Below are 72,089 nucleotides of genomic sequence, written 5' to 3'. Positions count from 1 at the left end.
CTAACTCGATTGATGACTCATATGTTGAACGCTATGTTGCTTCATGTGCTGAATCATATATTAAACATTGTGATAATCCTATTATTAATGGACTTGATGATTCTTAGATAGAAAATGAGAATAAATTATGTGTTAAATCATCTATTAAAAATTATGATATACTACAAATATTGTATGCAATGATTCTGATAACAAATATTGTGACATATCTTGTGATGAATCATCTGATAGATGTTTTGGCTAACAATTCATGTAGTGATTCATATGATAATTATTGCGTTAAATTCTGTATTGAATCACATAATACATTTATTAATGGAAGCATGTTGTTGAATGAAAAACTAGAAAATGTTTTATCGAAAATGCACAAGCTTCTAGTTAGAATGAATAAACAGAAAACACTTTTGAAAAATGAGAATAAGGGGATAGCTAAACAATTAAAAGAATTAAAGGAACATCATGCTATCCTTGAGAAGAAAAAGATTAAGAAGGTCTTGAAAATCATTTGCTTGAAGAGAAAAATTGAAGACTATTTTGAAATGATTTTCAAACCCATAAATGAAAAAGATAACCAAAATCAACCCTTAGGATTTAAAAGAAGTAAATCGTTCAAAAAGGGTTCATCTTATAAATTTCATTGCCATGCCTCATCAAGTAGAAGTATAACAAATAAGAGTAATCGTTCATGTGCATATAAATCTTGCTTTTTCATTAGAAAGAAAGGGTATATTAAATACACTTGTTTAGGTAGAGGTGCCAGAGGCATGGATAAAGAAATGGAGTGCGTTGTCTTGAAAACAAACCCATTAGGACCTATATAAAAATGGATTTAAATTAATATTACCAAATTAGTTAATTCTTCCTTAGATCCTAGGTTTAGGTTTAGGGGGTAGTGATGACTAAAAGGCTAGGAAGTGATCTATGCTCAAAATTTCAAAGCTTAGTACATGTATTCACTATACACTATTGTCATACTAAAAATCATATGATTAACTAGCCAATACAAAAATTGAATAAAATCCACTTTCGAAATGGACAAAGCATATTTGTTTGATAAACAATTCAAAATGCTTAACTCATACTTAAATGTAAACATCTTAAGTTAAGCAACCGTTGTCCATTGAACAAGTTTGAGTCTTAGGAAATGAATCCTTCCAGTTAATCATCTTATCCTAAACTCATCTTGAAAGCCTAAAATGCCTAATAAAATGTTTAGTTATCACTCTAGGTGTAAGCACTAGTTATTATAAATTCCTAATCCAATAAGTGCTTGTTATAAGACATCTATCCTTAATCAAAATTAGAGGCATCCTCTAACGGTATCAAGATTGAAAATCAAAATATTTCTTTTGAGCTTAAAATATAAAAATCCTCTAATTTTGATTCATCATATCCTCCATAGGAAATCTTTACCATACCATGATCACATCAGGTGGAGATTTTGTCTATTCCTTGGTTCATACCCTTTCATATTTAAAGGATACTTTCCATCCTCCAAAGAGCACTGTTCCATAAATAATAATATACTCCTAGTTGCCCTTGGTCTAACTGTTAGGACATTTTAGCTAGCACGAATATATTTTGAACAATGTCCTACCTCTCCTAAATACTCTTCTGAACTTACTAGAAATTTAATTGTTAAAAGTATTCATTCTTTACTTCGTCTCATAAGCTCTCAAAATGTTAAGTCATATCCTTTAGAGCTTCATATCCTTAGAGATGAGTTGAATGACTAAGTTGGTTGCACTAGGTCTTAATCTTTCAAGGAGACCTATGCATATGAGATTAACATGAGAAGCCATTCGAACCTTTGCCTCTCACACATATTAAAACTCATAACAATAGAGGCATTATTGGCTTAGTTCACTTAAAGAAATATCTATTATGATTTTTTGGTCCTCTAAGCCTAATCATGTAAAGCCAAGATATAATCATTGAAAACTAAAAACACTTGGCTAAAGAAAGTAGAAAATTAAGAAAAGGCATAAAATGAATAAGTGCATAACTCAATGGGAGCTTTTATACTTCATATTTATATAAATTAAAATGCTCGCATATTTTTATATCATTTATGTCTTTATGCCTATATGTGTATAGCATTGCAGCAGTATCCATGATTCAATGAATGGTTATAATCTCTTTAATGGATGTTTTATGTTTTTTCCTAGCATGAACTACTATTGAGTTATATTGAATATCTTGAGTTGATTATATTACTGGATAGCATGTTCGTGTTGAAAGCCTCCCGCATAACGGATGCAGTTAATGTGTAATTGCATGCTGGTAGTGGATATAGGTTCTCGTGTGCCTTGAACTGAATTATAAACTGCTTGATTGAACCTATCAGTTACAGATTTTATGGAAAAATGTCCAATTTACAGATAACATGCTGTCGAAATTTTGACAAGAATTTTCCCAAAATAAAACCTTGTCCAAAGATGATTATAATAAAATTAAATTTAAAATATTTTTTGAAAGGATGAGTAAAAATCAATTAAATAATTAAACTTCATCATAACATAATCATCAGACATTTAGAGGAGCTCAGCTCCATTCCTATAGAAAAGGCTCAAAGAACTTATATGCATCATTTCACTTTTTGAATGTTGAGGTTCTTCTGAAATCCCTGAACATTATATCCAATACTTAAAGGCTTATGATTTGATACAGAATGTTCTTGGGTCATGAACATTATTGCATGTCTTAATATATACTCTCTGATGCATCTATGGCCTATAGGGACGACTATACTAAGAAGGGATAAATGTAGTTAATAAATATTCAGTATAGTTGATTTAAAAGATTTAGATTGATTACTTATTCTAATTGGCCTATTAAATGAAAGCAATTCCTGATGAGTGTAAGTAGTTTATTTCATTTGAGCATGTACTCAAATTTATAGGGGGGGTCCTTGAAATTAAATTTCCATCGTGTTAAGCTCTCCAACATGTCTAGCGTAGATATGTTTCAAATATAGTGTGGCATGTGCTTAAATGTGTTATTCTTTTTGCAAATCATAATTTGAAATATGTTGTTGTTGCCACAATCATCTGTGTTGCTATGATATCCTTGTTTTAAATTCTTTGATATCTTTAGGATCGTTATGGTTGTGTTTTATTGGTCATGCTTAGTTTTGTACTTAAATGAAATACCAGAAACATAGTGCATGCATTGTCTTTAAGTTTCTTTTTTAGCAAGCACACCCTCAGTACTTCTTGAAAACATCATAAGGGTATGTGTGTGTGTGTGTGTGTCTATATATATATATATATATATATATATATATATATATATATATATACATATATTTTTCTTTTTTTAAAAAAAAAAAAAAAGAGTTTTTTCATGCAACATATCTTGTTTTCTTGCTTGTGTACTAAAAGAGGGGAAAATTTTTCTGAGCTAAATGATAATTATTTTAGATATGGGGAGTGCTACCTTAAGCTAAGAATTTTTTTTTTTTCTTAATCAAACATTCTTTCTTAATTTAGCCCTTTTGCTAATGTCAAAAGGCGGAGAGTTTTGTTGAGGAAAATGCATGAGTGTTTGTGCTTTAATGCTAAAACTAAATGTATAATTTATTTAAAATATCTTCTGTCTTGGATAAGCTTGAGTTTTACTGCTTATCTGTATTTTATGCATATTCTTAGGGGGAACCTTTTTAGGTTAAACCACATTTTACTCTGATGTGTTTGTCATCATAAAAAAAGGGGAGATTAATGACTTTTTGAGTCCGATCCCTGATTTTGATTATGACAAACTGCATATTACTAATGTGTGTGCCTAATACTTGAACAAGTTATTAATTTAGTACACACACATGAGAAAAGATTGTTGGAAGCATGAAAGACTTAAAGATTATACTACTGGCATACTCCATGGAGAATTCGAAGAGCAAAAGAAAGAAGAATAAGAAGATTATTACTGTAAATGCATTTATGTTTTAAATTTGGTCTGTAATAATCTACATCGTTCTGTAATAATCTCTGCATGTCATGCATATAGGTAATTATAAGTTCAACAAGACCATAGTTTGACCATAGGGAGCCAAAGGACCTTAGGGTACCCTTCGGTCGACCGACGCCGGATTTTTGGTACTATCACAAAACGGCCTTAGAAAGACATTAGGTTTCCACACAAATGCACAACAGTCTCCATTCACATTCACAATCAGGGATCAACTTAAAATTAAATTGAACATAATAGGCATAATTTTGAGAGGTCAGGTGACCGAACCCAGGTGTTCAAAATACTTCGGGCGCCCGAACCACTAGGAAGTCGGCGATTTGACTTAACTTTGGGCGACCAAACTAGAAGTGAACCTACCGGCCATGGGCGACTGAACAAGTGCTAGGGCACTTTGCACCAACCCGGGCGCCTAAACCTTCGCATTCAAAAAAGCCTCGACCGACCAAACTTGTGAGTTCGGTTAACCGAACTTAGCTCCAGGCACCGGAACCGCGGATGTAATGTTTTTGACTTTTGTTCAGCCAACCGAACTTAGACTCGAGCCACCGAACCCTTTAAAATGTCTTTTTGAGCTGAGTCTATTCGAGTGATCGAACTAAAGTTCATCCATCCGAAACGTCTTGGGTTACTTAATATTTACCGAGGTTAAAATGTTTTAAACAGAGTTAATTTTTCTAATGTCTTTTAAAACAATGCTAATAATACCCTACATGTCATAAACAGTTATATTTTGACCTTTGTCTATAAATAAGGGTTCATTTGTGAGGATTAGCAGGAGATTAGCAAAAATCATTAGTAAAAATTATCTCTATTTCCAAAAGTTCATATTGCCCATTTTACTTCAAAATACTCTCAAATTTTCATTCTCTTGATACATCTTAACTTTGTGAGAGTTCTATATTAGGTTATTGATTAGTATAGATTGCTCATACTCACATTTGCTTGGCTTGATTGTTTGATGTTATTTTAGGGAGCTTAGAAAAGTTTATCCCATGGATTTGAATATAGTTAATCTTGTGTTGGGATAAACTCATTGGCTTGAGTATCTTTTCATTGTCATTGCAAGATTCCTATAACTTTATTTTTGTTGTGCAATTTCTTTTAAAAATATAACATTTTCAAACTACTCTTGTGCTTATTTCATTGAAAGAAAATATTTTGAGTTAGTTTGAATATTTGATTAGCATCTTTGAAACTCTGATTTGTTATTGAGATTTGATATAACTTGTTTCAAAGATATAGCTTGATTAGAATACTCTTGAGCATATTTGTGATTATTCCTTACTGAGTGTTGCTTGCACAAAAATTACATCACAGAACTTACATTTACCTATATTATTGATGTGCATTGACTGATTATCATTTGGTACATATCAGCTTAATTGAGAAGCACAATCACTGTACCTAATTTGGTTTGTACGTAAATTTTATATCATTGGTTGTATTCCAGCCGTGGGCCTGAAAAGGGAGACTAACCCTCTGGAATAGTCCCGGATTGGCTTAGACCTAATTAGGAAAACTAGGTGCACCATCCTGGTAAGGTGCAGGTTGGGGTCAGCCCTATGAATTTGACCTAGGGTCTTCTCCGCACTGCAAGGAGAATTTGTAAAGGTTGATATCTGTGTTAATTTAACCTGATTGTAATCGGTGCCACTCCACCCGTTAAGTGAGCATTAGTGGAATCTTCGAACTTGCGAGCTAGAGGCGGGAACGTAGGCAGTATTGGCCGAACCTCGATAACATATTGTGTGTGTACTTTATATTTCCTCAATTTATTTTCCACACTTTCATTTTCAGCACATGTATGTTTTATGTTTAATTCATTATATGTTGTAAATGTGTTGATTGGATTAATGATTATATAGAAAGACCCTAGGTTTGCGTAATACTGTTGTTGGTTAATTTGACCCAGGAGATAAATTTTTAAATACCCAATTCACCCCCCCCCTCTTGGGAATACACCAAAACTAACACCCTGGTCGACCGAACCCCCATGTGGGAGATTTCAACTGCTTGGTTGACCGAACAACCTAGTTCAAAATCACTTGGTCAACCGAACCGCCCGGATTTGGGAAAATCGCCTTTAAGACCCTCAGCACGGTCGACCGAACTCTCAATTCATTTTTTGCATGGTCGAAAACTTTGTCACTTCGTCAACCGAACCTTAAGTTCGGTCGACCTGTGCTCTTTGGTTGGACAACTTTTTTACCGAAGTTAAAATTTTTTAAATGGGGTTAACTTTGCTAAAGTTTTTTAAAACAATTCTAATAATTTCCTATATGTCCTAAACGGTCATAATTTGGTTTTTATCTATAAATATGAGTTCATTTGTGAGGATTAGCAATAGATTAGTAAAAATCATTAGCAAAAATATTCTTTATTGCCAAAAGTTCATATTGCCCATTTTACTTCAAAACACTCTCAAATCTTTATTCCCTTGATATATCTTAACTTTGTGAGAGTTTTATATCGGGTTATTGATTAGTATAGATTGCTCATACTCTCATTTGCTTGGCTTGATTGTTTGATATTATTTTGGGGAGTTTAGAAAAATTTATTGCATATATTTGAATATAGTAAATCTTGTGTTGAGATAAACTCATAAGCTTAAGGATTTTTACATTGTCATTGCAAGATTCCTATAGTTTGATTTTGTTGTGTAAAATATTTTCTACAAGTTACAATATTTTCAAACTACTCTTGTGCTCATTTCGTTGAAGGAAGTTTTTTCAAGATAGTTTGATTATCTAATTAGCATCTTTGAAACCCTGATTTGTTATTGAGATTTGATATAACTTGTTTCAAAGATATAGCTTGTTTAAAACACTCTTAAACATTATAGTAATCACATCTTGTTGAGTGTTCCTTACACAAAGATACACATCACTGAGCTTACACTTACCTATGTAGTTGATGTGCATTTGATTGATTATATTTGGTACATATCTACTTGATTGATAAGCATAATCATTGTACCCTGTTATATAAAATACTATTATATTCCAGGCGTGGCCTGAGGGGGCGATAACGAGCCCTGTAAGGATTGTATGTAAAGGTTGAGGTCAATCTTGTGCTAATTGATCTAGTTGTTTTAGGTGTCGTTCCACCCGTTAAGTGAGTCCATAATGTAATCCTTGTGCTAGTGAGCCAAGGCGGGGACGTAGGCAGGATTGGCCGAACCCCGATATCATATTCGATGTCAAGTTTACTTGTCCTACATTATATTATGTTATGTACTTGATTTAAATTTCCTACTGAATATACTGCATATCTTATTAGCACAAAATTATTTTTTGGTTGAGAAATACTAAAATTGTGGTGCATGTTCTAAAAATTGTTTAATATATCATATGTGCAATTTCATATACATTTAGACTGCCCCTAAGTTCTGTAATACTGCTGATTTGATTTAACCTAAGAAGAATAAATTTTAAATACCCAATTCACCCCCCTCTTGGGTTTGCACCAAAGCTAACATAAACCGTCAACGGTTTTGTAGGACTCAGGGAAACCGTTGACGATTTTAGTTAGAAGGTTTGGTTGGGAGACCAAACCATCGACGATTTTAGCAATCTAAGGAAAACCGTCGACAGTTTCAACTACCAAGAGATTTTGAGAAAGATTTTGATGTGGTAAGTGGCCAAACCGTCGACGATTTCAGGAAAACCATCGACGATTTCTTTCAGGCCAGCTTACCTATAAATAAGTCTAAGCTCATTTGTTTTAGAAAAATAATTTCTCTCTCTCTCTCTCTCTCTCTCTCTCTCTCTCTCTCCCTCTCCTAGGGTTTTGGAGTTCTCCCTCTCTAAAGCTCTCCCGAGTCTCCCTCGTGCTCTCAGATCCTCTCTCCTTCCTCTTGACTTGCCGGTTTTCCTTTCCTCGGCGAGTTTAAGGAAAATTTAGGATTTATTCCAGAGAACGTGATAGGCATATTTTCATAAACAGGTAAGGGGATTAGATTATGCTAATTATTTTTGAAATGTGAACCGATTAAACTATAGTATATAGTACAAAAATGTTATATATAATTTCTTGATTTAATCCATAAACAACCAAACTAGCAGTTACACATAAATGGATTGCAGTTTTTACATCTTTGATCGAACTTTCTCAATAAGCTCTCTTCTCAGTAACTTCCCTGAAGGTGATTTTGGAACACTACTTACAAAAATTACTCTTCTCAATCTTTTGAATGGTGCCACCTACCACCCATGAAAAAGGAAAAAAAAAAAAACTCGTCAAGTACTCCATATATATAAATATATATATTTTTTAAATGAATTTAAACAAAATTCAATACAATTTTATATTACATTTTTTACAATTCACATCCAAGACATGAGAGTAAAATGAAATGAAAAATTATATAAAACTTTGTAAAATTATAAAGAACAATTTCATTCCATTCCATTATTCTTTTCTACCAAACAAAATTTTGAGTGTTTCTTTGCTTCATGAATTTAAAGAAGATATGGGAGACTTCAATTAGTACCTGATCAGCAATGAAGTTTTGAACATCAGCCTCAGTTAGCAAGCTGTTGGGGGAACGAACAACATATGCAATTGGGACCTCGCCTGCTCTAGCATCGGGAAACCTACAAATTAAGTGATAATGATGCTCAAGTCTCAAGAAGTTTCTAAAGAACATGATTAGACACTCGAATTTACTTAGTAATTGCTCATTTAAAAGAATGCCTCCCACAATAACGCTTGTCTAAGGTTGCATTTTGGTTTCATGACTCGAACTTGAATATGAATGAAACATGATATAATTTTGTACTACATTTTATTTAATACATAAAATTCTAAATCTAGCATTCTCATTTCAAACTCCCAAACATGAAGTAACTCTGTGTTTAGAAGTACGGAATTTGAACCTTAGATTTAGATTTACATAAATTTAGGTATAACCTAGTATAACTATTATAATAAATTTCTGTACACAAGCCTCAAAATTCATGCTTCCAAACACTTAATATAGGGAAGGCAATAGTGAAACTGATTTTTTTGCTAAAAAAAGAGAAATGGGAAATAATATAATTTACGAAAAACAACACCTTCTACCACATTATTTGAAAAGTATTTTTCGGATGGATAGGTGGGGTCTCGTTTCCGTTCGTCATTAGTTCAACTTTAGAGTTTCGTTTGGTATATTTTGATTTGATTTTAGTTGTATTTATATTTTTATATTCTTTGTTAGTTATGTTTAGTTTTATTGTCCTAATTTGATTGGTTGTTAGTGTTGGTTTTTTTTTTTTTAGGATTTTTCTATAATCTTTTTTTTACTTATCTTGTAATCACGGTATTCCTCCGTCAAAAGTGAGTATATTAATAAATCAATAGAGGTGCCGCCCTCTTTTAGTTTAAAAAAAAAACACTTAAAAGAGTTTGTTTAATTCTTTTTGCAGAGTTTCTCTTGGATTTGGTGGGCAAAAGGCAGCTTCTTTTTTACCTTTTCTCCTCCATGCATCTTATGTGATCAAAAGAAGACACACGAAGGAGGAACTCATTTATCTTCTCATCTCCTCTCTCAAACCAAACAAACAGGCTCTTAAGTTATATGCCTCTCTTAGTAATTAAGTACTTACGGGATGACAATAGCATCTAATATCTCAGGGTGAGCAAGCAACAGCCCTTCAAGCTCTGCTGGTGCAACCTAACAAACAGTAGCACGTATGGATAAGAAACAAAGAGCCTTATGCAAACAGATGGTGGACATCTGGGTCTTATTTTACTTGTCATGTAAATACCCAGCAAGTATCAAATAATGAATTACCTGAAAGCCATTACACTTAATAAGCTCTTTAATCCTGTCCACAACATATAATTCTCCCTTCTCATCAAAATATCCAAGATCTCCAGAGTGAACCCAACCTTGTTCATCTATTGTCAGCTTTGTCGCCTGTGGATTGTTCAAATAACCTGAAAAGGATTTGAATTTTTTTAAAAAAATAATAATTAATAATGACTCCAGTGTGAAGTTTCAACTTATTCTTCTTCTTAATACTATCATATTTGAAAAAGAAAAATAAAATATATAACGAATCAGTGATAAGAGTTCTTACACATCACTAAAATTTGATTTTTCTTAATTTCTTATCACATTAAAATAAATTTTCATTTTTAATGGTTTATGGGGTTGAAAGAAAATATAATGGAATATAAATTCTCTTCTTATTTTTCTTCTCCTTCCTTTCTCAAGCAAAGTCCTTGCTCCAAATGGAGCCCAAAGCCCTATTGAAGCTTGGAAAACATGAAGGAGATGAAAATATGGATCCATATTTGAATATTAAAGAAGTGATAAAGAAAATAAAATATATAGTAAACTAATTAAAAAAATTTACATGCCATTAACCTTTAATTTTTTTAAAAAAAATTTAATTATAGTAGAACAAATTTTCATTTTTCTTTTACATAAAGAGAAAATACAACAAAAAATTGATTTTTATCTTCTTCTCCCTTTTTTTAGTTTCTTTTAAGAAAAGAAAACAAAAATTCACCCTTCATTGTATTTCCTCTCTCTATATATTAAATACTATTAACAATACAAATTTTTCCTAATATGATTGCTTTTTTTTAAAGAAAAAGTAAAGGTTAATGACATGTAAATCAAATTTTTGTTCATTGATTCACCATATATATAAAAAAGTGAATTCCTTCGTATTTTCATTTCCTTTTCTAATATTTTCCAAATTTCAAAAAGGGTATTTGATGTTCTCGGCTTAAGCACAAAACTAATACAATTTTTCTAAAGAATAAGAGGAATTTATGTAGCTAAGAACTCATACGAACTCAGGCTACTGAGTACAAATTGTACCTTTCATCATATTTGGACCTCGGAACCATATTTCCCCCAACTCATTTGGAGGAATGGGCTTCAATGTGTCAACACTAACTATTTGAGATTCAACTCCAGTAAGAAGCGTTCCTGTTGAACCAGAAAGGCAAGATCTTGTCTTGGGGTCTTCCATTGACACAACTCCACATGTTTCTGTCATACCATAGCCCTGCCAAAATACTGAAAGGTTCAGTTGAAATCAAAATGCATCTTTCCCACTGCAGCTCATTTTGAACAAGCTAGAGAACATGCTTGACAATATCCACAAAATCATAGAAGCTTTTACTTTGTATCACCCTCCAAATTTTAAAATTCATTTATATTGATTGAATGTATTTAACAAGGTTATTATTTTATAGATGTTACGCCTTGAACACTTCATATCATTGATGAACTTTATTCACAATATATGAGTTCTAGCATGGTTGTATACTAGCTTCTTTTTTTTTTTTCGATTATATAGGAATTTTAACCACCAACAAGTCCTTCGGACCCCTATGCGATACTAAACTTACAGATTACCGTCCTTTTCTTAGGTCTCACTGATAAGGTAAAGTTCGGAATACGGACACGATTTCCGTACATCAGTTGGACGTTCGGCTAACCCAAATATACTAGCTATTGATCACATGTGAGAGCACAACGTTTAATTCCGGAACTAGAGAGAACAAATTATAAAATTTAAATAGCTTCCCTTAAATTTACCTGCATAACATCAGCCTGAGGCAGAACCTTAGCACACTCCTCCATCACATCCTTCCCCAAAGGAGCCGCACCGGTACCCAGAATCTTTAACGACGACAAATCATAATTTTTCACCGCGCTCTGCTTCGCCAGAGCAACCATTACCGGCGGAACCACATACAAATGCGTCACCCTGAATTTCTCCACCGCCCCCAAAACCTTCTCCATCTCAAACTTCTCCATCGCCATTGACACCACAGCGTTCCCTCTCTGAAGCTGCGCATACACAATCAAAGACAGCGCCAGCACATGGAACATCGGAAGAAAACATAGAAACACATTATCCCTCTCGCCGTACAGTTCTTGATCCGCCGTCACCATTAGGGCTCCGGCGATGAAGTTTCGATGAGTCAAAATCACCCCCTTGCTGGTCCCGGTCGTGCCGGAGGAGTACAGCAGCGCCGCGGCGTCGCCCTGTGCGACTGAAACTTCCGGCAAATCGGAAGCTTGGTCCAACTTGTTGATTAAATCGAATAAGTGCCAAGTTTTACAATCTGACCTAATCGAGCAATTGACCGAGATTGGCGGTTTTATAAATAAGTACAACAGATCAAATTGCTTGACCTTGTCCCAGAGCTCGGGGACGGTGACCACGAGCTTTGGATTGCAGTCCTTGACTTGACGAGAAATCTCGCGAACGGTGTAGGAAGGATTGATGGTGGAGGCGATGGCGCCGAGAGCGACGGTGGCGAGGAAGCAAATGGGGAAGTAGATGGAATTGGGGGCGAAGATGAGGACGACGTCGTTTCTGCGGATACCGAGGCGGGAGAGGGCGTGGGAGAGGTTGCAGACGACGGATTTGAGGCGGCAGAAGGTGAGGATTTCGCCGGAATCGTGGTCGATGAGGGCGGTGCTGTTTGGAAAAGACGAAGAGTTTTGGAAGAGGAAATCGACCATGGACGTGTTGGGGTTTGGGGGCAGATTGAGAGGGGGTCTCAGTGATCGGTAAATGCCGTCTTCGCCGTAGCAAGATTTCGCCATGGCTGCAGCAGAACGGAGACTGTCGCGGTGTCGCCTGTCGGAGAAGAGCGACCGGGTTGAGGGCGTCAGGGGCCACTCTGGGGGGAAAGGAATTATCAGGTGCAGCAGTGCATGGTCGAACGGCTTCTCTGTTTGACTTATTTCAGCGTCTGACCAATTTGCGGTTGATGTCGTAACGTGATTGTAGGATTAATACTGTCATGCGAAGCATGGGACTTCTTTTTCCTTCGACGGGGGAGGCTCCGGTCTTCTTCGACTCGACTGCATTAATCAGTCTAGTTTCCACTCTTGGGTCTTTTGCATTGTCTTTTTCTTTAATATTTCTCTTTTTTTTTTTTATTATGCCTTTCTAGAAGAGTTAGTAGAACATCACGGTCAATGACTTTTTTTTCTATTACTAGTTGCAGTCTCTAAGTTGATGTTGTTAGTAAGGACATTAAATTTAATAAGTTAAAAATACATATTTAAATTTTTATTTATAATTTATGTCGCAAAGTCCCAGAAGAATAAAATCAAAAATGACAATAAATAATAATATTAAAGTTTAATGAAGTTGTCAAACCTACTATTTACTTTGGTGCGTTTAGCTCACTTAATTATTACCTGTTAATTGGTCTTTAAACTAATCCTAACCTAATGAACTAGTAGTCTTGGTCTACTTTTATCAGAGTTGGAATTGGGAGCTCAGTTATATATGAGGAATCTGGCACCCCTTGCACACTCGTTCTACGAATAGTACCTAATTAACTATAAATTATATCTAAATTAAATCTAATGTTCTTTAATTATCTCCTTTAAAAAAATAAATAAATTTTAAAATTTTAAAATAAAATGTAAAATAATTTGCAATTTAAAAATATCTAATAAGACTTTCAAATAATGTGATCTTATTAGATAAACCCCCTCATAACTAATATAAGTGAAGTCTGAAATATTTTTTTACCTTTTGTTTAATCATTGAGACACACTTACACACAAAAATAGAATATATATATATATATATATATAGATAATAATTTTAAAAATCATCAAATTTGATGAAAAATAGTCTTTAAAATATTCTCATATTTTTTCTTTTTCTTTTTTTTGAATTTTTTGAAACTTTTCTAACATTTTTCTACACTTTTTTGTGATTTTTAAGAACTTTTTCCTTCATTTTTAATATTTTATTTTTTTTCATTTTTTTGTTATTTGACTCAAAATAACTCAAATAATTTTTATTTATTTTTTTTTGGTTTTTAAATATTTTTCCTAATTTGTTTTACTAGTTTTTTCCAATTTTAAAATTAAAAATTCATTTAAATTCGATTTTTAAATTAAATAAAATGAACTGGCGATTTGAAAGAGACTGACCGATTCTAAACTGGGACAACTTGGATCAAACTGAGTTAACTCAGTTGGAGGGAAGGTTGGCCACGTGTCAGCAAAAAGTGGTGACATGTGGCAATGCCTTAATTTATTATTATTATTATTATTATTATTATTAAATTTTCTGCAGCAAGGTGATGTCAGTATGACGTCACCTCCTAGGATTTCATTGATTTCATCATCACCGGGTACACAAGGACATGGGTACACAAGGACATGTCATTTATTTAATCTAGTTTTTCACCATCACTTATATGTCAAATTGATCCACCACCGAAGTTGACATTCCAACCCAATATGGAACTCTACTAAATAAGCATCTTTTCCTTATCTTCCTTATGAGACTTGAATATCTTGCTACCATATGGCATTAGTTCCTCTATAAAGGTAATCTTGTATAGCTTGTACCTCCCCATCTTGCTTTTTTGTCCATTCCTTTCTTTACAATTCCTTACATAGTACTAGAGTTGTTCATCCTTCCTATCTTAAATGTTCCTTCAATCCTTTCTTCGGTGGTTACTAAATCTTCAAAACTTTGGGGAGGACTTCCAATAAGATGACTAAAATATGAATTTTTGAGGATATTGACAAATAAAGATATTGATTCTTTATCCTTCATAGGAGGATACACCTATGCTGCCATTTCTCTCCAATGATAAACATAGTCTTTAAATGACTTACTGACCTTCTTCTTCATATTTTGTGAAGTCAACATGTCGGGAGTTATCTTAATCACATGCCTATACTAGGTAATAAAAGCATGAATGAGATCCTTCTAGGTGCGGATCTTTGTATAGTACCGATGGATATACCATCTCATGGCTGCCTCAATCAAGTTATCCTGAAAACAATGAATTAACAGCTTGTCATTATTAGAATACATGGCCATTTTTTTACAATACATCTTCAGATGAGTTGTTGGACACTTGGACCTGTTGCGACGTCCCGGAGTGAGGCCTGGGCAAGGGAATAAAATATGAAGTTGAAAATTTTGATTTAGAGTTACCACTAACCTATTTTCCTTGATGCGATTAGAACACCTAATTACTATTCATTTAATTGATCACTAAACTAAACTTAAGTTAAGAATCAGTAGTCTAGGTCTGCTTTAATCAGGATCGAGATCGAGAGTTTATTTATGCTAGGGGAAGGTACTAATACCCCCTACACACCCGTTCTACGAACGAAACTTAATTAATTATGAATTATCCCCAAATTAAATTTAATAACCTTTAATTAAGTCCTTTTAAAACAAATAGATAAATAAATAAATAATTAATTAAATAACTAAATAAATAAACAAAATTAATAAGAGGTAAAAAAAACCTTAGTACGATTTATAAATATCTAATAAGACCTCCAAACAAAGGGATCTTGTTAGATAAACCAGGCCTAAGATCTAATACATATGAGGTGTAAAATACCTCATTACCCTTTTTTAAATCATAGGGACACACACACAAAAGAAAAAAAATTGCCAAATTTTAAAAAAAATAATCTTTAAAAAATCCCCTGATTTTTTAAAATTTTTTGTAGAAATTTTCTAGAATTTTTTAATTTTTAAAAAATTATTTGGGATTTTAAAAGACTTTTTCTTACCTGAAGCCGCTACTGCAATGAGGCCGCTATCCAAGCCATGAACCAACGTTACAAAGTTCTAAATGACAATCCGACATAATGAAGAAGGATGAGTCACAAACAACTTGTCAAAATTTCAGCTCAATCAGACGAGAAATCACCATCCAATCGTCAAGATCAAGCCGACTGCGTAGACACCTCCAATCCTGAAGTTGCTGCTGCAATGGGACTGTTGTCCAAGTCACAAAATCACAATTGCAAAGCTGCAAATGACAATCTGACCAACCAGAATGAATAAGAATGAGTTAAGAACAATCTGTCAAAATTTCAGCTTAATCAAATGAGAAATCATTATCCGATCATCAAGATTAAGTTAACTACATAGGTACCTCCAATCCTGAATTTTCAGCAAACAATTTTCTTCTCTCCCTCACTATTTCTTAGCTGTCTCCAAGATGCACAAAGCTCTCTCTTTTTCCTCCTCTCTGATTTTCTCTTCAGAATCCTTTATTTATAAACTTGGATGCATTGATTATGACATTTAAATTCAACCATCTAATCACTTACTTATTGTCAATCTCCCAACAATCAACCACTTTTTTATTGTTAATCTCCCAACAGCCATTTAATTTTAAAAGCCAGCCACCTTTTTTTTGTACTTCATTTTTTTTTTTGTAATTTTCTACTGTTGTAATTGTATAAAAACAAAAAAAAAAAATGTCTTTCTTGTTATATTTGGCCCCTAGACAAAATATGATGTCTACAACTACCCTTCTTTATAGGTTTGCTGCTTAAGATGATAGGAAAAGCAGAATTCTGTTATCTTTCACTAACAAATGTATAAAGACTAAAGATGCAGATTTTGGGTTAGGCCAAATATAACAAGAGAGACCAATGTGTGAACTTACAAAAATGCATAGAATTTCAAGTCAACTTGATGAGCCTGCTAAGTATGGTGAAAGCAACGATTGCTCAAGCCTAGGGGGACAAAAGTCATATGTCTTTGAATCAATTAAAAATATCTTGACTACGACCACTCAAATTAATGAGATAGTCAGGTCAACTTGAAGTGTTGGTGATTAGTACAACTGGAATGTGACTATTTAGAGAAATAGTCAGGGCAACTTGGAGTGTTAGTGGTTAGTGCAACTGGAATGTGACTATTTGGAGAAATAGTGAAGGCAACTTGGAGTGTTAGTGGTTAGTACAATCTTGGAGTGTTAGTGGTTAGTACAATTTTGGAGTGTTGGTGGTTGTTAGCCTAACAAGGCTTTCACCTCTTGTTTTGATGGTAACAAATAAAAGGTTTTAATATCATTGTGTGTTCAAGTAATGATGTTTTCAGGAAACTTAAACAAGCCAAAATCAACAAAGCTTCAAAAGATCTCCAACAAGCTTAAAAGTATATGATGTGTCATGAAGTGATAAAAAAGGAAAGCTCAAAGGCATCTGAAGATGGAATGAAGTCAAAGCTCGGAGATAACCATGAAGTTTCCAAAGAACAAGAAGTGTTTAAATTATTAGGAAATCTTCATGAAAGTACTTCAAAAGTAAAAATATCATTGTGAATGAAAAGAAGCTCTTTAGGGGAGTGATATGAACTTAGAGACTTTATTTTAAATCCCCGAAAAATATTTTTCGAAAGCAAAGAAAGCAATGAAGTCAAATATTTTTAAAAAAGGAAAGAAAAATCAAAGAAAGACATCTTCAGGCTCCTAAAGTCACTTCAGGCGACTGAGGAATTTGCTAAATAAAAATTAGAACAGGCAGTGTGTCTTCAGGCACCTGACCTTGTATCTTTAGGCTCCTAACCCCTCTTCAAGCAACCGAAGTACGACAACAGACAGATTTTTTAAACTTCAAATTTTCAAATCTAATTGACTTGCGCTCCAATCTTTTTAGAAACTTGGAGGGCACTCCAAGTAAACTTGGGCAGCACGAATGTGAATGTTTGTCAAGCCTATAAATACATGTTTTATGATCTTCACATTCACACCAAACATTGAACATTCTTTCAAAATCTCTTTCACTCAAAGCCTTCTTGCTATCTGTTTTAAAACTTTGAATTGCTGCGAAATTTCTAAGAAATCTCTGAGCTTTTACATCTTCTCTGAAGCATATGATTTAAGTTCTTGATCCGCATCAAAGAGAAGTAAACCAGTGATATTTACATTGAGCTTCTTACTTCATTCTTTTGGTATTTTGAATTGAAGTATATTAGTTTCTAAATTGTACTAATCAGCTCTTTGTGTGAGCATTATTCGTACATGTCTATTTGATTTATATCTTATAGATTGATGATTTCAAGGATTGTTTGGATCGTTGGCTAAGCAAGGGGATATTGCTTAGAGAGGCGAGCTCTAGCCTAAGTAAGGAGTGACCGAACGAGGGTACATTGTTTGGAGAAGGCGGGCTCTAGCCTTAACCAAGAAGTGTTGTAAAGGTTTGTTCCGCCCGTTAAAGGAACAGGTTTAGTGAATCTTTTGGTGGTTTGCCAAAGGCGAGGACGTAAGCTGGGTATAAGCCGAACCTCCTAAAAATCCCGGTCTCACTCTCTCTTTCCCTTACTTTCTTTATTTTCAGTACATATACAATTGCATGGATGTTTTAAATTTCTGAATTATATACACTACATGAATTAGATATTAAATAAACTTAAAGCTTAATTTGCTTTTGGGATTGCGGAAACCGAAAGAGAGTACGTTAGTTGATCAATCTTTTGCGGAAAATGTATAGTAGTACGTTGATTGATTCAACACCCCAAGATTCTTTAACTTAAAGTTTATTTAAGGTCTAAGTATTTGGAAAGAGTGATTGGATGTTGTATTGAATATCAAATTGAGAGACAAATTTTATATATACAGGGCTTGATTCAAATTAATATACCCAGGGCTGACAACAAAAGTTATATTGTGATTGAATGATTTAAAACTTTGATATTGAGTGGATTGTGTTTATATTCCAAAGAGTGCTGAATCTTACAAATCTAAATAGTGCTGAAGTTAACTTGTACTTGGAAAATCGCTTGGTTATTTGCTTTCAAATTGTGGTTGATTGATTACTTGAAAAATTGAATAGTTGTGTGGTTGTGGATTAAACAAAGGAACTAAGCTCTTGTGTGATTGGTAAATTAAACAAACAAGTCTAAAATTGATTAATCAAGAAAAAGTCCTTATAGGAATTAAAAGAAAGTTTTAAAATCCAATTCTCCCCCCCTCTTGGGACTACACCTTGCTTCTCAGTTGTTAATGCAATATTGAAGTGTTAGTTGTTAGTGCAATATTGGAGTGTTAGTGGTTAATGCTTTAGTCAGGTAAGGGAAATATGCTATGCTAGGTATTTTTACAATATTATACAGATTATTAAATGATGAAAATTATATATTACAGCATTGTGTGGCTTGTGAATATGAATATAGTATGAAAATATGTTTTATGATATTTCAGTATTCTGATTTTACGATATTTTAGTACTATGATTTTATGAATCTCAGTACCATGATTATACGAATATCAGTATTATGATTATGTAGTTTCAGTGTTATGATTATACAGTTCTCAGTATTACGACATATAGTGCTCAGATAAATTATTCTACTATTGAAAAGGAACTACTAGCAGTTGATTTTGCTTTAGAAAAATTCCGTTCGTATTTGATTAGTTCACCTATTACAGTGTTTATTGACCATGCAGCCCTTAAGTACCTTCTATCTAAGAAGGATGCCAAGGCTCGTTTGATTAGGTGGATTTTACTCTTGCAGGAATTTGATCTTACAATCAAGGAGAAGAAAGGTGTGGAAAATGTCATGGCTGATTATTTATCTCACCTAGAGTTCAATGACTCTACTGAAGGACCACCCATTCGAGATGACTTCCCTGATGAACACCTATTTGCCATTAGCCAAATGCCATGGTATGCTCATATTGTCAACTACTTGGTTTCTGGTGAAATTCCATCCAACTGGAGCACACAAGATAAATGTAAGTTCTTGGTCGAGGTAAGAAATTTTTATTGGGATGATCCTTATTTGTTTAAGTATTTCCCTAACCAAATCATGAGAAGATGCATTCTAGCAACTGAGGTAATGAGTGTCTTGAACTTTTGTCATTCAGAGGCTTGTGGTGGTCATTTTTCTATGAAAAAAACCGCTACAAAAATTTTACAGTGTGGTCTTTATTGGCCCACTTTGTTCAAAGATACTAATGCTTTTTGCCGTTCTTGTGAAAAATGCCAGAAGTTGGGAGCACTAACTCGACGTCACATGATGCCCCTTAACCCTATTCTTGTCATTGAAATATTCGATTGTTGGGGTATTGATTTTATGGGTCCTTTTCCTTCTTCTTTTGGCTATCTTTATATTCTTCTTGCTATTGATTACGTGTCCAAATGGATTGAGGCCGTGCCTTGTCATACTAACGATAACACTGTTGTGATCAAATTTTTGAAAAAGAATGTATTGTCTAGGTATGGTACGCCACGTGTCATCATCAATGACCAAGGGGCACATTTCTATAATCGTTCCTTTGAAGCTTTGATGCACAGGTATGGAGTTGTTCACAAGGTCTCCACCACATATCATCCACAAACCAATGGACAAGATGAGCTAGCAAATCGTGAAGTCAAGCAGATTTTGGAAAAAACTGTTCAACCAAACCGGAAAGATTGGTCTTTACGCCTATCTGATGCATTATGGGCTTATCACACTGCTTACAAGACTATTCTTGGAATGTCTCCGTATCGACTTGTCTATGGGAAAGCGTGTCATCTACCTGTTGAACTAGAGCATAAAGCTTATTGGGCTGTTAAAGCCCTTAACTTTGATATTAGTGCTGCAGGTCTTCGAAGGAAGTTACAATTGTTAGAAATAGAAGAGTTGAGGAACGATGCATATGACAACTCCAGGATTTACAAAGCTAAACTGAAATCGGCTCATGATAAGCAGATCCTAAGGAAATGTTTTGAGCCAAAGCAACGGGTGCATCTATATGATTCTCGTTTGCATCTCCATCCTGGAAAGTTAAGATCCCGCTGGACTGGTCCATTTTTGGTGAAACAAGTATTTCCCAACGGTGCTGTTGAAATTGAAGATCCAAAAGATGGGAGAATTTTCAAAGTTAATGGACAACGGTTGGAGCATTTCATGGAGTGCGTAGACAAACCTGAGGAGATCACTTTGGTGGCTCCTGTCTACCTTAATTAATTAGGTTTTATCTTTCTTTACTATAGTTTTTATTTTATTTTATTATTTTATTATTTTTATTTTATTTTATTTTATTTTTTTGTTTTTTGTTTTTTTCCTTTTGTGTGTGTATGTGTTTTTTTTTTTTTAGTTCCTCTAGTATCTCCTTGCATGTCTAGTTCTTATACAACACCATTGTTATATTTGGTGACAGTGAGGACACTGTCAAATTTAGGTTGGGGGTGGTGGCATATTCATGCACATTTGCACTTATAATTTTGGTAATTCTTGTGTAAACAAGTGTACATTGCGTGTTTGAACGGATTGACTTGGAATCTTAGCAGTTCTATCCATGTGTTTTAGTCAAAATATTTGGTTTTTGTCACATTTTCTATCTTGATTATTAGAGAATAGCTTCTAAAAATTTTATCTGCACGTTGCTAGGTCATATGGTAAGATGGATGGTCAATGTATATAGCTGAGAAAATTACCATGGTTAAGTTTATTTTCCTTTTAAACTCACACATCTTTGGTGAATGAGTGGAGAGGATGAGAAAACAGTTTATGAACTTTCATTGATTTGTTGGATTGGTTAATTGCTGCTAGGAATGTCAATACGTAATACTCACATGCCCAGGGATGATATTTGTCAAAATGAGGATTTGTTTTATTGATGAGCCTAGATAACATGAATATTCTCTATCCTTGAGAATATCATGGTAAGAATTGTTATTTTATTTTGGATGTATTTGTTCTTCTAGTGAAAAAAAAAAAAAAAACATATATGAAAAAAAAAACAGTTGAAAAAAGAAAAAAAGAAAAAAAAAAGAAAAAGGGATGTTTATTGAGATCAATAAAGTCTTCCATCATTTATAGACGATGATCTTTGTTTTCTCTTTCCTTGTAAATAATTTTCTCACTAGGCTCTCTTACTTGTATTATTCTCATAATGACCTATTGAAATCCTGAAGCTATAGTAGTAAAATGGGTGAGTTCTTAGCAGTTAGTTTTCCTATCTTCTTATCAATGTTAGTTTATTCGTCTGTCCTTAAATGTAACCTTTTCTAGAGTGTTTGTCTGTTTTCCAACTCCATGAGTGAACATCTAACCCCGCAAATTAATATTGGTACCTGTGAGGATATGGAGTTGAGACTTTTCCATGGTTAATTTTTCAAAGTTATATGTATTATGGTATGTGGTAAGAGGAGTTTGGGCCTAGTACACACACAATTTTAGAAGTTGTGATCGAAATAATCTTTTTAGCACTTGTGATCTTACCGATAATTTGATTCAAAATACTTCTATAGTTTTGCTTATTTTATTTCAATCTTGTCATTGTGTTGTGTATCATGTTTATGCTTGAATTGCTAGGGACTAGCAATAAGCTGGTTGGGGGTTGTGATAATAGTCTAAAAATTCAGTATTTTTATACACTTCATAAGACTTTATTACACTTCCATTATATTAATACTCATACTTTTGGTCAAAGTAGAAACTCATGTCACAACTTTGATTTGTATTGACTTTAATTGTAAAAATAAGACTATGCATACATGTTTAGGTTGTCTTGAGTATTATTCATAAAGTATAGTATTTATGTAGTGTATTTGTTGTGTGCAAATGGAAAAAAATGTGTGAATGAAAAGCCAACAATTTCAGCTTGCTTACCTACTGCACAACAGTCAATAGTTTGAACATATATGAAGTTAAAGATCTCCAAATGAGCTGATATTTTACATATAGAAAGAAAAGACATATATCTACAACTTTTATCTTTTTAATAAATTCAAATTCGGTGTGCATGTAGGTGAAATATAGCAATCAATCTGGGTGAAGACAAGTCAACAATGCTGGCTGCGTACAGATTGCTATTTTGGACATAGCTGGAGCTGCAAACCTTTAATGAAGATGAAATTTGATATCTGAATGCCCAAGACATTGGGTTACAACTTTAATGTTTTGACTAGCTCCCAATTCCATGTGTAAATGGGTACAAATGGAGCAATCTCGTGGAAGTTGATAAAATTTCAGCTTGTGTTCAAACTTGTGTTCATACTTGCATAAGGTGCTAGTGATGCCTATAAAAGGAAACCTTGAGAGAGCTCTAGGGACACGAAATTCTGACCATTATTCTCCCAAAAATTGTTGAAGAACTTCTCTCTCAAGTTTGTGAGATGAATTGTAAGTTAGGCTAGAGTTCTTAACAAGGCTAGAGATGAACTTCTATGTGTAGTATTTCTACTTCTCTATTTTGATTCAAATTGAAGTTTAATAAATGTAATCTTTTTTTTATGCATGAAGCTCTTTATCATTTTTAGTTTCAATTAAACCAAAGATTATGGTTTTCAAGTTCGTATAAATTTAGTCATGCTTTCTTTATGCGATTTCTTTTTAATCATAGTTTTATTTTATGGGTTGATCTTTTACTGCAATATTGTTAGTAGATATATTGTCGATTTTGGATAACCTCTAAGATAACATCTTCTTGTTCTCAAGGAAAAAAAGAGTTTTATGCATATTAAATACATTTGTTGATCATTTGTTCTTCAAAGAAATACTTTCTGATTGAAGGTTTGGGACGTGAAACTTTTAGTTGAGTTATAAAATTGAATCAAAATAGGAAATAGATTTACGAAGCATAGAAGGGATTCTCAACGCCTTGTTATCCTTAATACTTGATTCTCTTCAACTTATTTTTTTGTAAATGCTTCCTCGTGGGATCGACACCTCAATCTATACTTCAATAACCGCTAGTATATTTTGAACGTAATCACTAAGTTTAGCAAGTGTGAGTTCTGGCTTGAGAAGGTGGCATTTTTAGGTCATGTGATCTCAGGAGATGGTATTTCAATGGATCCCAGCAAGATTGACACGGTGGTAAACTGGTTTAGGCCAAGAAATGTGCAGGAAGTCAGGAACTTCTTAGGACTGGCAGGTTATTACCGTCATTTTGTTGAGGGATTTTTAGCCTTGTCAGGTCCTCTCAAGCGGTTGACTAGGAAAAATGCTAGATTTGAGTGGGATGAAGAATGCGAGCAGAGCTTCCAGGAATTAAAGCAGCGGCTCATCACTGCACCAGTTCTGACGATTCCATCGGGAGGCAATGGTTATGTTATCTATAGTGACGCATCCTTGAAAGGGCTCAGTTGTGTACTGATGCAGCAGGGTAGGGTGGTGGCGCATGCATCCAGGAAGTTGAAAGAATATGAGAAGAACTACCCTACTCATGATCTAGAATTGGCTGCGGTTGTACATGCACTGAAGATCTAGAGGCATTACCTTTATGGTGAGAGGTGTGAGATATTTTCTGATCATAAAAGCCTAAAATACATCTTTACACAGAAAGAGCTAAACATGCGACAGAGGAGGTGGTTGGAACTCATTAAGGATTACGACTGCACCATCAGTTACCACCCAGGTAAAGCAAATGTGGTGGCTGATGCTCTGACCCATAAATCAGAAGACACAGCACAGTTAGCAGTAATAGTTTAGCATCCGATTCAGATGGACTTAGAGAGACTTGGTGTGGAATTAGTGGAGGATGATCCTCAGGCGCTTATGGCCAGTTTGGTTGTACAGTCCATGTTATATGAGAAGATTAAAGCTGCTTAGAGAGATGATCCAGAGTTAGTGGAGGTGATAACCAGAGTACAAGATGGTCAGGGGAGGAGTTCAGTATTTCTGATGATGGGGCTCTGAGATTTCACACCAGATTGTGTGTGCCTGAAGATGATAGCATTAGGAGGACGATTTTAGAGGAGGCACACATGTCTCTATACACACTTCATCCTAGCAGTATGAAAATGTATAGGGATCTGCAGGATTATTTCTGGTGAAGTGGTATGAAGAGGGAGATAGCAGAATTTGTACGTCAGTGTTTGACGTGCCATCAGGTTAAAGCTGAGCATCAGAGGCCAACTGGTCAGTTGTAGCCACTTTTCATTCCCGAGTGGAAGTGAGACCATATATCCATGGATTTTGTTACTGGGCTGCCGCCAGCATTGCATGGACAGAATGCCATCTGGGTGATAGTTGATAGATTGACGAAGACAGCGCATTTTCTGCCTATTAAGGTCAGCTATCCTATGAACCGGTTAGCAGAGATTTACATACAAGAGATTGTTCGATCCCATGGAGTGCCGGTATCCATAGTCTCGAACCGTGATCCACGTTTTACATCACGGTTCTGGAGGAGTCTATAGGAGGCACTAGGGACTCAGCTAGCATTCAGCACGACTTTTCACCCTCAGACCGATGATCAGACTGAGAGAACCATCTAGGTATTGGAAGATATGCTTCGTGCCTGTGTGCTAGACTTTGGAGGTAGCTGGATTCAGTTTTTGCCGCTAGTTGAATTTGCTTATAATAACAGTTATCAGGCTAACATTGGCATGACACCCTATGAGGTATTATATGGTAGGAGATGTAGATCTCCTCTTTTCTGGGATGAAGTAGGCGAAAGGCGAGTTTTGGGTCCAGTGATAATTCAGTAAGCATGTGATAAAGTACGACTTGTTCGATATAGGATCAGTGCAGCACAGAGTCGGCAGAAAAGTTATACAGATACTTGCCGCCGGGAACTGGAATTTGAAGTGGGTGATAATGTATTTCATAGAATAACTCCATTGAAAGGGATTTTGAGATTTGGGAAGAAGGGTAAATTGAACCCTAGGTTTATTGGCCCTTTTGAGATACTTGAGAAGATTGGGTCAGTAGCCTATCGACTAGCTTTACCGCCATCGCTATTTCGAGTTCATGACGTATTTCATGTTTCTATGCTACGGAAATACATTCCAGATCCTTCCCATATCATTAGCCACGCCAAATTGGAAGTCAGTGAGGCTTTAGCATATGAAGAAGCTCCAGTACAGATTTTAGATAGAAAAGAACAAGAATTACGCAGCAAAAGGATACCACTAGTGAAAGTTCTATGGAGAAATCACGCGATTGAAGAAGCCTCATGGGAGCTTGAAGATGAAATTAGACAGAAATATCCCTATTTATTTGATGAATTATAGTATTAATGTATATGCTTAAATGGTAATTTTATTTTGTTGAGTCCAATGTAATTGTAATGTAGAGTATAGATTAGGTAGTATTTTGGTTTTGGGGAAAATTTTCTTTTAAGGTTGTAATCTCCCAGAACTACCCATGTAACCACGGTATTCCTTCGCCATAAGTGAGGGCAGGTAATAAAATAAGTAGACCATTTTCTTTACTGAATGATGGAAGTATAGATAGAGACACAGATAGTAAATTTCGAGGACGAAATTTTATAAGGAGGGGAGAATGTAGTGACCCAAAAAATAATAGTATTTAATTAATAAGAGGGAGAGAAATAGAAACAGAAACAGAAGGAGGCCGTAGACTTCATCGACGAACGCGATTGCATTTTGGAGATAATAAAAATTTCAAGAAATTGCTAGACCTCGTCGACAAACACAGGGTTTCGTCGATGAAGGTCTTAAGGATTTCGTCGACTAACACAGGATTTCGTTGACGAGAAAATACCAAGAGATGGTTTGGGCTGCTCTGAATTTCTTCGACGAATACAGGGTTTCGTCGATGAATTTACTGAAGGATTCATCGACGAAGTGACGTGTCTCATCGACGAATCTGGCCCTATAAATAGCTAAAAATCGGATTTTTATTCACTTTCAATGCTTCTCTCTCTCTCCCCTCTCTCTCTCTCTACGTCACTCTCTCCCTTCTCTTTTCAATTTCGGCCCCTCCAATCACCGGATCAACAATCTGAAACCACCACGACACTCCTGGCGGAATTCTCTTCAAGTTTGCTAGGGCGGATCGTCGATGGGATTGAGTGGGATTTCATCCCGAATTCAAGGTAAGGCCTTTTAGCCTATTTTTGGCCTTAAGGTAGTTATAAGAAATGATGTAGGCGGAGAAATACTGATATTATGTTCTGGCAAATATTATTTTCAAGGTGTTTTGTAGGAGGCCCTGTGGGTGTTAGTCTAGTATACCATAGGGACTTTCCAGTAGTCAGGTAAGGGAAATATGCTATGCTAGGTATTTTAACAATATTATACAGATTATTAAATGATGAAAATTATATATTATAGCATTGTGTGGCTTGTGAATATGAATATAGTACGAAAATATGTTTTATGATATTTCAGTATTCTGATTTTACGATATTTCAATACCATAATTTTATGAATCTCAGTACCATGATTATACGAATATCAGTATTATGATTATGTAGTTTCAGTATTATGATTATACAGTTCTCAGTATTACGACGTATGAATTACAATACAGTTTATGCAGTATCATGGTTATTTCAATTATTCCAGAATCATGGTAAATTAGATAGTTGTATATAGAAATACATTATATAGTATCATACCCTATTGGACTATGTAGTTACAGAGGACGGTACCGTTGCTACAGATATTATGTTTCTTTATGAGTGCAACCACCTATTTAGATAATACGTGGTAAGGTCGATCACCTAGGCCCTTGAAGAGGATAGGCTCCCCATCTAGATATGGGTTGAGGTGGGCAGATTGACCAATGGAGTATAATGATTTATTCCTGGTTGGCCAGCCAAGGTAAATCCCGCCTACGGGCCGCACAACGTTGTCATGAGGGGGTAAGTCATGACACACAGATATCCACAGGGAACATTTTCAGTTATTGTATGTATAGATTTGCAAAAACAGGGAACATACTTACTTATAGTAGAAGTATTTTGAATAATAAACTCCAATACTGTTATGTTAAGCAATAGGGACAGGGGTGGTGGATTTTATCACTTATACTTTATTTATATATTCAGTTATACATGTTTATTTGAAAATAGATTTTCATGATATAGTAGCTCATTTGCCACACACTAGTAATAACATATTTCGTCTTACTGAGCGTTGGCTCATCCCAGTGTTAAATCATTTTTCAGGTGATTTAGGTAGGCGAACAGATCAAGCTCGTAGATAGAGAGGCTTCAGTAGTGCCCTATCAGTGGAGAGTGAGTATATTTTTGGGAATGATTTTTGTATACCCTAGCTAGTTGAGGGTATTTTGGGAAAACAGTGATATGTGTATATTTTGGGAAACATGTAGTACTCTGGTATTGAGTGGTATTAGTTTTTGTATTATGTATATATTTTCATATGGTTATATTTATGTGATTTATGCTTCTCGCTGCTTAGGTTAATGTTTGGGTTTACCCCCAGTATGGTATCAGAGCAAGTAAAATATTATTGTATAAAAAAAAATGGTAATTAAGCAGGTCGCTATAGTAATCCTAATATCTACTGTGCTTTATATGTGAGAAATATTGTTGAGATACTGGTTTAGGGTTTAAAGACTCTTTGATTATACACATAGTGAAGTTATTAGTTTAAACTCAAAAATCTTGCTCTCACACACTTGCATTGGTATATACATACTTTTGAGAGCTGATATACACTTGACCAAGATCTCACTTGAGCTTAATCTCCCATCATTTATAAGTGTAATGTGCATTACTGTTGTACATCATCTGCTTGTGTAAGAAGCAATTTATTTGTACACAAATATTCTTGAATATCCGTTCTATTTCTAATGTGTGGTCAGAAGAGGAATGTTGTTAGCTTTGGTGTATTCCCAAGAGGGGGGGTGAATTGGAATTTTTAAAACTTATTACTAGGTTAAATAAGATGTTACCAAAATATCACAACCTAGGGTCTTTCTATGCAATCCCAAACGGGTCAATAAATATAATATGCGGAAATTTAAATGATGCGCATCATTCACACTATAACATACACGTGCAATAAATATAAAGTGCAGAAATATAAATAGGCATACGATATGTTATCGAGGTTCGGCCAACTGTGCCTATGTCCCCGCCTCTAGCTCGCAAGCCCGAGGATTCCACTAAAGCTCACTTAACAGGTGGAGCGGCAGTGGTTACGATTAGGTCAATTAACGGGGCTGACCTCAACCAACACTCCTTATCAAGATGACGCACCTAGCTTTCCTAACTAGGTCTAAGCTAGTCCGGGACTATTCAACGAGGCCAGTCTCTCTCTTCAAGCCCACACCTGGAATACAACAAATGGTATAAAATTTTTGTACACAGAAATTTGCTTCTAAACTAAGAAGGTATGTACTACAATACGCACAGTATACTCAATCAACCACACATCAACAATATAGGAAATGTAAGCTCAGTGATGTGATTTTGTGCAAGCAATACTCAAAAAGGTATTATCACTAATATGCTCAAGAGTGTTCTAATGAAGCTATTTCTTTGAAACAGTATATATCAAATCTCAATAATAAATCAGAGTTTCAAAGATGCTGCAAATATTCAGAATAACTAAAAATATTTTCTTCAATGTAATATGCTCAAGAGTTGTTTGAAAGAATAATATAGTTTGTAGAAAAATATTTTTGCACAACAAAATCAAGCTATAGGAATCTTCGCAACGACAATGCAAAGATCCTTAAGCTAATGAGATTTTCCCAACACTAGATTTATCAAAAAAGAAAATCTGTGGAAAAACTCTTTCTTGACTCCCCAAAAATAATGACAATCAATCAAGAAAAACAATAAGGGTATATAAGCAACTTCTAATAAGCACCAGCCCACTCAATAAGCTCTCATAATGTTAAGATGTATCAAGGGAATAAGTATTTGAGAGTATTTTGGGCAATATGAGTTTTTGAAAAAAAGAGGATTTTCCACTAATGATTTTTTTCTAATCATTGCTAATCCTCACAAATGAGCCTATATTTATAGGTAAGGTAAAAAATATAACCGTTTGGGACCTTCAGGGTATTATTAGAATGGTTCCAAAGTTCTTAGGAAGTATTAACCCTCATTAACCCTTGTTTATCTCAGTTAAAATAATTTTAACCCGGCAGGGTTCGAGTGGCTAAACCGAGGTTAGTCGCCCGAACAGATACATTTTAAAAAGCCCTTAAAAATAGTTCGGAAGCCCGAGTGAAAGTTCGGTAGCCCGAACAAAAGTCAAAAACATTTGTTCAGAATTTTGGGTGCCCAGTTCTAGGTTTGGTAGCCCAAACGCATGTGTTTGGTCGCCCGGGACCTATTTTGAACTAAATTCCTTAGTAGCCTGAGTTGGTGAGGGGTCCCTTTCAGAGGGTTTGAGCGCCCATGGAAGGTATACACAAAAATGGTTCAGACGCCTGAGAGCTAAGTCAGCTCGAGCTCTCTCAATTTTTTTCGTATTATTCAATTTTATTTATTTTTAACACTCCTCAATTTTGTATAATATATGTGTATGAGTGTTGGGACCTAGAGTCATACTAGGGTCTTTTCAAGGGCCGTTTTGAGATAGTCCCAAAAATCCAATCAATCTATGATTATTTTTTAGCTTACAAAACCTACATGCATGATATGCAGATAATTATCACAAACCTTATATCCTAATTACTATTACAGACTCATATTACATAAAATGAATTACAACATGAAACTAATCTTCGGGGTCTTTATGTTTTGCTTTCATGTGCCATTACTTGATTTGCTAAAATAAACCTGCACATACACTTGAAAGCCATCAAATACAACAAGTATTTGTCATTATCAAAATCGGATGTGACCCATAAGGTCAACAATTGCACTGGTCTATAACGTGCACCGAATTTCTTAGACTCGGTTAAGAAAGTATTGGATGGTTTAGACCCGATTAAGAAAACCAAGAGCACCTATCTAAGGTGTGATTGTAAAGGTTGGGGTCAGCCTTGTAGTCTAACCTGGGGTATTCTCTTGCCCAATAAGGAAAGGGTATTATAATCGGTGACGCTCCACCCGTAAGTGATCAAAGTTAGTGGAATCCTCTTGTTTATTAGCTTGAGGCGGGGACGTAGACAGTATTCGCCGAACCTTGATAACATATCTTATGTTCGCTTTCTCTTCCCTTAGCTTTTAAGTTTCCATACTTATTTTCTTGTACATGTCTGCCTATATTTAAATTTACTATGAATGTGCACATGTTTTAAATATTGTGAATGATTGGGAAATACTGAGCCTCCTGTATCTGCTTTAAATGTCTGCTCAGTTAAATTGTGTTTGGTTTTGAAATTACTTAGACAGACCCTAGGTTGTGTTGTATTGCTTGTGATTAAAACTGAACCTAGGAGAAATTTTTTTTAAATACCCAATTCACCCCCCTCTTGGGAATACACCAATTCCAACAATTGGTACTAATGCGTCGTTGCAAAAAGCTTAACCGCTTGTGTTGAAGATCACAATGACTCATATTGGTGTATCCCCATTCGGTGAGGGACAATCATTCACTAGGCCTCCATTATTTTCTTGTGTTGATTACACCACCTGGAAGATTAGAATGAGCGTATTTATAAAATCTATGGATTGGAGGGCCTAACAAATGATTGTTAGAGGAAACTGCTTGCAAATGAATGAAAATGATTTTAATGTAGTTAATTCTAGTGCCATGGATATGTTGTATCGTGCTTTAAATTCTAATATCTTTCTTGAGATTATGACATGTAATTCTACGAGAGATATATGGAAGGAGTTGGAAAAGAGATATGAAGAGACCCAGGAAAAGGAGATCGCCACTCCAGAACCTCCAAGCTCAAATGATCAGGCAATGGCAAATCATGGGCAAATAGTATTAACAGATGAAGAAGTATATGATTCTAACTTTACCTTTATAGATGGTTCGTGTTGAATGTTGTTATACATCATATGTAGAATCATCTATTAATTCTTGTGATAATACTGTTGATAATTAATTTGACGATTCATATGTAGATTCATATTACCTATCATGTGATAAATCTTCTAATGCCCATTGTGAAAATTTTGCTGAATCATGTAATAATTGTAAAAATGAAAGCATGCCCTTTGTTGTTGAACTAGAAAATGTTTTACTTAAAATGCATAAGTTTCTAGTTAGGGTGTCTAAACATAAAATGTTCTTGAAGAATGAAAATAAAAGGATGACTAAATAATTGAGAGAATTAAAAGAGCATCATGCCATTCTAGAGAAGAAAAAAATTAAGAAAAATATTGAAAATTATCTGTTTGGAGGGAGAAATGGAAGACGATAAACCCTTAGGAAATAAAAGAAATAAATCTTTGAAAAAGGGTTCATATTATAAATCCCACAGTCATAAAAATGCCTTAATGAGTAAAAGAAGATTAAATAAGCATAATCTTTCACGAGCATATAAAACTTGTTTATACATTAGAAAGAAAGGGCACATTAAATACACGTATAAATTTAGGAGTGCCAGAGGCTTAAATAAGAAAATGATGTAGGTGATCTTGAAGGAAGACCTCTCAGAACCAAAAGATGAATAGATTAAGATTTAAATTACATAATCATTTAGTCCATCCTTAGTTCCTAGGTGTACGAGTGTAATGACTGCAGGCTTAAGAAGCGGTTCAAACCTAACATACAAAACCTTAGTATATATCCACTTCAAAATGGACAAGGCAATTGTGCTTGATATATATTTCTTATTTCTTAACTCACACTTAAATATGAAAATCTTAAGTTAAGCATACATAGTCCATCGCATAAGCTTGTGGTTTAGGGAATCTATCTCACACTATATATCATTTAATCCTAAACTCATCCTTGAACTTAAAAGCCTTAAACAAGTAGCAGTCATTGCTCTAGACTTAAGCACTAATGATCATAAATTCCTATTCTACAAGTGCTTATGTAAAAGATATCTTGTTAATCAAATTAGAGACATCCACTACGGGAATCAAATCTTCATCCATTTATAATAAAAATTTCCCTATGTGCTTAAATTATAAAAACTCTCTAATGTTGGTTCACCTTCTCCTCCATAGGAACTTATTACCAACCACGATGACATTCAATAAAGTTTCATCCTATTCCATGGTTCGTATCCTTGCTCAAAATAGTGATCATACTTAAAGGATACTTTCCAATCACCAAAGAGCTACAATCAAAATTCATATACTCTTTAATGCTCTTTGCTAAAGCAATTACGACAATATCTTTAGATTGTTTATCCTGAAAAATGTCTTGCCTATCCGAAATACTCTTATGTACCCAATAGTGATTTAATTTTCAAAGAGTGTTTATTCAAACTCCCTTCACAAGCTCTCAAACTTTAAGTCAAATCTTTTAGAGCTTCACATGATGTCAAATGGCTAAGAATATTGCACTAGGTTTCAATCTTTATAAAAATGCAAAGTTCAAAGAAGCCTATGCAAGTTCAATAAAATTCCAAAGCCATTTGTACTTTGCCTCACCCGTTTTGAAAATCATAAGAAAAGAGACAGATTCATGCTTATGACCTTGAGAAATATTGTGTACGACTTTTTGGTCCTCTAAGTCAAAGCTCTCAAAGCTAAGCTAACTTCATTAAAAATCTTATAACTCTTGGTTATTGAACTTGAAGATGAAAGAAAGACATAAGATGGATAAATGCATAACTCCGAGGGAGCATTTTTCTTTTCATGACCCCATAATTAAAATGCTCTTAGGATTATATTTTTATGCCATTTTCTTTTTTTTTTTTTGAGATCAGCACTTCAGCTTACTACCCATTGCTTGCCTTATGATTATATCTTTTGTTGGATAGTATATATTTGAATTATTGAAATGCATGCTTAATCTGGAAACGCAAACTGCATGGCTGATGCACCACTTTGTGATTTGCATGCTGGTAGTGGATATAGGCTCTCGTATGTTTAAATTTGATTTTAAATTGCTTTTTTGAACCTATTAGGTATAAGTTTTATAGGAAAATGTCTAATTTACAAATGACATGCTGCCGAAATTTTGTAAAATTTCCCCAAACCAAAACCATGTACAAAAATGATTATGATAAAATTAATGTTAAAATATTTTTGAAAGGATGAGTGAAAATTAAATGAAAATTTAAATTTTGTCCTTGCATGATCATTGAATACTTAGGGTAGCTAAGCTCCATTCCTTGAAGTAAGAGCATAAAGGTCTCATTTGTATCATTTCACTTCTGAATATTTAGGCTCTTCTGAAAAACCCTAAGATCATATCCTGCACTTTAAGTTTAATGAATTGATATGGATTGTTCTCGGTTATGATCATTATTGTATGCCTTAATATATCTTTTCTAATGCATGTGTGATCTATAGGGAGACTATACTGGTTGCAATGTTTGAAATGAATTAATCAATATCCAATATAGTTATGTTAAAAGACTTCAAAATGATCACTTATACTGCTTAGCACTCCAAGTGAAATATATCCTTGACTAGTATTAGCAGTTATTTCATCTAAGTTAGGATCCAAATCGATAAACGGAGCATCCAAAATTAAATTTCTATCATATCATGCTCACCAATAATATTGGCTTAGAACTGTTCTAAATTCATTGTGGCATGTGTTCAAATGTGTTGTTTGTTTTGAAAACTTTAAATTAAAATATATTGTGTTGCCACAATCATCTGTTATGCCATATGATCCTACATATGAATTGCCTATCTTTTAGATCCATATGGTTTCCTTTTCTGGAAAGTGTTGCTTGCTTAATTTTTATGTTTTAAAGTTTTTTTCTTAGCAACGCCATGACACCAAATCCCTTGCACTCAATGAAGCATCTTAAAGAGGGAATTTCTTCTAAATCATTTCTTTCGGGCTTTGATTATTTTTAAAACAACTTTACTATCTAAGAAATATTCTTGTTAGCCTCTTCTTGCTGATGTCAAAAGGGGGAGAAGTGTTCTAACAAAAACTAGGCATACTTTTTATTTTTATTTTTCTTAGCATCAGAGCTTGCATGACAAATATATGCATATCTTTAAAATGTCTTCTGTTCTGAATATGCTTGAACTAGTATATGTGTTTCATGTATGCATATTCTCAGGGCGAGCCCTCTTGGGTTGTACCCATTTTTACTTTTCCATTTGTCATCATCAAAAAGGGGGAGATTGTTGACCTTATGGGTTATATCCCATTTTGATTATGACAAATCCAAGGTATCTTATTTGTGCATCTAGTACTTGAACAGATATTTCTTGGATGGGACAAAGAGTGGAGGTACTGTCAAAGCCATAAGGAGCTGAAAGATCAATTCATTAAGGATATTGCTTGGCGTCATAAAGAGTAGAGAATGAAAACACTTTCATTTGCATTATGCATTTATTTGGGTCTGTAATAATGCATTCATATATGATGGGAATGGCAGCTCAAATTCAACCATATATTGACCTTAGGGAACACATTACTTTCCTGGAAAATCCCTTACCAAAATTGCTAAACACTTACAAGAAACTATAAGGCCAAAAAGAAGACAATTTCTCAAAGTTGTAACTTGGCTCGGCCGACTAAATCCTTATGTACTAAATGACTCGGTCTACCGAACCTGCACGTGAGGCATGTGCTGTGAAGCCTCGATCTACCGAACAATTTTATACTTAAAGAGCTTAGCCGACTGAACCTACGTAAGTTGGGATTTCACCTTTGGCTTAGCCGACCGGCTATGTGCTCGGCCAATCGAACCTTCAAAATAATTTGAAAATTACTGAGAAATCAGCCAACCAGCTATGTGGCCAATCAACCGACCCTACGTGTCTCCTTTAAATATTCAAAGGACAATCGACCGAAGGTTTCCCTTAGCCGACCGAACCTTTCGAGTTGACATTTTTTTTGGGTGCTTAACGTAATTAATTTTTCTATTAATCTTTTCCAAAAAGACCACTATGTCCCTAACTGTCAAAATACTTGGGGTGTCTATATATACCCCATTGATTAGTTGGTTCAAACATAGATTAGCATTTTGATTATCAATTTTTCTCTCTAAAATTTTTTAAGTGTTATTTCTTCATCTTCATTCATATTCAAGCTATATTCATAATCTCCTTCATATTATTACTTGCCTACTTAGTTTCAAAGAGATCATATTATTCTCACCTTCTTCATTTGCACTTTAATTGCATCTTGAAGCAAGGTTGACTATATGTTATTGTGAGAATCCTTAGCATTCCATATCATACTTCAAAGCTCAAACTCTTCCATTGCTTTTGTTGAATAGTGAATTTTGAGAGTGAGCTTGAGTCGTCCCATTGTATTTCCCTCATAAATATTTACTTGGGAAAAACTCTTTATTTGCTTGTTAGTCTTTGCATTCTAGTTGCAAGATTCAAAAGCTTTCTTAGTGCTTTTTGAGAAATAAGTTTTTGCAAGCTTTAATCCTAATATCTACTGTACTTTATATGTGAGAAATATTGTTGAGATACTGGCTTAGGGTTTAAAGACTCTTTGATTATACACATAGTGAAGTTATTAGTTTAAAATAAAAAATCTTGCTCTCACACACTTGCATTGGTGTATGCATACTTTTGAGAGCTGATATACACTTGACCAAGATCTCACTTGAGCTTAATCTCCCATCATTTGTGAGTATATCGTGCTTACTATTGTACATCATTTGCTTGTACAAGAAGAAATTTATTTGTACACAAATATTATTGAATATTCGTTCTATTCCCGATGTGTGGTTGAAAGAGGGTTGCACTAGCTTGTAACGTGCACCGAATTGCTTAGACTCGGTTAAGAAAGTACCAGATGGTTTAGACCCGATTAAGAAAATTAGGAGCACCTATCTAAGGTGTGATTGTGAAGGTTGGGGTCAGCTCTTTAGTCTAACATGGAGTATTCCCTTGCCGAGTGATAAAGGGTATTGTAATCGGTGACGCTCCACCCGTAAGTGTGCAAAGTTAGTGGAATCCTCTTGCTCTTTAGCTTGAGGCGGGGACATAGGTAGTATTGGCCAAACCCCGAGAACATATCTTGTGTTCGCTTTCTCTTCCCTTCACTTTAAAGTTTTCGCACTTAATTTCTTGCACATGCAAGCCTATATTTAAATTTATTATGAATGTGCGAATGTTTTAAATATTGTGAATGATTGAGAAATACTGAGTTTGCTATATCTGCTTTAAATATTTGCTTAGTTAAATTGTGTTGGGTTTTGTAATTGCTTAGACGGACCCTAGGTTGTGCTAGACTGCTTGTGATTAAAACTAAACCTAGGAGAAGAATTTTTTAAATACTTAATTCACTCCCCTCCTGGGAATACACCAATCCCAACAAGTTAGTCCATAGACTAATCTTAAGGCCAAACAACTAGTAGTCTTAATTTGCTTATATGAGGAGAAGGTATTAACACTACGTACACACCCGTTCAACAAATGACACCTAACTAACTATAAATTAGCTCAAATCGAATTAGATGATCCTTAATTAACTCCTAAAAAATCCAATGAACTTTGAAATTCTAAGAGAGAATGCAAAATCAAGTGTGGTTTATGAATGACTAATAAAACCTCTAAAAGAGGAGGTTTTATTAGATAAACCTCCCTTATAATTGATATAAATGAGGTCTGAAACATTTCTTTACCCTTTGTTTTATCATTGGGTCACACACATGCACACACACACACACACACAAAACATGATGCATGCAAGCATTAAACATGTACAATGATCGTGCAAATGCATCAAATTCAAGTAAAAATGATTCCCAAAACACTCACCAAATTTCCAAAAAATTTTTCTAGAATTTTCTAAGGATGTTTCAAGAATTATTTTATTTTATTTTTTGTAATTTTTCAAAATTTCTAGGGATTTTTTTTTCATTTTTTGGTCCCCTGAGTCAAAAATGACTCAAAGAATTTTTGTTTTTGTTTTTTCTATTTTTTCAATTTTCCTGATTTTTTTTACCTTTCCCTAAATTTTTTTGAATTTAAAAATAAATTAATATTAAATAAAAAATTGGAGTAGTTTAGGAATTCAAATTGGTTCAACTGATTTGAACCAAGTCCCTTGAGTTGATCGAAATCAAACCGGGTTGACTTAGATCAAGTGAGACCAGTAGATACAGGAAAACAACTAGGGATGCCATGTGTCAACCATCTAGTGAGACAAGTAGATATGAGAAAACAACTAGGGATGCCATGTGTCAACCATCTGGTGACGCGTGGCAGTCAACAGGTGGCTTATATTTTATTTCTTTGAAATCTAGATGGGTAACACATGGCAGGATGAAGTCAGCATGATGTCACTTGCCACGTGGTAGATGGTGACTAGTGCGGGTGGTTGGAGGCAGATCGTTGACTAGTTAGGTGGGCTTTAGGCGGGATTTTAGGTTCTTTTTAGGAGACTAAAGGGGGCTTATTGCAAAATCAGCTTTAGTTTTTTGTCTTTTTTTTAAGAATTACACTTTTCATTTAATCAATCATGCATTTGATTCTATCATGCTACAACATTTAATCTGACTCATTCTATCATAACAAATTATGCATTGGTTTAAAAAGGAGAGTATGTATTGGGGTACTTACCTCTTAGGCTTCCCAATCCACCACTTTCTCCAAATTTTCTGCAATTTCTTCTTCTTTTTGAATTTTCTTTTCTTCAGCTTCCTCTCTTTGACCTTCAATAGCTCCTTGCTGCCTTTTTTGCTTCCTTCTCCTTGGCAGAAGCTGCTCTTATTTTCCTTTTCCACGTATTCTTTTTTTTTTTTTGTTAAAATATATTTTTGATTGTATCAATGAAGAGCAAATTATTGTAAAATGATCCCATGTATGCATACTCGAACCATGTTGTGACGACGAGTGAAATGAGAGACCACACTTAAGACAAGCCCTTAGATGGGACACCAATTAAACCAAGAGTCACTAATTAAAAAAACAAAACAAAAAGGAATCCTAAAGTTTTGCTAGATAAAACCTCAGACAAAATGTGGTATCTACAATTATTTTCAAATTCAAAATTTTAAATTCGTACAACACTTGACCAATGTTTGGATATATTTTAGATTTGGAGTTGTATTGAATTTGAATAAAATGTAATATAAAATTGTACTTAAAACTTTTCAAATCCAGCCAAATACAAATTTAATGTTCCAAATCCATGCTCCCAAATGCAGCATTTAATGAAATTTTATATTTAGACGATACTTATCAATAGTTATAATAAATACTTATTTTTTATACAATCAAACATTGCTCATTAATTTTAGAACTTTTTTCAATTTAACAATTATTAGATTTAATACTTTTTTGAGAAAACAAATCTTGTATAAATAGTTTTAAACGATCCTTTAACTCCTATTTACCTTTAAATTATTTGTCTTAATTGTAAATAATTAACTATTTATATTTTAGGAAATATCTATTTTTTATTACATTGAATTTGCTATATAATTAATGTTTTGCATAATAACAATAACAAAGAGCCTTACTTAGAATTATTATATATCAACATTTTTTAAAACTATAAAAAATAAAAAATTAAATAATTCCTTGTACATATGTAAAAGAAGATAATAGATCACATATGTGAAAATCATAATATAGTGAAAATGTAATGGTAAAATCTAGGAGGATTAAAAAAATTAATGAACTCCAAATTGCATTACGAAAGAGAAAAAAAAATGACAGAAGGAAAAGAAATGGAGATGAAAAAGACAAAAAACATTGTATGAAAAATCATTCCATTTGATTTTACTCCTAAAAGCCTAAGAAATCTGAAGAATTATCATTTTTTTTTAATTATATAGGAACTCCAACCACCAATAAGTCTTTCGTATTCATGATATGATACCAAATCTACAGATCGGTATTCTCCCCCTAAGTTTCGCTGATTAGGTAAAGTTAAGAATATGAACACGACTTTCGTGCATCAGTTGGACGTTCGGCCAACCTGACGGCGGGGACACATCTCCATAAATTCATACCATTCATAATGTAATATTGCTAGTAAAAAATTAATTAATTTCAGTAAAAAAATTCTGGGGAATCTTCGGGGACCAACCGTTTCAAAGCCGGGTTTTACGCTGTTCCTCCCTTCTTCCTTGCGTTAGAAGCCGTGGGCATGCCACGTGTCCAGCACCTGTGCCGTCAACACTCTTCTCTTCTCCTGTCCTATTTTTTTCCCTCCCTCCTTCCTCACAGTCGCCTCTCTCTCTCTCTCTCTCTCTCTCTCTCTCTCTCATATTTCCTGACAATGACGGAAATTTTCCGCTTCTCCGCCCTCTCTCCGGTAGCCGCTGCCTCCATTTCTTGCTTCCGAGAAACTTCTCTCTCTGTCTCTAAATTTTCCTATCTGCGTCCTCCTCAACCCTCTCGCCTCCTCCGTTTCACAGTCAAAGCTTCTGGTGATTTCTCGAGCGACAATTCCTTCGGCTTTTTTCCTTGGGATTCTCCGCTCCCTGAAGGCGATGGTACGCTGATCTTGCATTTTCATTTTTTGGCTCTTTGGTAGCTGTCGTTTTAATGGTCGGAATTTGTGCTTGAACACCTGGAAGTTTTTTTTTATTTTTTTTATTTTTCCCTTTTCTTGGGTAGGGGTGGATAAGTTTGAACACGCTGGAACTTTGAAATTGGATCCTGTATGCTCAGTTAATTTGTTATATCTATATATGTTCCTATGATTGCGCTTGCTGATTATTTGGTATTTGTAATATTGTCCTCTCGCCATTTAAATTAGGTTTCGGTTAAAGTTCAAAAACCTGGAAGATCTTCCCAATTTTTGAACTTAAAATGGGGCTCTGTTCTTATGCTTCACTTGATTTCCAATTAACCATAGTAAAGGAAAGAACTTTAGATTTCACAATACTTGCTCCTTTCTCAAGTCCCAATGAGGAATTACGTTGAAAAACAATATGGTTTTAGAGCTTATTATAATTCGTGTCCTCTAATGGCGTTTCAAAGTGTAGGCATGTTTATTTGTTTAAAAAACAGAAGTAATATTTTTGAGAAATTTGGAAATTTCTCAATGCTATAATGCCATTTTATTTCTTTTAATTAGCCACTTCATTATTACTTGTGATAGTAAATACATGAGTGATTTAATAAAAAAAAAGAGTAGAAACATGCTTATAATTATCATAGACATATTTTATCAAAATTTTCTCATTCTAATGCAACTAATCATGAACAACATCATCATATGTTCTCATAATTGTCATTCCTAAAATCACGTTATCCTCACGTAAATCTTTCATTATAAAGTTATTTTTAAGCATATCTTTTTTGTCACTTATGTCTTTCAAATTTAAACCAGATTAGTTAGTCATCCACATAGAGGCTAATAATGACATGTGAATCTTCCCAAGACTTAAATTTAAAACACTTGGTCACACCCATTTGTTCTATCTATGACCAATTCCAGTCATGCTGGGATCAAACATTTCATACGACCATTTTAGAGCTTGCTTTAAGTCATTAAGAGTTTTATTTAGCTACACACTATTTTTTTTGGCCGGGCTTTATGAAGCCTACAAATTAGTCAATATAATTCTTTATCTAGGTCCCATTTAAAAAGGCATCTTATACACTTATGAATTTGTAAAACATAAATTGCAATGATTGCAATAAATAATCTAATGGGTGTTCCTCAAAGCTAGAGAGAAAGTAGAAAATACATCAAACTGTTTTTTGTTTGTTTGTTTGTTTTTTTAAAAAAAACCTTAATTACAAGTTGAGCCTTATATTTTTCTGAGGCCCATTGATCGACTCATATGACTCACATCAATTTTGCTCAAATGTAAGATTCAAAACTCCAATAGAAGAAACACCTTTCTTTGAAAGATGAACTCTCTAGGACTTGGACTATATGGAAAATTGTCAAGCATGGAATGTAGTGAGATTTGAGAATATATGATGGAGTGACAACGTTAACGGTTCTATTTATAGGCTTATTAGATCCTTTTTGATACATGAACTTAAATGATATGAAATGTGCTTGGAAAAAATAAATACATTTGGGTTCAAAGTACATCCAATAATTAAATGTTTAAGATTCATGAATCAAGACATTAGTGACTAGATGAATTAAACTGAACGTAAATTTCCCTTCCCAAGATACATTCTCCAATAACTATTTATTTTAATAATTAAAATGCACTTACATTCCACCAATTTTAACTTTAATTTTGTTGAGCGTTTGTCTATCAAAGAGGGATATTCATGCATAATAAAGTTGTACTCTACATTGAACATTCACTTAGTGAATTTAGAATCTTTATTCTAGAGCTAGAAGTTGTCGTAGACTTGAACTATGAATATGGAAAATAAAAAGTTGTTGCCCACACATATAATCCAGGTGTTAACGTGATTTGAATAGATAGCTTGTTTTGGCCTTGTGCTAATCTCGATTGAGTGAGCATATTTGAGTATAAGCCTGATCCTCATTGAGAGTGGCCCCACTTTCATTCTCAGAAAGGTGAAGTCTATCAAGGTTGCTTTGATAACTTTGACAATCCACTTATAAGCAACACAAATTTTTATTCAGAGTTAAAAAACCGAAACTCCCAACGCTATAATATAAATGCAGTTACACCATAAGGATGAGTTTAATAATAAATCAATGCATTTCTAACAACCACTATATAATTTGTTCTTTTCAATGAATCCATTTATAGTATTTATAGTCCTTGGTTGAGCTTCCTCTTACATGGTTCATGATTGAATAGGCTTTGACCCTATCCCCCTTAATGTATTCCACCTCTCTCTTGATAAGGCCTTAATTATTGGATATGTAAGATTATTACAAATAATATGATTTACATTATAATGTCCCTACTTAAATAAAGATCTTACGGTATTGTATTTCTTCTTATAGGTTTGTTATATTATGAGTTATTCACTTTACTTATTGCAGCAGTGATGTCACTGTTAATTAAGTAGATGGTGTTGCTTTTTCCTAAATTGGAATTTTCTTAAGACTTATCTCTCAATTGATTTGCTTCCTTACTTGTTGAAAGTAAAAAAAAAAGTTCAACTCCCATGGTTGAGTTAGCTATAATTGTTTGTTTTTAAAATTTCAAACAAATGGCACCACTACCTAAAGTAAAAATATAGCTGGAGATAGAAAGAAAATTACTTGTCACAAAATCCTTCTAGCACAATAGAGTACCTTTTTTAAATAAAATCATAATTTTTGGTACTAACTAAATATTTCATTATATGCTGTAAGGGATGCTAGTGATCTCTAATTGGCTCGCTGGTACATATTCAAAGTACTCTTATATGCAATGCCACATGTAGTAGAAATAATTGTATATGATAGACTGTTGTGATATGTGGCTCATATACTGAGTGGAATGCATGTACATAGAGAAAACATGGTGGAAATCAGAATGCTGGTCTGCAGGAGGAAATTGTCGACGATTTCCTTGTAACCGTCAACAGTTTGTCCCAGGAGCAGTAAAATAGTCGATGGTTTTGAGTCTATTTCTGCGACTGTTTGCTCTCGGTATTAAATAGTTGATAGTATGTCTGAAATCGTCGACTGTTTGGCTCAGTAACCTAGCATAGATTTTCAAATTTTGAATTGGGACGTTAGGTTAGTTGGGTTTTGGAGGGAAAGCCTCCGGAAACTTTATATATACGTTGTATATCTTGTATATACAATGTTGTTCGTGTGTTTGAACACAAGATAGTAAAATCACATTGCCGATTGTTCCCGTGGATGTAGGCATTGCTGAACCACGTAATTCTTTGTGTCTTTGTTATTGCATTCATTATAATCTGCATGATTGTTAATCTGTACTTTCACTTTTGAGTGCTGCGTTGTAAGATCAATCTATTCCTCCGTGCATTAGTTTTTCACAACAAATTGGTATCAAAGCATTGTTGTAATGGCTTATGGAACTTCTTCTGCAAAGTTTGATGTCGTTAAATTTGATGGAATAGGGAACTTCGGTTTATGGCAGAGAAGGGTGAAGGATCTGTTAATGTTGCAAGGTATGGTGAAGGCTTTATATGGAGTTCAACCGGAAGGCATAAATTATACAAATTGGAAGGAAATGGAAGCGAAGGTTGTGACGACTATCAGATTATGTTTGGCCGATGACGTGCTGTATCACGTCATGGAAGAGGATTCTCTTGCTGCTGTTTGGAAGAAACTTAAAAGTCGGTATATGTCTAAGTCTCTTACGAATAAATTATTCCTTTAACAAAAGTTATATTGGCTTAAGATGGTGGAAGGTTTGGATTTGAACCAACACATCAATGCATTCAATCAAATTGTAAGTGATTTAATGCAGGTTGATGTGAAATTCGAGGAAGATGACAAGGTGCTGATGTTATTAAATTCCCTACCAGTGTCTTACACGTATGAAAACTTGGTTACGACTCTAACATGGGGTAAAGAAATCCTGAATTTGGAAGGGGTAACAAGCGCATTGTTGGGCTTTCATCAAAGAAAGAAGGTCAACGATGAAATTTCACATGGTGAAGGGCTTGTGGTAAAGGGTAACCATGAACGTGGGAGAGGAAAATTCAAGAATGGATTGAATCATAATAAGTCTCGATCGTAGTCCAAGAAGAAAAAGGATTCAGTGTTTTAAGTGTGGGAAAAAGGGGCACATAAAACCAGAGTGTCCGGAATGGAAGAAGGGGAATGCTGAAAAACAAGAAGGTACTTCAAAATCAGCGAATATAGTAGAGGAAGGAAACTCGGAAAGCAGTGATGGTGATATGCTTTTAGTTTCATCGGGGTTGGATCGCCTCAAGGACTCTTGGATCTTTAATTTGCTGTGCTCTTATCACATGATACCAAATAAAGAATGGTTCAGCACCTACAGGTCTGTTAATTCTGGTTCCATTCTAATGGGTAATGATGTTTCATGCAAAATGATTGGAATAGGAAACGTAAGAATTGAGATGTTTGATGGTGTTGTGAGAACACTATGTGATATAACGCACATACCGGACCTGCGAAAGAGTTTAATTTCATTAGGCACTTTAGATTGTAACGGATTTAGTTACAAGTTCGAAAGTAGGGTTATGAATGTGTAAAGGCGTTCTAACGGTGATGGAAAAGCAGAAGTTAGTGAGAAACATCTATACACTGCTGGGCACTATAGTTGTAAGTGGAGCTGCAGCCGTAGATGAAGGAACTTCATAAGAGGAATCTTTTGAAGGGTATGAAAACATGCAGGCTGAATTTCTGCAAGTTTTGTGTTCTTGGGAAGCAAAACAGGGTGCAGTTCAAAATAGCCGCTCACAAGACGGAATATATTCTTGACTACATTCATTCGGATGTTTGGGGGCCGAGGAGAGTAGCATCACGGGGTGGACATATGTATTTTGTGAGTTTCATTGATGATTACTCACGGAAGGTCTGAGTGTACTTCATGCGGCATAAGTCAGAGACGTTTGCTAGGTTTAAATTATGGAAAGTTGAGGTGGAAAACTAGACTGAGAGGAGAATTAAATGCCTTAAGTCAGACAATGGGATTGAGTACGCTGATTCGAGGTTTATGAAGTTTTGTGAGCAACGTGGCATAAGGACACTTTTCATAGTTCGTCGGACACCACAACAAAATGGTTTGGCAAAAAGGATGAACCGAACTAGAGCTCGATATCTCAGGTTGAATGTAGGGCTAGCGAAGAACTTCTGGGCTGAGGCAGTTAGTATGACATGTTTCTTGGTAAACCGATTGCCAAGGGCATCACTAGAGGGGAAAGTTGTAGAGGAGGTATGGATAGGTAATGTGGTAGACTACTCCGGTTTGGGAGTATTTTGTTGTCTAGGTTATGTGCACATTTCTAGCGAAGAGAGATCGAAACTTGACCTAAAGTCTAGACGTTACATTTTTCTGGGGTATCAGAAAGGTGTGAAAGTGTTCAAGCTGTGGGATCCAATGACAAATAAGGTGGTGATTAGTAGATATGTGATTTTCAATAAGAAAGTCATGGTGAAACATACTCAAGAAGACGATGAAGAGGAATAGAAGCTAGAAAACAGGAGCAAAGATGAGTATGTTGTGCAGGTGGAGTTAGAGACTCAGGACAATAATGATGGTTCTCAGATTGTAGGGAGTTCTAGCTTGGGAAAGTAGCAAGTTGATAGTGTTCTTATACGTAGATCCTGACGCACTAACAAGCCACCGCCCAGGTATGGATTTGATGATCTGGCATCTTATGCTTTCATTACCAGTTGCGAGGATCCAACTACTTTTCAAGAGGCAGTGCATGGCCAGGAGAAAAGTAGGTCGATGGTCACTATCGTGGAAGAAATGGAGTCATTGCATAATAGTCAGATGTGGGATTTAGTGGAGTTTGGGAAGAGGGCGATAGGTTGCAAGTGGGTGTACAGGAAGAAAGAAGCAATTTTAGAAATGGAAGGAGAGAAGTTTAAGGTACGGTTAGTAGCAAAGGGATACTTATAGGACAAAAGAGTAGATTATGATAAAATCTTCTCATCTATGGTCAGACACACTTCCATTTGGGTAGTGTTGGAATTAGTGACACATTATGATATGCAGTTGGAACAAATGGACGTAAAGACAACATTTCTATATGCTGATTTAGAAGAGCAGATCTATATGGTACAACCAGAAGGGTTTAGTCAATCCGAATAGGAGCATTTAGTTTGTAAATTGAAGAAATCACTTTACGGGCTGAAACAGTCTCTGAGGCAATGGTAGAAATGTTTTGATTCCTATATGATCTGGATAGCTTACAGGAGGTGTGAGTATGATTGCTGCGTTTATGTAAAGAATCTTGATGATGGTTTTCTCATTTTCTTTTTGCTTTATGTTGATAACATGCTAATTGCTACGAAGGATATGACTGAGGTAAATTAGTTGAAGACTCTGTTGAATAAATAGTTTGACATGAAAGATCTTGGTGCAGCCAAGTAGATACTTGGGATGGAGATTTTTCGGGACATAACTGTAGGGAGATTATGGTTATCTCATGGTGGTTATGTGGAGAAGGTGTTTGAAAGGTTTAGCATGGCTGATGCAAAACTGGTAAGTACACTTTTAGCGAATCACTTTAAATTGTCTACCGCTCAATGCCCAAGGACGGATGATGATATCCGGGATACGTCAAAGGTCCCCCTATGCTAATGCAGTGGGGTGTTTAATGTATGCTATGGTATGTATAAGGCCGGACTTGGCACAAGCTGTCAGCGTAGTAAGTAAATTCTTTTCAAATCAAGGTAGACAACATTGGGATGCCGTCAAATGGATTTTTAGATACTTACGGGGTACTTCTCACTATTGCATCATGTTCGACAAGTAACAGAGTGATCCGTTAGTTGTAGGGTATGTTGATGCAGATTATGCAGGGGATTTAGATGACAAGAGGTCTGCAACAGGGTATGTGTTTACCTTTGTGGGAGGACTTATTTGTTGGAGGACCATGGTATAATCTCTGATGGCATTATCAACAACTGAGTTGCAGTATATGGCAGTCGCCGAAGCTGCAAAGGAAGCGTTGTGGCTTACTGGTTTAGTCAAGGAGCTAAGCATGCAGTAAGGTGGAGTTGAACTGCTTTGTGACAGTTAGAGTGTCATCTATTGGCGAAGAATCAAGTGAATTATGCAAGAACCAAACCTATAGATGTAAGGTTCCACAGGATCTGAGAGTTGATTTCTTCAGGTTAACTTATAGTTGAGAAAGTTCACACATCTAAGAACACAACGGATATCTTGACAAAGCCGGTTGCCACAGATAAGCTCAAGCATTGCTTGGACTTGCTACATGTCTCCAGTTGCTAGGAGGGAGATAGTCCCAATCTAATGTCCCAAGGTCAAGGTGGAGCAGCAGGGTTTATGTTTTCAGTTATCTCTTAAGTGGCGTATATTTGCCAAGGTAGAGATTGTTGTGATATGTGACTCATATACTAAGTGGAACATATGTACAAAGAGAAAACATGGTGGAAATCAAAATTCTGGTCTGTAGGAGGAAATCGTCTACGGTTTCCCTATAATTGTCGACGGTTTGGCCTAGGAGCAGTGAAACAGTCGCCAATTTTGAGTTTGTTTCTGCGATTGTTTGCTCTCGGTATTAAACTGTCGATGGTATGTCTGAAACCGTCGACGGTTTGGCTTGATAACCCAGCGCAGATTTTCAAATTTTGAATTGAGAACATTAGGTTGGTTGGGTTTTGGAGGGTTTGGCTTGATAACCCAGCGCAGATTTTCAAATTTTGAATTGAGAACATTAGGTTGGTTGGGTTTTGGAGGGAAAGCCTCGAGGAACTTTATCTATACATTGTATATGTTGTATCTACAATGTTGTTCGTGTCTTTCAACACAAGATAGTAAAATCACATTGTCGATTGCTCCCGTGGATGTAGGCATTGCTGAATCACGTAATTCTTTATGTTTTTGTTATTGCTTTCATTATAATCTGCGTGATTGTTGTTATGTATTTTCTCCGTTGAGTGCTGCGTTGTAAGATCAATCTATTCCGATGTGCATTAGTTTTTCACAACGTAAGACTATCGGTAATGCTATTATATTCCTTTTGGTTAATGACTTCATTCTTATTTGCACTAGGAAATAAATGAGTATCACAATAAAAAGGAGTAGGAATGTGCTTATATATATCACAACCATATTCACTCAAAATTCTCTCAATTCAACTATCACATGTTCTTGTAGTTTCCATACCTAGGATAACGTGAAAATAAATGTTTATTGATACATGAATTTCATTGTTTTTATGATTTTATTCATTCAATTCTTGGACGTCCTTCAAACTTACATGTATCTATTTTTTTCCAAGTAAATCTCATATTAATTAAGTTAATGTAGTGAAGAGGGTCTAGTTTATGAATAGACTCATTAATATTGACACTCCATATCAATTCTATTTTTCACTACACATTCCAAACTTAGTAATTCTCCATATCATCTAAACCCTCGAGAGTTTGGCTTTCAAAACTTGAATTTAATTATTAAAATGCATTTTTAACTACAAATTGTGCATAATGTATTTTGTTATTTTTATTTTCAAAAACACAAGTCTTCATACTAGTTTTTGGATCCTTAACAAAACAGGCCTTTTGTTTTCTTGTACAATTTTGTGTATTCGAAACCAATGGATAAAAAAATACAAGAAAAATGCATTTGATTAGTTTCTTTATTTTTTATTTGTATATATATATATAATATATATATATATATATATATATTCCTTTGTAAAAAACTGTTTGTCAAGGATAATATCCTGAAAAAACTTATTCTTTAAGGATTTTATAAATGAATTTTTTTATTTATTAGTTTTCATCTTTTGTTATTAAATTTGCAAACACAAATATAGTTTAAAACTCCCAACGTTTTCTTACCACACCAATCACATATTCCATTATCAATGACCACCACGCACTTTTGGTCACAGGCTCACAGGTGCCTACCGCCTGCCACTACCCAATTGCTGCTCCCCACCACCACCCACCATCACCAATCATTACCATCCACCACCACAGCTACCATCATCACCTGCCAATAAGTTCCACCACCTACCACCGCCACTCACCACCACCACCCATCATTGATGGCCAGAACGCACTGCTGGGCCACCACTGACAGCACTAGAGCTTGAAATCCAACCACTCAAAAAACAATAGAGTAAGGAAAAAATTGTTTCCGAATTAAACAAATACGTTCTTTGTTTTCATTTTTAGAAAACTAAACTTGAATTTGATTATTTGAACCCATTTTTGAATACAAAATATGCATAATACAACTTGGTTTCATTTTTGGAAATAAGCTACCAGATACAAGTTGTATCAGAATCCTGGTGCTTTTTCCAAAAACATGTATTGGATTCTTGTTTTTTAAAATGAAAACAAGTTGTATCATCCATATTGTGTGTTCAAAAATACATTTGGATTATTAGATTCAAGTTTAGTTTTCTATAATGAAATCAAAGAATGCATTTGGATAATTCGAAAACAACTTTTTCTTATTCTTTTGTTTTCTGGGCAATTGGCGTTTGAACTATTGTGTTGGTGGTTGCACTCATTGGTCGATGGGGGTGACCAATTGTATTTTTGTAGACTTAACCAAATAAACTTGAGTCGAATCACCCAAATGCATTTCTGAATACAAAATATCCACAATGCAACTTGATGTTTTCATTTTTGAAAACAAGAATCCACATACAAGCATTTGGATCCTTAACCAAATGGGCCTAAGTTTTTCTAGAACAGGTAGGCAATGTCTTTTCTTGAAATACCTGCAATATCTCCTCACTCCAGACAAAACTTCTATACTAAGCAATGATTCCGGTTAGACAATTTCTATACATGTCATCCAGTCTACTGAATGCTAACTTATTGACATCTTTTATTTATGGTTCATTTTTATTTTTAAAATTTTATACTGTGGGATTGTGGAAAATTGCATCTTTTTCCTTCCGTTTTAGTTGTGGTTGTTCTCAGTTTTCACATAGTTTCACTGAACATAGATATAATAACATTGGTATGCATAGAGTAGGTTTAGAAAACGGTGGCCGTCTGCCTAACTATAATGGAATAGTTCTAACAAGTTCAGATGTTATGAAACACATAATGGATGCTGCATTGATGAATTCGTTTATCCCGTTAACAAACATGTAATAAAAAATGAGTCACTATTTCGACTTTGAAATCTTACATACTAATGTCTTAATGTTTTTTTCTTTTTTTTGCCAAAATTTTAATCAAGTTACATATAACATACACCAAACAATTGGTTCTTTCGTCACTATAGAGGGAAAGCCCTTGTATTTGCTACTGTTCATTATACTTTTTTAAGTATAACTTTAATCTAAACTAAGAAATCATGAAATAATGGAACATACATGATGGACATATTTATATTTCATGCATAAAGTTTTAATTGAAGGATAAACCGTATATGGAGCAAAGGCTAGAGAACATGCCTTTAAATTTAAGTTTTGAACCATATTCTTTTTAATAAGTAACGGAAGGATATAGATGTATGTTATAGATATAATTTTTAAGGAAAAAAGAAAAAAACATCCAAAATATGATTTTTACTTTTCCACATAACAGACGGTGCCAATTACTTAAATCTTAATTTTGATTTGAATTCTTGACTATTTGACACTAAATATCATGAACATAGTTTATGAATTCTGCTTCAAGTTCGAAAAATAAAATTGAAATATATCTATATAATATATATGTACAGATTTAAAGAGTACAAGAAAGTGTGGAGAAACTGATTTAGGCAATTCCTAACTAATATGGGAGTATAGCAGCCTATAGTATATAGTAGCCAGACAACAGGAGTGAGGGCACTTCTGAGATATTTCTTTGTAACTGTTTTGGAAGGCACTAATCCTGTTACATATTGGTGTGTTCTAATATGGTAACAACAGGTTTTTAAAATTGTAGCAGTTTCTGGGACTGAAATAGAATGCACAAATGATAAGTACTAAACTGGTCTATTTAGTTGAAGATTTGTTTATTAGTTTTATTGTTATTCAACTACAAAAAATTTTCTTCCAATTTTTTTTTTCTCATTTACAGAGCATATGACTGCTGTTACATGTGTTTACAGCCATCCAATGGGTTCCTGAGGAGAGAATCACCTTGTTTACAGCTGATGGGCTCATTCAGCTTGGGGGCTCCATGGTTCCTCGACGTGTATCTGCTTCAGATGTATGCCATTTTAGTTTTATCAGCCACATCCACAATTTTCTTTGTACACCTTTTAGGGGAATGAGAAAAAATTAGTTCTGGAACAGCCAGAATGTGGTATCTCAACCATCATTTGAATTTGCAGTGCCTTCAGTGATGATTGTGGTCAGCAAGCATAGTACAGTTTTTGTATTATGACTTTAAGATCCATGTATCAGACATAAATCCCAAATCATATTATCTATACACATCAAGAAGAACCTACTTATTTTGTCCACCCATTTATTGCTTTAAGCCTCCACTACATGTCAATTTACCCTAGTAATTTATATCAATATATTGTGAAATATTTTATGAACTCTTGTGCACAATGTATGTGGCTCTGTAAATGAATGAAATTACTGTTTTGTCTTCAGTAATGAAATTGCTCCACTGGCTACATGCTCTACCGATATTGGTTGTGGAGACACATGGAGGTCTCTACCAATCCTGGTTATGGGATGTTATATATAGAGTTTTGGGTTGTGGGATTCAAACTAGGGTTCGTTGAGGGAGTGCCAAAGCTCTTGACTTGTTCCTAGGCTGCACCAGCATATGCCTTGTGTCATTCACAATGCATGTCTTTATCTCATTTGCATATATTGCCACTTCATCGGACCTATAATGTGTCCCTTTTTTGTTAGATTTTCACTCCCTAACACCGAGCTTCAATGCAGCATCCTCCCATTGGAGGTTGAAAAGTCACATGTGCTTGCCCCTTATAAACAGTCCCAACATGGCTTCAATTGTGGTCGTTTGACACATTATAGGTCGCTCTCTCTCACTCTCTCTCTTGCTTCAAACCTCTTGTGACATATGGGATTCATATCTCACTTTTAATTAGTATTGTGGGATTAATCCTTTTGTGATGTAGGGGATTTATGCATCACTTTTGATTTTTTTTGATCTATCTCAATATCCATGGCTCAATCAAACTGAAAAAATGTCTACTTTTTATGTGCAGAAGCAGGGGAAATTAAAGACATCTCAAAAATTGCAACGGTTTCAGGAGAGCAATTACATGGATCCAAAGCAGGGCCTATGTCTAGGTGCACTGTTTGACATTGCTGCAACAAATGTAAGTGATCATTATTTTGCTAAGTTCTCTTGTGTTATTTTATGTGCTTTAACTTATGCATATAAGAATTGGGCATTCTAGGGACTGGATATGGGCAGAAGGCTTTGTATTTTTGGCTTTTGTCGTTCAATTGAGATGCTAAGCGATGTTGTTGAAGATACTGTTTTGGAGCATGGTGGGGAGGTATGCCATTATGCAAATACATACATACATGCCTAAATATGTACATGGATGCCCACACACACAGATATACTATTTGTTCTCTTTTGCTTTAAGTTATTACTATAGTTAAGAACATGCATACATTGAAATGGTCTCAAACACTTGGGTCCAACATCAGAGTAAATGTTGCTCATGGATAAAGGGATTCACATGACCCCACCTTGAGTTCTCTTTCTTATTTCTACATAATCATGTGGCTATTAGTTTCTTTGTTCTGCTAGAATTTAATTTACTGAAAGCTGTTTAATTATTTTAAAGCTTGATATACATTGTTGGCCCACAACCTAATAGCTTAAGCTTTTAGTTGAAGTGGAATTCTAACATGGTATCTGAGTTTGTTACTAGGAGGTTTTGGGTTCTAGTCTTGTTGCTCGCATTTGCTGTGCGGTGTTAAAAAAATAATTATATTCCTTGTGATGGGTGTTATTTATAGTTTGTTTATCTCTCTATATGCTGTCAGGCTGCATGTGCACGGGAGTGTTAAAGCTTGATATACATTGTTGGTCCACAACTAAAGCTTTTAGGGAAAGTGGTATTCTAACAAATTAGTAGGATAGTCGGTCAGGATTGGAGTTCAAGTCGCAATCTATTTCATTTTCTAAAATGGAATATTTTAGTCTTATGACTTAATAATGTTCTGGAATGGCTAATTTGAGGGGCCAGTGGGAACTAGCTGATTTGAAGGGCTTGGTGAACTACAATGGAAAGTGATTAAAGAAGGATTTTCTTGGTTAATTATTTTGTTGGTTTTTTAAGTTCACTGCTTTTGTTTCCTTTATTTATTTATTCTTTATTTTTAATTTTTTTGTTTTTTAAACTTATTTTTTTGGAAGACTTCCTACCTTGCTTAGGTTGTAATTTCATTTTTCTCTACTATTAATATCTTTTTTCTTTCATAAAAAAAAAAAAAAAAGGTCTAGAGTGGATTGTTCATGAAAACAGTGAACCAACATTGTTTTTGTAGATTCAATCCTTTGTTTGGCAATATTTTTTTTTGTTTAAAACAATTTTTTTAAATGTTGTAGTATATTTAAGTAATGAAATTATGATTTCTTTTCTTTAAGATTTCATTACATTTAAAAAAAAAAAAACGTGTTCTTGTTAAGTTCATAATCTATTCTTGTTTTCACAAAATTTTTTTACATAAATCTTTTCACAATTTTCATTTTTTGCTAGGCTCTGTGGTATGTCCAGTTGATTTTTTTTTAATCAATAAAGAGAAATTTATATTAGCAGCGCATCAAGGGGATACCATCCCCAGATACAAAACATCAACCACTTTGTAGAGTGTCACATACATCAAGGATTACACTAAGATCATTAACAATTTGCCCACCAAGCCAGCTGGAGAAAACAGCAGTCCACTGCTCTCTGCAAATCTGAAGTGGAGTAGTTGTATCTTTGGAGGCTCTCTTATTCCAAGCACACCAAAAGATAAGAGAGTGCAATGAGATTCAAATCCTTTCGCTACTCCTTGATGGCTCTTATGCCTTTCCAAGCCCAAGTCTTCCCTCCAACAGAATTTGCAGTAACCCATTGATAGCCAGTCAAGGATAGAACCATATTCCTCAAGTTGTCCAGGGACAGTGGAGAAGGATGTGGTTGACTGATTCTGCATCAGCCATACGAAGACAATAGCTATTTCTAGCTGTAAGCCCCCTTTCTGCAGATTGTCAAGGGTCAAAATATTCCCATGTGTGGACTCCCAAACAAAAAAGGCAACCTTTGAAGGTGCTGCTGTCCTCCAAATATGAATCCAAGGGGAGTTGTTGCAATTTGTTCCCATCAAGGATAGCTTCTTGTAGAAAGATTAACAATGAAAATACCATTTTTGTCCAAAGCCCATTGTGATTCTTTGGGGATGTTTTGGTGACGGAAATTATATAGATTTTTGTAAGTCAAAGAGTGCATGAAGTTCCCATTTTGCTGCATTCCTAGTAAAAGGAATATTCCAGAAAATTCCTGGATTAGTGATTTGGAGATAATGGTTGATAAGGGCTCTTTTGTCACAAGACAAGCTATAGATGGAAGGAAAGGCAGCTCTAAGATTACTGTTCTCATGCCACACATCATGCCAGAGGTAAATGTTGGCCCCATTTCCCACTTGAAATCTCACAAATTGGAAAAAGTATCCCATCCTTTAATGATGAATTTCCAAACTCCTCCTCCATAGGGTGCCCTACTATTGCGTTTTATCCAACCATATGCTCGAGTCCATATTTAGACACAATAATATCCCACCAAAAGTGATCTTTCTCCTTCATGATCCTCCATAACCACTTCTTGAGGAGGGCTTTATTGAAAGTGAGGAGGGATTTCAATCCCAAGCCTCCCGAACATATGGGTTGTTTAACCACTCCCCAATCCCCATCTAACAGGGTGATATTTAAACTCCTTCCCCAAGATTTCCCAAAGAAATTGTTTTTGTATTCCGTCCAATCTCCTAGCAATTGAAGCCAATAAGGGAAGGAGAGACATGAAATTGATTGGAAGATTTGTCAAAGTGCTCCAGGTAGGGTAAGTCTGCCCCCATTTGATAAGAAATTTCTTTTCCTTCCTACCATTGTCCTTTCAAACTTCTTGATAATGGGGTCCTGAACTTCTTTGTCTTTGAATTTGGCCCCTTGTGTTCTCTCCAATTGGAATAAGCTCATTTATACCGAGGTTCACTTTCAAGTAAGACAAGTTTTGGTTTCTTGTGATTTGACTTGCTTGGTTAAGCCAATTCCCCCACTGCCACATTTCTTTTTTTTAACCCAATGGTGTCTGGTTCCTTTTTGGGGCCCGACTAATCCACGAGGTGGATGACCTTCCCTTGGTTCCCGCCCTGCAGTATTGTTTTCATTGATTGAGTACTTTATGTAAAAATTTATTATTATTAGTTCTACTACTACTACTACTACCTTTTGTTTTCCTGCCATATGGTATTGCTGCTGTTTTTCTTTGGTAATAAAAGAAGACATATTAAGAGAGGAGAATGAGATTACAACATAACAGAGGACAAGCAATCCTAAAAAATATGAAAAATAAGAAATAAAAAAATAAAATAAACCTAACTAACAAGTCGCATGAGAAAACCCCTTTAAGCCCTTGCTCTTATAGTTCATCGAACACTTCCAAGTTTCCCAATTCATGCTGTCCCTTCAATTTCATTTTTTCCTCCATCTAAGCAAACTTCCTTACCTCTAGAACTGGAAAGCCACAAACCCATCTCATCCATCAATTCTTGAGCTTCTTCCCTCTAATCAACCTCAACAATTGGAGTGGGCAAAATCCCTTCCATGCACTGTTGCTCCTTTCCTAAACCATCCTCCTCAATTATAAAAGTACCCTCTAAACCTTCCATTGGAGATGGCAGCACGTATGACAAATCCCCAAAAAATCAGATGATTCAGAATCATAGCCACAGTGATTTTGAATTTCATCCAGAAGATAACTGCCCTAATCTGCAAATTCATTAATATCAGCACTATATTATCCAACACATCACCCCATTTCTCATTCTCCTTGCCCTTGCTGCTGCTCACATTTGTATTTCCCTCCTGAATATGCTGGGAATCCATGAAACTTAAAGTACTTTTGAGCTTTTTTTTATTACATTCTTCTGGTTTTCCCAGAAGAATTATCTTGCGTGTCCACCCAGTGAACACAAGCCTTCTTGAAGTTTTATTCCTTACCAAAAGAATTATTTCCCTCATCAGCAGCCAACCTCTGTATATCCTTTGTGCCACTACCATGAACCTTTGTGCAAGCCCCTCCCTCAACTAAAGCATAGGGCAGCTTTGTGATGATGCCCTCATCCTGGCAGCAATCCTCTTGAACCAAAAGCGCTGGAGTACCTGTTGAATTCCCAAGACTAAACCCTCTCGAACCAACAATAGTATTGCTGTTGTTAGCAGAAAAAATAAAAAATAAAAACCACAAAGCAATTACTCACTTTGGAAGGCCACAAGTCCAATGCTACCGACTAATACGTTTTCCACATTAGAAAAATTTTCTCACATAATCAATGATCTTCAAAATAGCCTGCTTTGATTGACTGCAATCTCTTAGTACCCCATGACATGTCTTTTCAGAGTCTAAACAGTGCATCTTTTTTCCCTCTGCCCTTATTTTTTCCTCTTTCTTTTGATCTGATCTAATATGATGATGTAATTGATGTGATCCCAAGAGGGGGGATGAATTGGAAATTTTAAAATTTATTCCTAGGTTAAATCTGATAACAACAGTATTTCACACCCTAGGGTTTTTCTAAGCAGTCTCAATTCCCCCAATTAATCAAAGTGTGCAAATATTTAAAACAAATATGACATTCTTTACAAATTAAATATTTGCATACATCAAGTACATCATATCTCATTTAAGATATAAAGCGTGTATGTAAAACAAATAAACTATGTGTGCTGACATACATGAATGCTGCATATCTCATTTGAAATTAAAGGCATGTATGTAGAAATAATGACAATGATAAATGAACAAGTACACATGTGCGGAAATTAAAGTGCAGAAATTTAAATGAGAGAGAGAGAGAAGATTTGTTATTAAGGTTTGACCAAACCAGCCTACGTCCCCGCCTTGAGCATACCCTTCAAGGATTCCACTAATCCTGCTAACTTAACGGGTGGAGCAAAAATCGTTTATAACATTTCCTTACGGGACAAGGTAAACCCTAGCTACACTTACCGGGCGGAGCCATAACCGAGCCACACTTTACGGGAGGTGCCAAGACTCAGCTCAATGACCTGACTGAGCTCAATTGGTCTCCCTTACGGGACGAAGATTTCCTAATTCAATTTATGGAATGAATCCAACCGGTCTCCTTTACGGGGTAGAGACTCCCCAGTTCAATTTACTTGCTGAACCAAACTGTTACATAAAAATATTTTTGTACATGAAAAAATGCTTCTAAATACAAGCAGAGATGTACAACTTTAAAGCTCAATGCACTCTCAAATATGATATGAAATCATGCTCAGTAGAGTAAGGGTATTTTTCTCAAAAACAAGTTTTGCAATCTTTGAATATAATATATATGATAAAAAGTTTCAAAAATTTAAACCCTAAAAGATATTTCTCTAAAAGTATTTTTCAAAGAATAACAGGAGAATCTAGGATTTTTAGCTCAAAAAGATTTTTGTCAATAAACACAAGTGAGCTTATGAATATTGCAATGAATGTGCAAAGATTCATAAAGCCATGAACAATTTCTCCACAAAAATTTTTATCAAAGAAATGTGTGGAGAAACCACAAGCTTACTCTCTAAAAATTAATTTTCAAAATGAAGAACAAGTGAGAGAAAATACATATGAACAACATAAATGCCCAAAATAAATGCTCTCTTTTAATAAATATTTTTCAAAAAATAATTAGTGAAAGAGAGTTGGAGAGAGTATTAAAAGATTTGCCCCAAAGAAAAGATTTTTGCAACAAAAAATAGGTTTGGGGGAACTTTGATTAAAATAGCCTAAATAAATTTGAGAGAAAAATTTTGGCTAATCAAAGTTGTTAATTAAGAAAATGAAAGGGGTATTTATAAATTTTATACAAAAATGACTGTTGGAGACACGCTTGGTATTTTTAAAATTGTTTAATTAAAAAATTAAACGTGTTTAGGCGCTAAAAAATAGTCTAACCCGAGAGGTTTGGTTGACTAACCAAGACGTCGGTCGGCTGAGCTACGTTAAGATTTGAATTTTTCTTCCGAGTTCAGTCAACTGAGTGAATCGCCGATCAGCTGACCTTGGGCGATTTTCATTCCTTCGTAGGTTAGGTCAGCTGGCCAAATGACCAGTCGGCCGTGCCTTGAAGGCTGGTCGGCTGAGGCAATTTTGAACTGTACTGGCCGGTCGGCCGAGGAAGAAAGAAAAGCCAAGTTTATAGGTCGGTTGACTGTGGAAGCTAAGTTCAAAAGTTGGTCGGTCGACTTAGCCTAGTCAAATTTTGACTTCTGGCCTACAGTGTCTTCGATCAATTGAGGTACTTAACACTAGAACAGGTCGGTCGACTCGGGGACATTGACTCCCTCAATTTTTGCCTTGATTTGGACCCTAAAGCCATTCTAAAACCGTTGTATGATTTTTAACTTTTATGAAAAAGAAATCCTTGAAAGGTTAGGCCCCTAAGGTCAATCTATTGCCATCTGAGTTTTGGTATTCATATCATGCTGATGCATGCATTATTATAGACCAAGATAGAGACTAAAGTGCAATATAAATTAAATTGTAAATGTCTTCTTCTTTGCTCCTTTGACTTGATGGAATACGCTTGATTGTGATCTTTACGTCCTTTGTGGCTTCCATCTTTAGTCCCTTTATGTGTGTGATGAATAATATACCTGTTCACAAGCTAAGTACACACCTAAGAAACTTGTGTTTTGTCAGTATCAAAATAGGGATCGGACTCAAAAAGTCAACATATGATAGTTCAATTGTTTGTTTTCTGGGGAGGCATTTTGTTGGGTTACCTATAACACCGTACCTCATCTTTTCACACAATTTAATCACATCCTTCCATTGTACTTTATCAAGTCTAATAAAGAGCAACAACCAAGTCTTAAGTTCCACAAGGTGGGATAGGCTACATAAATCCTCTTCTGCCAATGCACATGATTTTGGGCAACATCCTTTACCAAATGGTGGGCTATTAAATCCTTAGTAAGTTACATCAGCAGAGCAGCAAGAACAATTCATTGTGTTTTCACATTCTCTGAAGAGAGTTTGTCAGTTGGGCTGCTTATTCATTTTGCACTCTTTCATCTCATCCCTTCTCTTATATAATATTATATTTTAATATTATAACTCTAGCCATCTAGAATGTATAAAGTTGCAGTCAGAGCTGTTCTAGTAAGTCATAACACAGGTTGTAGTCCTTCCCCTTGACACGGTTTTGCTGCTACATGACTTCTTGCTTCCAGAGCACTAGCCTTTCTTCAGTAGGGTCGTGGACACCTGCCCCCCAAATAGGATTTGCAAAATTACGGTTGTTACACTTGAAAAAAAAAAAGTCGTTTAAATTTTCTCCACTGTTCCTGCAGAAAACACAATTTAAAGATATTTAAAACATCTTTTTTCCATTTGAAGATCTCGTATCTGTAACCTACTTCATGCAACCAGCATGGAGGATTTTATTTCATTTTCCATTTTTTATTATGGTACCTTTATTAGGATTATATCATCCAGATTATAAATTATCATGTACGAGACTGATATTTTTTCTTAGGTTTCTTAATTTAGTTTTCCTCATCTTCCAAGCTTTGTAAGCCTTTAAAAGGCGCCTGTGTATTGGCTTTTTTTCATTCAGAGGGAAATTGAGAATTGAAGTTGTTGAATGTTCTCCTGCATTACTCCTACTCATAGCAAGCCATAGAGTACCCAAGGCTGTATAGACCAATTCACTAGAGGGCATATATGTCTAATTTGTAGTTGAGGACTGCGAACAGAAAAACTGCTCCTGTTTATCAGGAGGCTTTCATATACTGTATCCAAAGATCTCAGTCACCCTAGCTTGTCTTCAAATTCCTGTCTCATGAATTATATTTTCACAAGTCTCAATTGTGGGACAGAAGACATCTATTTGTCAAACCAAAGATGTGTCCTCAAAGTCAATCCATTTCCACTAAAACATTAACAGTCTGATTTTGCTTCTCAACAACAATATTTTTCTCTATATCCATCTGCAGTTATTTGGAGATTTGGAAGTCCTAATGCTCATTTCCTTTTTTAATCACCATTTCATGCATTCATCTAGCCATTGATCTGTAACAGTGAAATACTAAAAAGGCCACATATATTTGAAGATAGCAGCTTTCTTTCATTCACATACTTTTTTGACATGAAGGCTGTGCTCCTTTTTCAGTTCGATAAACTATTCCAAACTCTCAAGCTTGCTTCACATCATTTGCTACCTTCTTGGGAATCATGAACATTGAGCGCCAAAAATCTGTTTACTTGAAAGAACACTATTAACAAGGTGGAGATTGACCCTGTTTCTGCTTCACCTTCCCCCAACCCCAACCCCGGCCTATATATATATATATATATTGGGCCTAAACACATCATTTGTGAAAATCCCACATTCACAGCATTTGAGAAAAATTTTTGGCTCCGCATTGCTGTTAGATGTTAGCCTAGTTGATATCAAAGGCACGACCTGAATATTTGACTGTAGGTCTACACTCTGGAAAAAGTTTACATGCTTAATATTTGACTCCTCTTGTTTTTGGTTCATTTTTGTTCATTAGCAGATTATCTAGACACTAAAATCCCCCCAAAAAAACAAAAATAAAAATGTTTCCTTGGTTACCTTTCCTAAACATCATCATGTCTTCAGGAAAAAAAGGATTATCATTGACTTCGAACATTTATGATGCAAATGAAATCTATCCTCGTCTTTTGATGCCTTCAATTTTATTGACTGAAACAACATTATTAGCACAAAGAGAGACTGGATCCTTTTGCTTTAACCCTCTATTGCAACTGAAATAGACAGCTGAAGACCCATCGACACTGACTGGAAAACAGGCCATCACACAGCCAATAAATTTGATAGAAAGTTGAAGGCCCTCATTGTATCTCGTAGAAATTCTTCTCGTAGTTTTTGAAGCTTTTGTCAAGTCAACTTTAGGGTGCTTCTGGTGAGATACTCTGTGTGATAATTTCTGAATAATTCTTTAGCATGCAATATATTATCTGAAAGCTTCTTGAGAAGCACCCCCCAAGTTATCAAGCACTGACCTTAATCCCTCATTTTTTCCCATTGAATATGCATTTATAATTGCAGTGAGCTGTTGGTGCATGACCCTACAATCAGAATGATTTGTAGGGTTAGGACCCTCAGGCACCAATGTAAGTAGAGTGGCGTTGACCTCTGTCAACATTCTACAAGATTAAAAAAGAATTTCTGTCAGCATCAGTTGTTATTGTTATTAACTTATTATCATTATTATTTACATCAAGATCTAGGATGTTTTTCAAGGGCACAAACAGCAGTTTATTGCTCTATAAATTTCCGATGTTTCCCTCCCTTTTTACTTCCTCTTTTGTTTGGTGTTGGGACATTATTCTTTTGGGCTTCGCTTGCTTCCCTTTTTTTTCTCAATTTTACTGCTTGTAAATCCCAAGAGGCCAGAATCTTTCTAAATTATAAATCAATGACCACTTTAATCTTCATTCCAGTTTTCCAAAAATTACAAAAATGACATTGTTTTCCAATTCTCCAACATTGGTAAAGAAAAACTTGAAAACAACTTTTTATTGTTTTGGAAATGTTCTCAACAAATGTTGGAAACCTAGAAAAATAAGGTGGAATTTTTGTAATTTTTTCAAAAAAATGAAAAATGAAAAATGGAAATTGTTTTCCAAAACTGAACTAACCATATGCTTTTCCATCCTCCTTTGATTTCTCCCTTCCAACTCCTTTATATTGCATTGCTCTGCATGTACTTGGTTTCTTCACTATGGGTTGAAACCTTTTTCCCTTATTAAATTTTTTATTAAAAATTCTGACTTGTCTCAGGGCCATCGATATTATTACCTCCTGAGGAATTTGGATCACGATTAGAAATCACTTGGTCAGTTGGCAGTTGTGCCAGAAGATTGAGTGGAAAATATACAAGACGAGAGAATGAATGAGTGAACTTTGGTTGACGTGTGAGCAGAAGAGTGAGAAGTCATTATTGCCCTCACGTTCCATTTCACTATTGGTTTATTGGGTTTTTAAGGTCCCTGGAAAATGAGTACGCAGATGGTCCTAGCAGACAATTTTAGAATGTTGTGTACTGAACATAGCAGATACCTTGTTTTTGGTCTGGAGGCTCAGACTTAGTTTTTGGCCTGGAGGTTCAGACTTCGTTATTTTTCTATTATAACAACAGCTCCATAGTCTCTGTTTCCAATTGGTTATGTTCACAGCATGCAGTATGTATCCTTCCAATGTGTTTTTTGTTTTGATGTTCAGGTTGTAGCAGCAGAGAAAGCTAGCAAGGAAGGTTTACAGGAAAAGCTAACCATGACAGTGGCAGTGCCTTTACTATGGGGTGTTCCTCCTGCCTCCGAGACCCTTCACCTTGCTGTTCGGAGTGGTGGAGGAATTGTAGAGAAGGTATATTGGCAATGGGACTTTCTGTAAATCTTTTATTTCAAATTATCTAACCCCCCATTTGTGCATTCTGTACATAAAATTGTTGTATTGTTGTGTACGAAGACCCAAATGCTAATGCTGTATTCAATTCATATGTAACTTGATGTTAATATTCAATTTGATAATTTGCAATTATTGTTCCGTTAGAATTCACTTAAATAAGAACAAATTATTCATCCTGCACAGATGACATTTTCACAGGAGGTTGATGAGTAATGCATATATTTTTATCTTAGAAATCTGGCATATGATTGGAGTGTTGGTTCCATGGTTTTAAAATGTGGTCACGGTAATGTCACGTAATAGTCGCGGATGTCACAGGTCGCGAGAGACGCGGGTGTTGCGTAAAGGGAAGCCGGTGTAATGGTTGTGAATTTTTCCTACACATGCACAACCATACCAAAGTTAAAAAAATAAGTATGAAATCCCTTAATGAATTTTAGCTGCTTTTATTCAACCTATAAATGTTTTTAATAGGAAATATGATTTTTATATTAATTTTAGTGCGTTGTTTACAAAAAAAAGTCTTCTTATTTTTTATTTTTTATAGTTTGTGCTACTTCTATGGGTAAAAAAATATAGTTTGCTTAAATAAATTACTACTCAGTCATTCATAGCATTTATCAACTTGTTTAAATGAAATAAAACAACTTAATAATGGAATAGAATCAACAAAGTTTTTAATTGCCTTATAATTGTTGTTTACATAACAATTAACATATAAAGTATACCTTCCATAGCATTGTAATTTTAATTATTTTTCACATAAGGGAGAGAGGAAAAATTTAAAATTTAAAATATAAATATACTCTATTATTTATTCAAATTTTTTAAATAATTAAAAGTTTAAAATATTATATATTTCATTTATTAATAAAATAAGAGTAAAAAAAAGAAAAAGAAAAAATGTTATTATTTATATACAATATATTTATTTTAACATTATCAAATTTACTTCTCAAATCTTAGTAATTAGGAATTTAGGATATTAAGTATTTATTTAGCCTAATTGAATTATTAAGCTGCGTAAATCCCAAATTCTATAACTAAACCTAATATATATATATAACTACTCAAAATAATTAAAACTTGTGAGTTTTGGTGAAATCCCAAGAGGGGAGGGGGAGCATGATCATGTTCGGTAAGGTTTCACCTATTAAAGTATCATTACTCCAAATTATGATTATATTTAAAGGATACGTTCCAATCATCAAAGAGCCATGTTTACGAAAATACTTTAACAATGTTCTACTCATTCTAAATACTCTTCTGAACATAATAGAAGTCTAATCTTTAAGAGTATTTGTCCTATACCTCGCTTCACAAGCTTTCAAATTTCAAGTCAGATCCTTTAGAGCTCTATATAACTTAATGATGTTGAATGGCTAAGGTTGTTGCACTAGGTTTCAAATATAGATGATGGAATGAAAAATTGAAGGAGAATGCACATATAATTAAAACTCAAAGCTATTTGAACATGAGCCTCTTACACGTATTGAAATTCATAAGAAAAGAGGCAGACATTGACTTATCACCTTAACAAATATTTATTGTGACTTTTTGGTCCGATAAGCCTAATGCATTCTTCGTCAAGCTTAAACCATCAAAAATTTTAAAAATCTTGGCTAACGGAATTAAAAAATTAAGAAAAGACATAAAATGGATTAGCGTATAACTCAGGTGGAGTATTTCTCTTTCATGACTATGTATATTAAATGCTCTCATGATTTTATCTTATATATATCTATATGCCTTCATAAGAACTACACTGAACTCATAACTATCCACTATTGTTTATTGTTCATATCATTTGATGGATAGTTTTATATTTATGAATTGTTGAATGAACTATTGGATTGCATGCGTAATCTAGAATGCCTCCTGCATGGCGGATGCCTTGATGTGTATTGCATGCTGGTAGTGGATATAGGTTCTAGCATGCTTAAACTGAATTATATATTGCTTACTTGAATCTATTAGGTATATGTTTTATGGAAAAATGTCCAATTTACAGACGGCATTTAGAGACCCGAAAAATTATAGTAATTAAATAATAAACGAAAGGAGACAAAAGAATTTTTCAAAACGGGGTTTTAGTAGCGTCTCGTCGACAAGTGCAGAGTGCTCGTCGACGAATCGGCCTCTTGGGCTCCTCAACACGTACGCGTGTCTCGTTGACGAGAATTTACAGAGAGGGCTGTTTTCAGGGTCTAAAACTCGTCGACGAGGAGTAAGTGTTCGTCGATGAACTCCCTTCATGGACTCATCGAAGAGGTGATGTGGCTCGTCGACGAATCCTCACATTATAAATAAGTTAGGCCGGGTTTTTCAGCGAGAATTTTGCATGGATGCCTCTCTCTCTCTCTCTCTCTCTCTCTCTCTCTCTCTAAAACGTCTCCCCCTCCTTCTCTCTAAGTTTCTGGTTTCATCCTTTGCCGGTTCGACGATCAGAACCCGCCACGCTACTCTTGTGAAGATTCTCTTCAAATATGCTGGAGTAGTTCGTTGGTTAGGCCAATTTGGGCACCATCCCAAAATTTGGGTAAGTTTGGTATTTTGAGTTTTATAGGGTATTTAGTATTTCTGGATTGAGGAAAATGCTTTAGGTAGAGTAATACTTAAGTTTTGTTGGGAAAAATGTAATTTCAGGGTGTTGAGTTAGGGAACACATGGGTGTAAGTTTGAAATGTTTTGTGAGCTTTTCAGTAAGTCAGGTAAGGGGATAAATTAAGTCAGTATTTTTCATGAAATTTTTATGATATAAACAACATTTATTTTCAAGAAAATATGTATGATATAGAATTATGTTTGGAAATATTGCTGTTGAATAGGGAAATGATTTTAACACATTTTATATGGAAATATGATTTTAGGATAAATTATGAGTTTATAAGGCTATGAACATTTGTGTGGCATGAGTATAATATTTCCATGAAAATTATATTATTTTGAAATATTATAATTCTTCCAAGATTAGCATGTTTTAGTAGTTTTTAGGAAAACCATAAAAATAATACAAGAACTATGGTTTTAGGAATATTATGTTTACAAGAGTAAGATTTTCATGTACAAGTACGTTATGTTATGCCAACGCTAGTATTATGATTTTTACGTTATGATATAATGGCATAAAATGCCATAATTATGCATGTCATGTCAAGTTTCAATAAAAATATTATCATGTTATGTTTTACCTGATATATGAAACTGATATGTTCCATATCATGAAATGTATTATATGTTATCACAACTTGGATAGCTTAGTTTAGTTTCATGAAGCACAGTACTATAGCTGCACGTTTACGTTTACGTTTATGTTAGTGCTACCACACATCTTATGTAGAGTGTGGGAGATGGCAGTCGATGTGGCTTCATAAGAGTGTCGTAGTTCTGCTGATAGTCCGACATAGGTAGAACAGGCCCATTGTACTTACACTATTACCAATATTGACTTAGCATGGTCGGCCAACCATTTCTAGGTCTAGCCTTTGGACCGCACAACTCTGTCATCTAGGAGGTAAGACATGACGATAGCTAACTATCTATTTATCATGGGTAATAATTTAAGTATGATATATTTATATATGATGATTTTCCAGTACAGGAATTTAGTATGTTAAATTATGATATGTTAAATCACGTTTTATTCAATTATGATACAATTGTTTATCTCGGATATGCATTATGTACTATTTATATGTATATCAAGAAAAATACTCATATTGCCACACACTGATATTAATTTGTCTCCATTACTGAGAGATGTCTCACCCCAACATTACAAACATTTTAGGAAATCTAGGTAAGAGGGTGGATAGAGCTCCACAACAGTAGATGTGGTCTGAGCTACCCTGTCTGTAGGCTAAGTGGGTGAGCTAGGGTCAAATAGATTTTTGGATTCAGACCCTAGGAATACATTTTTGTCTTTTTGTGGATTGACTGTATATATATAACAGATTTGGTAGAACTTTGGTATGGTTTCTGGTGTTTATGACATGTATATGATTTTATGTTTTCTGCTGCTTATGTATTAAAGTTTTATGATAAGTATATTCCTGGTACCCATAGGTCCAAATTGATTATGATTATGATAGTTTAGTTGGATGTTATAATTATTAATATTATCTTTATGTGGAAAAAAAAATATATGGTAAATTAGGCAGGTCATTATAGTTTGGTATTAGAGCCTAGGTTGCTAGGTTCTATAGACTCTAGAGTGCACCGGAAACAATACCAGAGTATAGGAAAAATATTTGAGATTTTGTTCTGCAGTTTAGAGGCAGGACTTCTGTGGTGGTTTCTGTGTCTTTCCTAGGGTGACGATTTCAGGAAAATCATAGTAAACTATTGTCAGGTTGTGTTTCTAAAGTATAGAATTGAATCTTGAATTAAGATAAAGATGTCAAAATAGAAGGGATAATATGAATTTTGGTTAGATATGTAAGTTATAAGGATGGAGTCCCTAAGCTATGTTTTTTTGTCTTTCCAAGATGGACTCGAGTAGTGGTAGTGCTCATGCGAGCGGAAGTGAGGGTACAGGGCCCTCAAGTGCAGGAGGAGCTGATTCAGATGCAGTATTATGCAGTGTGGCTCAGTAGGTCATGGCTGAGATCGCACGGAGCTCTAAAGAGCAGGGAGGCTCGTTTGCAAGCCACAGGTGCACGATAGAGAAATTCACCAAGATGAATCCTCTGGCATTTTCAGGAGGAGCTGATCTTATAGTCGTCGAAAACTAGATGCTTGAAATAGAGAAAGTATTGGCGGTACTGTAGTGCACTAAAGAGTAGAGGGTCCTATTTTCCACCTATAAGCTGGCAGAAGAGGTCGAAAGATGGTGGATTGCGATAAAACTTTTGAAGGAATAGAGGGTGGTGCCTATAGCTATAACTTGGTGCCGTTTTAAAGATTTGTTCTTCAACAGATACTTTTCGGCCACTATCAGGGAAGCTAAAGTGGAGGAGTTCCTGCACTTGAAGCAGGGACAATAGACAGTCCAACAATACACGGCAAGGTTTATAGAGTTGTCCCATTTCACCCCATATATCATACCCGATGAGGCAAAGAAGGTGAGACAGTTTGAAAGAGGTTTGAGGCGAGAAAATTATAAGCAGGTGGTAGTATTGAAAGTGCAGGACTTTACCAAGTTGGTGCACAGAGCAGTTGTGGTTGAGGCTAGTGAGCGGATGGAGGTAGAGGAGCAGGGACAAAAGAAGAGGTCCACGCCTTCAGGCTTTCAGCAGGGATCGAGTCGAGGTCGGTGGAGGAGGGGAAATTATGGCAGAGGATAGAGGCAGGAGACTGGGGGCCGTGAGGTTCAGGGAGTGCTTACCTACCCTATTTTTCAAATATGTGGAAAGAGACACTTAGGAGAGCGTCGAGTAGGGAGAGGCGTTTTCTATCGCTGCGGTGTACCGAGACATTTGGTACGAGATAATCCTACACCACTTGGTACCACACTTGATCCTAGACCGCACCGAGGAGGTTATCAGGTGCCTCGTGGAGACCAGTAGAGGAATGTAGCCCCGACAAGGGTTTATGCTTTGACGCAGAGAGACGCCGAGGCCGCAGACGACGTCGTGATAGGTACCTTTACTGCTTTATCATATCAAGCTATTATTTTATTTAATATAGGTGCCACCCACTCTTTTGTGTCTGTGGGGTATGTTAAATTGACTAGTGTTGAGACACAATTATTAGATGTTGAACTGTTAGTAGCAACACAAATAGGGTCAGTGGTGAGTTGTCGAAGGGTGTTCGGGGGCTATCCAGTAGAAATTTAGGGGAGAGTATTACCGGCTGATCTAATTATGTTATATTTGCATGGATTTGATATAATACTGGGTATGGATTGGCTGACTACTAACCATGCTAGTATCAATTGTCATCTAAAAATGGTGATTTTCAGACCACCAAGAAAGCCATAATTCAGATTTGTGGGTCGCGAGTGCATTCCCCACCTCAATTAGTGTCAGCCATGTAGGCAAGAAGACTTCTAGACGGATGTCAGGGGTTTATGGCTTATGTAAAGGAGGTGACAAAAAATGAATTGAAGCTTGTCAGTACACCAGTGGTTAAGGAGTTTCCAGAAGTTTTTCTAGAGGAATTACTTAGGTTGCTTCCCGACCCTGAGATAGATTTTGTTATTGACTTACTCCCAAGGACAACGCCAATTTCTAAAGCTCTTGACTTAATGACTCCATTAGAATTGAGAGAATTAAAGGATCAGTTGCATGATTTATTGAATAAATGATTTATCAGACCTAGTGTATTACCTTGGAGAGCTCCAGTATTATTTGTGAAAAAGAAAGACAGGACTATGAGAATGTATATAGATTACAGAGAAATAAATAAAATAACAATTAAGAACAAGTATCCTCTACCCCATATACACGACTTATTTGATCAACTTCAGGGTACAAATGACTATTCCAAGATCGACCTCAGGTCAGGTTATCACCAGGTGAAAGTTAAAGCAGAAGATATTTCAAAGACAGCTTTCAGGACTAGGTATAGGCATTATGAATTTCTAGTTATGCCCTTCGGTCTAATGAATGCTCCTACTGTATTCATAGATTTGATGAATAGAATCTTTCACCAGCATTTAGACCAGTTTGTTGTGGTTTTCATTGATGACATATTGTTCTACTCGAGGGGTTTTGAGGAGCATGAGACACACCTAAGGTTAGTACTTCAGATGCTCAGGGAAAAGAAATTGTATGTTAAGTTTACTAAATTTGAATTCTGGTTAGAGAAAGTTAAGTTTTTGGGGCATGTTATATTAGGGGATGGAATTTCTATAGATCCCAGCAAGATAGAGGTAGTAGTGAATTGGGTCAGGCCGAGGAACGTACAGGAAGTTAGGAGTTTCTTAGGACTGATAGGTTATTATTGACGGTTCGTAGAAGGATTTTCAGCATTATCAAGGCCTCTAACACGACTAACTAGGAAGAATGTCAGGGTTGAATGGGATGATAGTTGTGAATAGAGCTTCCAGGAATTGAAACAGAGGATTGTCACAACACCAATATTGATTATTCCATCAGGAGGTGATGGCTACATGATCTACTATAATGCGTCTTTGAGGGGGCTCGAATGTGTATTGATGCAGTAGGGTAGAGTAGTAGCATATGCCTTTAGAAAATTGAGAAAATACGAAAAGAATTATCCCACTCATGATCTAGAATTGGCTGCAGTGGTTTATGCACTAAATATTTGAAGACATTATCTGTACGGAGAGAGATGTGAAATATTTTCAGATCATAAAAGTTTATAGTACTTCTTCACGCAGAAGGAGTTGAATATGCGGTAGAGGAGATGGTTAGAGCTCATAAAGGATTATGACTGTATTATCAGCTACCATCAAAGTAAAGTAAATGTGGTGGCTGATGCTCTGAGCCAAAAGTCCATGATAGCAGTATTGTCAGTAGCAGAAATGCAGCGTTCAATCTAGATGGACTTGGAGAGGCTTGGCATGGAGTTAGTAAAGAGTGATTTCCAGGCATTGATTGCCAACCTAGTGGTGCAGCCTATATGAAAAGATTAAAGCATCCCAGAGGAATGATGTAGAGTTGACGAAGTTGATAGAGAAGGTGCAGGACAGACAAGGAGAGGAATTCAGTATTTCTGATGACGGACCTTTAAGGTTCTGTACCAGATTGTACATGCTTGCAGATGTGGATATCAGAAGGATGATCCTTGAGGAGGCTCACATATCCTTATACACGGTTCATCTAAGTAGAACTAAAATGTATAGGGATCTGCGAAAGTATTTCTGGTGGAGCGGCATGAAGAGAGAGATTGTTGAATTTTTGCAGTAGCGTTTGACGTGCCAATAGGTAAAAGCTGAGCACCAGATATCCCGAAGTGGAAATGGGATCACATTTTTATGGACTTTTGACGGGATTACCGCTTGTACGATAGGGGTAGAATGCTATTTCGGTGGTTGTTGATCGACTAACGAAGATCGTTCACGTTATCCCTATCAAGATCAACTATTCCATGGACAGACTGATCGAAATATATATTCAAAAGATAGTACGATCACATGGTGTGTGTTGACTTTGTGAGTCCGATCCCTATTTTTGATGTTGACAAAGCATATGTATCTTACTTGTACACTGAGCTTATGAATAGGGTTAATTCTTTGCACGCATGGATGGTAAAGATACAGTTGATGTCATAAGGAACTCAATGCTCACACCATATGATGGCGTTTGGAGAAGCAAAAGGAATGAAGACCTATTTTCAATTGTATTTGCATTTAATTTTATATTGGTCTATAATAATTTATATCGGTCTGTAATAATCTCTGCATGTCATGCATGTAGGTAATTGCAAGCTCAACACGACCGTAGATTGACCATAGGGACCGAATGACCTTAGGGCACACCGACGTCGGATTTTTTCGGTGTTCTTATAGACCCTAGAAAGACCTTAGGTCCCTACACAAATGCACAAAAAAGTCCCAATCATCATTCATAATCTGGGGAGTAAATTGAATTGAATTGAACAATATTAGGGTTAAATGAGAGACCTCGGGTGACCGAACCCCATGTGAACAAATCACCTCGGGCGCTCGAACTATTTAGAAGTCAACAGTTTGACCATGTTTCAGGTGATCAAACACATTTTGACCCTATCTCCCTCGAGCGCCTGAACCCTTTGAAAAATACAGTTCACCAACTCGAGCTGCCAAGTATTTTAGTTCAAATTGTGCCCCGAGCGACCGAACTCTTGTGTTCGGGCTAATGACCCCAGACCCAGGCACCCACACCTCGGAGCAAATGTTTCTGACTTTTGTTCGGACTACTAAACCATTTAAAATGCTTTTCAAAGCTCAGTTTATTTGGGTGACCGAACCTTGGTTCAGCCACCTGAACCTTCTCGTGTTAATTAAAATTTTACTGAGGTTAAATTGATTAAATAGGGTTAATATTTCCTAAGTGCTTTTAAACTTTTCTAAGGATTCCCTATGGGTCCTAAACGATTATAATTTCACCTTGGTCCATAAATATGAGCTCATTTTTGTGGATTTAGAAGAGATTAAGAAAAATCATTAGCCAAAATTCTCTCAAACTCAAAATCCCATTTTCCTATAATACTTCCAAACACTCTCATACCTTCATTCCATTGATTAATCTTAGCTTTGTGAGAGTTCTTGCTTGGGTTATTACTTAGTATTATTGCTCATACTCCCATTACTTTGTTGGGTTGATTGGTATTGATTTTGGGAAGTTAAGCAAGGTTTTCCCACATATTTTATTTATAAATCTTGTGTTGGGAAAAACCTAGTAGCTTGAGGATCTTTGCATTGTAATTGAAAGATTCCTATAACTTGATTTTGTTGTGTAAAATATTTTTTACAAACTACAATATTTTCAAACCACTCTTGTGCTCATTTCATTGAAGGAAATATTTTGAGATAGTTTGATTATCTGATTAGCATCTTTGAAACCCTGATTTATTATTGAAATTTGATATTTACTGTTTCAAAGAAATAGGTTGATTAGAACACTCTCGAGCATATTAGTGATAATACCTTGTTGAGTGTTGTTTGCACAAAATCACATTACTGAGCTTACATTTCC

General features: G+C 35.2%; 2 protein-coding genes across 4 annotated transcripts; one reads left to right on the top strand and one right to left on the bottom strand.

The window, feature by feature from the left end:
• Nucleotides 1-7,940: 7,940 nt before the first annotated feature.
• On the bottom strand, nt 7,941-12,832 carry LOC131168631 (probable CoA ligase CCL7). Its single transcript, XM_058128221.1, has 6 exons — nt 11,513-12,832; nt 10,787-10,976; nt 9,746-9,891; nt 9,558-9,625; nt 8,462-8,564; nt 7,941-8,171 (listed from the first exon to the last, which is right to left on the bottom strand). The coding sequence occupies exons 1-6, from the start codon at nt 12,530-12,532 to the stop codon at nt 8,058-8,060; spliced, it is 1,641 nt and encodes a 546-aa protein (XP_057984204.1). The 5' UTR covers nt 12,533-12,832; the 3' UTR covers nt 7,941-8,057.
• A 26,733-nt stretch (nt 12,833-39,565) lies between these two features.
• On the top strand, nt 39,566-62,643 carry LOC131168552 (uncharacterized). 3 transcript variants are annotated; one of them, XM_058128063.1, is made up of 6 exons: nt 39,566-39,848; nt 43,324-43,542; nt 50,943-51,043; nt 52,032-52,139; nt 52,221-52,322; nt 62,320-62,643. In XM_058128063.1, the coding sequence occupies exons 1-6, from the start codon at nt 39,632-39,634 to the stop codon at nt 62,488-62,490; spliced, it is 918 nt and encodes a 305-aa protein (XP_057984046.1). In that variant the 5' UTR covers nt 39,566-39,631; the 3' UTR covers nt 62,491-62,643. The 3 variants fall into 3 exon arrangements, with proteins under 3 accessions (XP_057984046.1, XP_057984045.1, XP_057984047.1); XM_058128062.1 differs by having other exon boundaries at nt 52,026-52,139; XM_058128064.1 differs by lacking the exon at nt 43,324-43,542 and having other exon boundaries at nt 52,026-52,139.
• Nucleotides 62,644-72,089: the final 9,446 nt, after the last annotated feature.

The sequence above is a fragment of the Malania oleifera genome, chromosome 11 (genome assembly GCF_029873635.1).
Source record: "Malania oleifera isolate guangnan ecotype guangnan chromosome 11, ASM2987363v1, whole genome shotgun sequence".
Lineage (NCBI taxonomy): Eukaryota > Viridiplantae > Streptophyta > Magnoliopsida > Santalales > Ximeniaceae > Malania > Malania oleifera.
This window is presented reverse-complemented; position numbering and strand designations above follow the sequence as displayed.

Coding starts and splice junctions, on each gene's coding strand:
- LOC131168631 (XM_058128221.1), bottom strand. CDS start 12,532: ATGGCGAAATCTTGCTACGGCGAAGACGGCATTTACCGATCACTGAGA. Junction 10,977..11,512: donor CTCAGGCTGATGTTATGCAG/GTAAATTTAAGG, acceptor GTATTTTGGCAG/GGCTATGGTATGACAGAAAC. Junction 9,626..9,745: donor TTAAGTGTAATGGCTTTCAG/GTAATTCATTAT, acceptor ACTGTTTGTTAG/GTTGCACCAGCAGAGCTTGA.
- LOC131168552 (XM_058128062.1), top strand. CDS start 39,632: ATGACGGAAATTTTCCGCTTCTCCGCCCTCTCTCCGGTAGCCGCTGCC. Junction 43,543..50,942: donor TGTTTGGAAGAAACTTAAAA/GTCGGTATATGT, acceptor ATGTGTTTACAG/CCATCCAATGGGTTCCTGAG. Junction 52,140..52,220: donor TTGACATTGCTGCAACAAAT/GTAAGTGATCAT, acceptor TGGGCATTCTAG/GGACTGGATATGGGCAGAAG.